The 72,089-nt window shown below is 43.9% G+C and overlaps 1 long non-coding RNA gene across 2 annotated transcripts; it reads right to left on the bottom strand.

Moving 5' to 3' along the window:
- Nucleotides 1–13,028: 13,028 nt before the first annotated feature.
- Nucleotides 13,029–66,640, bottom strand: LOC142489686 (uncharacterized). Of its 2 annotated transcripts, XR_012799912.1 has the most exons (7): nucleotides 65,560–66,640; nucleotides 63,850–63,954; nucleotides 51,823–51,957; nucleotides 22,548–22,811; nucleotides 19,935–19,989; nucleotides 16,055–16,329; nucleotides 13,029–14,934 (listed from the first exon to the last, which is right to left on the bottom strand). It is a non-coding gene; the product is annotated as an uncharacterized LOC142489686 (long non-coding RNA). The 2 variants fall into 2 exon arrangements; XR_012799911.1 differs by having other exon boundaries at nucleotides 13,029–16,329.
- Nucleotides 66,641–72,089: the final 5,449 nt, after the last annotated feature.

The following is a 72,089-nucleotide window of genomic DNA, read 5'->3' as shown; positions in this document are numbered from 1 at the left end:
TATTTCATCAGGGTGTGAAAATATTTGTCAGTCACTACTGTATGGTTTACAGTCACATGTTTTTAATACAATACAGTACATTCTTTAATATCTTTAAAATAAAAATATACAAATCCTGTATACAGTATACTGGAAGTACATACTGTATAATGTAAAATAACCCGTTCTGTGGGTCTGAACGGGTTGAAATTTACCTGGTCCCCATGCGGGAGGACCCTTGCCATAGTGGCAAAATATCAGCCTTCCAAGACCCCCGGAACCGGAGATACCAAAAGACAGTTTAAAAGCACATTAGCAAAGTGGCTTTTTTTCTGCCATGCAAGTCAATGGCAGAAACCTGAACTTTAACATCACCCTGACTCCGTTCTGTTGCAACGAGAGAGTCACAATTTGCCATGCAATCCTGCCGCAACTAGGACTACATGGTGACCGAATATGGGCCCTCTAGCTCGAACCGAACCGGAGTTGTGGGTTCCAGGTTTCTGCTCATTCTGACTTAACCGGCTCAAAGCTTTCTCCGCCATTGCGCTCAATGGTAGGACCCTCCTCGCCGGCGTGACCCTTTCTCGTCGCCATTACTGCTGGGACCCTGTTGGGGTCAAGTGAGGGGGATCCTAACATCTAGGGGCAAAATGAATTTTATTTCTAGGTGCCCTAAAACAAAAGTTCCCACGCCAATTGACCTAGTTCCCACGCCAATTGCCGTAGTTCCTACGCCAATTGCGCGACCAGGCAGTAAAACAACAGTGCAGCAAGCCTCTACAGTACATTTGTTACACTGGCAAAGGAGCAGATGGAAACAATGTGAGGCAATTCAACATGGTTTTTATTGGTGGAGTCAGTACAAAAACATTTATTTACAATATTGAAACATTTATAAAGTGCACAGCAATTCTAACCATCAACAAAACAAAACATTTTTGGTGCATGGGGCAAAGGGAGTTAAAGTGACATTTTAAGTAACATCTCCTTTATTAAAGAAACCCAGTACTGTATACAGTACAGTGGGATGGTGCGCAACACTGTCAGTCAGACCTGCACCAGTTCAGTCCTAGAGGGCAGCAAACAGGGTAGGTTTTCAGGGCAACATTGAAAACCGTGCCTGTTTGCGGCCCTCAGGGACTGGAGTTGTGCATGTCCTGTGAAAAAAAACAATCAACAACATCACCTTTGTTTAAGTACAGCAGGTACTGTAGGGCAAAACATGTACAGTACAATACAGTTCAGCACAACAGTATGGTCTCACTGACAGTCCTCCACATTGTCCATCCATGGCCGATTCCTTGCATGGCGCAAAACGCCATTAATGCAGTCTCTAATGCCTTTCATTACAGGATCTGTAACTGTATAAAAGCGCCGCAATTCTTCCACAATGTTTTAACTTAAATTGGCAGGAAGGGCCTTTTTTAAGCGATTCCCATCGTAGTTCACTTTGAACACCCACTCGCAGTACAACGTGTAGGGAACATGGTGCTTAAAAATGATCAAGGCATACTTGTAGGGTACACCAGCACTCATCACCCTATACTTCTCCCTAAGCGCTGCTGTCAGATCGCGCAGGGTGATGTCGGGCACTGTTTCGATGCGAGCGGGTGTAGGTCTTTTGGGAACGGGTGTGCTTGAGGCGACGGGCGATGGTAGGATGTCAGGGAGGAAGCTTTCCTCCAGTCGTGGTCACCGTGTTGTCTCCTGGTGTGGTCTTGACGGGGTTGTCATTTCCTCCTCAACGGCATACATGTACACTACATCTTGTGGTGGAGGGGGGGCGCTTGGTGATGGAAGGGGATCGAAGGGCCCATTCATCACATCCATGTCACCCTCCTGCTCCGGCGTCGGGGAAACAGGGGCATTAGCACCGAGCAAATAATGTATGCCCGCAATGTCAGCCGCTATCTTCTCCATCCGTTGATCCATCCGTTGCTCTATTTGTAGCATCCGTTGATCCATCCCTTGCTCCATTTGTAGCACCCGTTGCTCCACATTTAACATGGTCTCCAGAAGCAGATCTATCTTTGCCAGCACAATAGAATTCCCGGGGAGAACCAAACTTATCCCATTCAGCATCCGGTCCAACGAGCTGCTTCTTGTGCATGGCATCTGGACATCTGGGGGGATGGGTGCAAAGGAGGATGAGATGGGGGTTCCATGGAGAGAAGCGTATTCGATGGAGAGTGGAGGAGGTGACCTGTGGATACCCGGTAGAGGAGAAGCGAGAGCGTCGTCGAAGAGGGATGGAGAAGGTGAACTTTGGATTTCCGGGCGAGGAGCAGAGTCATCTAAGCGCAAAGGAGAAAGTGACCCGTGGATTTCAGAGGCGGCAGCGTCATCAGATGGAACCGGAGAAGATGGGGGTGGAGAAGACGGGATGAAGATTTCCGGGACAGCTAAAGCAGAGTCGTCGAAGCATATGGGAAGTGGTCTGCGGGTCCGATGGGTTGGCTGCCATTCGTTTTGCGTAGAGAGCGTATTACCGTATATCTTCTTCACATAATGAGGCTTACGTCTAAGAAAACCCTTAGCCTTTGGGGTCAGCAGAAGGTTTTCTTTATTAGCCTTAGCCTGTCGCTTTGCCCTTGGCATGGAAACGGCTCCTGCCTTTCGCTTTTTCAGCATGAAAGGCACGGCAGAGGTGAGTGGGTTCTTGGGTCCATAGAACCGAGATGCTCCATGGAAGCAGGTGGCACAATGCAGTACAGTATCTGGACAAGGGCAAGTTCAGATAAAGATCCTGGAGTGGTGGCCTATGCAAAGTGTGTGACCTTTTATGCATGGCGGCCAGGTACAGGTGTTGAAAGTGGGCGTGTGAGTCATTACCGTATAAATACACCATCCGTTTTGTGGATTGACTGCACATAGAATACACATCGATTAAACATCGAATATACATTCTTGTGTTTGTATTTCTTTCCACTCGCAGCAATGTCTGTTAAAATGATTTCAAAGGATCTCAGCATGCGAATTAAGGAGATGTACAGGAGCGGACACCGAATTGCTGCTATCCAACGCTGGTTAGCTACTTCTGACCTCGTTGTGCCATTAACCACCGTGAGCTATCATGCACAAGGAAAAAACAAAGACCGGAAAAAGGCACCAAGGGTAACTAACGCGTAAGTATATTTATAAAACTTAACAAAAAAAAATATAGAAAACTGTACTGTACATCTACAGTACAGTTCTGTATCTACTGTAATACTGTTGTTATTTCTGTTGATTTATATTACAACATACTGTACAGTAGTTTGTCTATTTATATTTATAGTACAGCAGTATACATTTTTTGTATATTTCAATTAATCTTACAACGGTATATACTGAATAGGATGTACTGTATATTTATATTTATATTAAAACAGTATATTTAATTGGTATATTTATATTTATAGTACACCAGTATATATATTTTGTCTATTTATATTTATAGTACAGCAGTATACATTTTTTGTATATTTCAATTAATCTTACAACGGTATATACTGAATAGGATGTACTGTATATTTATATTTATATTAAAACAGTATATTTATTTTGGTATATTTATATTTATAGTACAACAGTATATATATTTTGTCTATTTATATTTATAGTACAGCAGTATACATTTTTTGTATATTTTAATTAATCTTACAACGGTATATACTGAATAGGATGTACTGTATATTTATATTTATATTAAAACAGTATATTTATTTGGTATATTTATATTTATAGTACAACAGTATATATATTTTGTCTATTTATATTTATAGTACAGCAGTATACATTTTTTGTATATTTCAATTAATCTTACAACGGTATAAACTGAATAGGATGTACTGTATATTTATTTTTATATTACAACAGTATATTTATTTGGTATATTTATATTTATAGTACAACAGTATATATATTTTGTCTATTTATATTTATTGTACAGCAGTATACATTTTTTGTATATTTCAATTAATCTTACAACGGTATACTGAATAGGATGTACTGTATATTTATATTTATATTAAAACAGTATATTTATTTGGTATATTTATATTTATAGTTCAACAGTATACAGTACTGTATATATTTTGTCTATTTATATTTAATGTACTGTATATTACAACATTACATTTATATACATTTTATATTGCTGCATATTAATAAAACAATATAATTTCTTTACATTGTAGGGAGACAACTCTTCTGGTGGACAAAATAAGTGAGGAGAATGATGAGAGGAGTGCATTAAGGGTCAAATACACTCTGCAGGAAAAGCACAATATGACTGTATCAGAGAGCAGAGATGAGACTGTCAAGGATTGAACTTCGGCTGAAGTGGATCCCAGTGGCAGGAACAGCAGGGAGCGAAGTAGGGGTCACAAGCAGAGATCCAAGGCAGGCGGCGGGTAGCGAAGTCCGGTAACAAGCAGGGGTCCGAGGCAGGCGGCAGGTAGCGAAGTCAGGAAACAAGCAGAGGTCGGCAACGAGGAAACTGGAACAGGATGATAGCAAAAGCTAACACAGCAGTAAACACAAGAACCTTGCAGGTGCTAAGGAACCAGTATAAACAGGCAAGGAGGAACAGGAAAGGGAGGTTTATATAGGCAGGCTGAGAGGTGGAGCATAGGTGCAGAGGTGTCAGGTAACAGGTTCTGGAATGTTCCTAGTTTAGCAGCAGCAATCCCGGTGGACAAGTTTAGGTACTGCAGGCTATAACAAGACATTAGAGTGGCAGCAGTCCCGGTGGCGAAGCATAGGTACAGCAGGCTAGAGAATATGACATTACTCCCCCCTCCCAAGAGCGTTCTCCGGACGATCCTTGCTAGGCTTGTCTGGATATCGTCGGTGGAAAGCTTTGACTAGTCGCGGAGCATGTACAAAATCTTTGGGTTCCCAAGACCTCTCCTCTGGGCCATAGCCCCCCCAGTGAACCAGGTACTGTAGTTTCCCTCGGTGTAACCTGGAATCCAAAATTCTTTCCACAATGAATTCCTCTTCGTTATCCACGAGGATGGGTTCAGGGGGAGGAAGTCTCCGTCCAGGAAATGGGTTCTCACGGAAAGGTTTCAGCAGAGAAGAGTGAAACACAGGGTGTATTTTGATGGTCTCAGGAAGCTCTAATCTGAAGGACACTGGATTTATTAGTGCTGAGATGCGAAAAGGCCCGATGTATTTTTGGCCCAATTTAATGGTTGGAACCTTTAGACGTAGATTTTTTGTAGAAAGCCAGACTTTATCCCCGACTTGAAATTCTGGGGAGGGTCTGCGGTGTTGGTCTGCTGCTCTTTTGTACTTTACTTGAGTCTCACGAAGCGTCTCTTTGAGGGTCTCCTGGATGTCTCGCAGAGTCTCCATTTTCTCTGTAACTGCCGGAATGGGGCCCGAAGATGGAAAACGAGGAATAAAGGTTGGATGAAATCCATAATTTGAGAAAAAGGGGCTCTTCTGAGTCGATGAATGATGTGAGTTGTTGTATGAAAACTCAGCTAATGGTAGGAAATCAATCCAGTCATCCTGGAGATGACAAACAAAACATCGTAAGTATTGTTCCAAAGTCTGATTGGTCCTTTCTGTTTGGCCATTGGATTGTGGATGATAGCCAGACGATAAATTTAAACGAATTCCTAGAGAGGAACAGAAGGTCCTCCAAAATTTTGAAGTGAATTGTACCCCTCTATCGGATATGATCTCATCAGGAGCCCCGTGAAGCCGAAACACCTCTTTCACAATCAACTTGGCTGTCTGGTCTGCAGAAGGAAGATTCTGTGCTGCAATGAAGTGAGCCATCTTTGTAAGTCGATCCACCACTACCAGGATGGTATTATGTCCATTTGATCGTGGCAGGTCAACAATAAAATCCATTGATATGGACCCCCAAGGACGAGTTGGAACCGGAAGAGGCTGCAGTAAACCCACGGGTGATGCTCGAGGGGTCTTGGTCCTAGCACAAGTTTCACAGGAGAGGACATAGTCTTTAACATCTTGTGCTAATTTAGGCCACCAAAAAGAGCGAGACAATAGTTCCTGTGTCTTGAGGACACCTGGGTGACCCGCGGGTCGGGAGTCGTGCATTAATTGGAGCACCTCTAATCTTACCTCCTTAGGAACGAACAGACGATCATTACAGTTCCAGAGACCATCACATAGAAATAGTTCTGCTTCTGGAGGAGGGTTTTTAAGAAAAGTGTCATTTGAGTAGGCTCCCTTTATTCGTGTGAGGAGATCGGCAGAGAATGTGACGCCCAAAAAATTTCTTTTTGGAAGAATAGTTTCTTCTTGCTCTTTGTCTGAGCTAGGATTCGGAAAGGACCGTGACAAGGCGTCGGCTTTCCCATTCTTGGAGCCAGGGCGGTATGAAATGTGGAACTGAAATCTTGCAAAGAAGAGAGCCCATCTGGCTTGTCGCGCAGACAGTCTCTTTGCGGATCGAATGAATTCTAAGTTCCTATGATCCGTAAAGACCGTAATTGGATGATTTGCCCCCTCCAGTAGATGTCTCCACTCAGAGAATGCAGCTTTTATAGCCAAGAGTTCTTTGTTTCCGATGTCATAATTTCGTTCAGCTGTTGACATTTGGTATGAGTAAAAAGCACATGGATGAAGGAGCATCTTGGGTCCAATTCTTTGTGACAGAATGGCACCAACAGCGGAGTCGGATGCATCCACTTCCAAGATGAATGGTAATTCTGGATTTGGATGGATGAGGATAGGGGCAGATGTGAAGAGTGACTTCAATTGTTCGAATGCCGCATCCGCTTTAGGAGACCATTTGAAGGGGAATTCCTTCCGTGTGAGTTGGGTGATTGGGGCAATAATGCCAGAGAAATTTTTAATAAAACGTCTATAGAAATTGGCAAAACCCACAAATCTCTGAATGTCCTTTTCATTCCGAGGGATTGGCCATTCCACCACAGCTTGAATCTTGCCTGGGTCCATACTCAAACCCTCGGGAGAGATGATGTAACCAAGAAATTGCATGCTGGTTTTTTCGAATTCGCATTTTTCTAACTTGATGTATAAATTGTACTTACGGAGACGCTCAAGGACAATTCGGACATGTCTCTGGTGATCCATGATGTTATCTGAGAAGACTAGGATGTCATCCAGGTATGCCACTACGAATTGGTCCAATAACTCTCGGAGGACATCATTGATTAAATGCTGGAAGGTAGCAGGGGCATTACAGAGTCCGAAAGGCATCACCAGATATTCATAGTGCCCATAACGGGTTCGGAAGGCTGTTTTCCATTCGTCACCGGGTCGAATGCGGACCAAATTATACGCTCCTCTGAGATCTAATTTGGTAAAGATCTTGGCTGACCGAATTCTTTCCAATAGTTCAGGAATCAGAGGTAATGGGTACCTGTTCTTCACCGTTATCTTATTTAGTTCCCGATAGTCAATGCAGGGGCGTAGAGAACCGTCTTTTTTTCCCACGAAGAAGAGCGCAGCGCCTGCTGGAGAAGTAGAGGGTCTGATAAAACCCTTTGATAGGTTCTCCTGTAGGTAGTCATTGAGGACCTTCAATTCCGGTTCTGAGAGGGAATAGATTCTTCCAAACGGAATAGCAGCACCCGGTAATAATTCAATGGGACAGTCATAAGAGCGATGTGGGGGAAGCGTATCCGCGTTCTTCTTGTCACACACATCTAAAAACTCAGAGTAAAGAGCCGGCAGAAGATTTTCTTGAGACGAGGAAATCTTATGTATTCCTACACACTCTGGTATAGGAGTTTTAGGTAGACAGGCTAGCTGACAGTGCTCCGAGGGAAACGTGAGTGTCTTGGTCTTCCAGTCGATTAGTGGGTTATGGATCATGAGCCATGGAATTCCCAGAATCACTGGAAACAAAGGTGATGGAATGAGACCAAATGAAATCTTCTCCTGGTGATTGGGCTCCATGATTAGTGTTATGTTGCTGGTTTCATGGGTAACAGGTCCAGAGCTCAAGGGAGAACCGTCAACGACTTCCATCCTTTCTGGCGATTCCTTGGCTACAAATGATACCGAATTGTTCTTGGCGAATTCTATGTCCATAAAATTCCCTGCCGCCCCTGAGTCGACCATTACTGTGGTTGAAAAACGATGTGTTCCTTCCTCGATGATAATAGGAACCAGGAGGTGAGGGTGTAGCGAAGGAGGGTTATCTTTCCTTTGAGAAGCAGAGAGAACAGTTTTTGAAATAGCGTGCAGCTGATTTCTTCTAGGGCTCTGGAAAGAAGACCGCCTGGACTTGTTTGGGCAATCAGCGAGATAGTGCCCATCGTTTCCGCAATATAAACAGAGATCTTCTGTTCGGCGTCTATTCCTTTCCCCGGTTGAGATGGGTCCCCGCAGTGTATTTACTTGCATCGGCTCCTCTTCCGTCTCCCTGGAACGTCTTGGGGTACTGACATCTCTAAACCCGGGGGTGCTTGGCATGAACCCCTGTCTCTCCAATCGTCTTTCCGTAAGCCTACGATCAATTTGGATGCATAAACGGACAAAGTCCTGAAATCTCTCTGGGGTCTCCACCCGGGCTAGTTCGTCTTTAACTTGCTCCGAGAGACCCTGCCGAAAATGATATTTCTGCGCGGCCTCATTCCACTCAGTATCGTTAACCCATCTGCGGAATTCAGCGGCGTACTCAGCTGCCGAGCGTCTTCCTTGACGAAGATTGTTCAGAGTTGCCTCAGCGGTTGCACTACGATTTGGGTCATCAAAAATAAGACTCATGGCATCGATAAACTCCTCCAGGTCCCTTAGTAGTGGGCTATCCTGTTCTAACATAGGGGAGACCCAAGCAAGGGCCTCATCCTTGAGCAGGGTTATGATCAATCCAACCCGGGCTTCGTTGGTATTATAGATGGTAGGCTGAAGCTTGAACACATGTCTGCATTGATTAAGGAAATCCCGAAAAGATTGTCTTTTTCCTCCAAATTTTTCCGGAAGGGTTACACGGGGTGCGGTTTGCACAGTCACAGTGTTTTGACCAGACAAGGTGATTAAGGCTGCACGTAGTTCACGATTCTCAGCTTCCGCAGTGGCGGCTTTTTCTTCTAAGCGGCCAAGACGATTAAACACGTGTCTTTGTTGTTCCTGGTAACCAACCATGATATGTTGCAAGTCATGGAGTGTCTGAGCCTGAGTCGGGTCTGTTCCAGCGGAATCCATGGTAGGGCCTGTTTATTCTGTCAAGGATTGAACTTCGGCTGAAGTGGATCCCAGTGGCAGGAACAGCAGGGAGCGAAGTAGGGGTCACAAGCAGAGATCCAAGGCAGGCGGCGGGTAGCGAAGTCCGGTAACAAGCAGGGGTCCGAGGCAGGCGGCAGGTAGCGAAGTCAGGAAACAAGCAGAGGTCGGCAACGAGGAAACTGGAACAGGATGATAGCAAAAGCTAACACAGCAGTAAACACAAGAACCTTGCAGGTGCTAAGGAACCAGTATAAACAGGCAAGGAGGAACAGGAAAGGGAGGTTTATATAGGCAGGCTGAGAGGTGGAGCATAGGTGCAGAGGTGTCAGGTAACAGGTTCTGGAATGTTCCTAGTTTAGCAGCAGCAATCCCGGTGGACAAGTTTAGGTACTGCAGGCTATAACAAGACATTAGAGTGGCAGCAGTCCCGGTGGCGAAGCATAGGTACAGCAGGCTAGAGAATATGACAGAGACGCAGCATTGGATGGAAATATGGACGTGTGAGGTTAGTACTGGACAGTACAGGAGGTAAAAGTGTTGTTTCGCAAAATGTACTGCACTGTGCCGCAATTTTTTTTTAGTTCTTGTCATTACAAAGCGTACCCCATGAAACGAGACGCAAACAAAATCAAGAGAGTGCTCCAGGCCCAGGCATGGATCGACAGCGGGGAGACTTTCCAGGATTGCATCTTCACTGATGAGTCTACTGTGTCGCTGGAGAGATTTGCACGATTTGCGTTCCACAAAAAAGGCCGCTTATCTTTGAAGCCGCGGCCAAAACACCCTGTGAAGCTGCATGTGTGGGGTGCCATCTCTAGGCGTGGACCGGGATGCATTGTCATCTTTGAAGGTAAAATGTATCAAATATAATGTCGCCTAATGCACTGTACTTGACTAGTGTTGCCTTACCGTATGCACTGTACTGTACTATTGTGCAGTTTTTTGAGCACTTTTCTTTTCTTGCTATAGGAATCATGAATAAAGCTTACTTCCAAGACAACATTGTGCCCGAGAGCAATACATCACACGCGACTTCACCAATGGTCACCGCTTCTACCAGGACAACGATCCCAAGCACACTGCGTCAACGGCGCATATCCTTGAGCGCGGCATCAACTGGGTGAAGACGCCAGCGGAGTAAGTGCAGTAGACCGTGTCCCATTTTTGTTCCCCACTGTTTTTAGCTCTTAAACCAATTGTCCTTTCTTTCCAATGACAGGTCGCCAGACTTCAATCCGATCGAAATGGTCTGGCATCAGCTGAAGGACCATATCCGGAAAGTGGTGAAACCCTCCAAAATGGACGAGTTGTTGAAAGGCATACTGAGTTTTTGGAACGATGTACTCACCGTGGAACGCTGCAATAAATATATAGACCATATTACCACTGTGTTGCCCATTGTCATCGCGCATAATGGGCAAGCTTCAGGAAAGTAGTACTGTGCTGTAGTATTGTAAGTACAGTATGTTACAGGTAAGTATGGCAAAGATTTTTTCTTTCCAGATAGTAAGAGTACTAGTACTGTATACTGTACAGTAGTTAGTTTTTTCTTTACAGAGAGAGCAGCACCAGCCATCAGGTTACAGTACATAGAATTTAACAGTAGTCAGAGTATACAGTAGTTCCAGTACAGTATACAGTACACTAGTTTGACAGTACTACAGTAACTGCCTACTACAGTAACTGCCCCATTTTTTTTCTTTCCAGACAAAGCTGCACCAGCCACCTACAGTAGTTCTGCCATAATACAGTACAGTAACTGCACACATTTTTGGTTTTCTTGTCGTTCCAGGAAAAACGGTGGCCTAGGGGGATGGGAGTGTTGTGTCCAGTCAAATCTGCTTATACAGTCAAATGTACAGTATATAAACAGCAGCAATGATGTACACAAAACCTCTCCTCTCTCAATGAACTACTGTACTGCAGACAGAATGAGGAAAAGATAAAGACTAAAGAAAAATTAATTTTACTATACAGTATATACAGTACAGTATATTATACAGTACATTACAGTACTGTACTGTATATACTGTAGTATTAACCAATATTCTAATAAATGTGCATTTCTCATGTTTCCCCATGTTTCACAAAGGTTTTCCAAATGGTTATCCAATTTCAAGCTGCCAAAATAACTTAATAAAGACTGCATTACTGTATGTATTATTCCTGATTATTTTTAAAATAAAATAAATATTTATTCACTTTCCTGCAAATCATAATCATTTACAGCCACCCCTACAGTGCACCAATGAATTATTTTATTTATTTATTTATAAAATATTTTACCAGGATTTATACCAGGATTTATATATTTTTATTTTAAAGATATTAAAGAATGTACTGTATTGTATTAAAAACATGTGACTGTAAACCATACAGTAGTGACTGACAAATATTTTCACACCCTGATGAAATACTGTCTCAGTGTACTCTCAATTCTCACAGTGCTTTGCACATCAGATTTACATTTCAAATTTGAGAGGGGACTTTTCAAAGCATTACAGTACCGTTCAAACAACAGGCCTCTAAGGGTTGGGGGAGGGGGATGGTGTGATTAGACGCAGGCGTGCTGTGTTTGTAGCTAGGCTATGGGCGGATTAAGAACACAATGCCAATACAGTATGCAGCAGATCAACGATCCAGTGGAGAGAGGGGGATGGTACTGTAGACTAGCTAGGGTGACTCAGCCGATTGACGCTTGGCTAGGGAGGGATTAAAAACTCTGGAGGTGTGTGGCTGACATAGTTAACAGCAGTGTCATTTCAAAATGCAGTTAATCATAATAATTGGATGAATAAACCCCCAAAGACAACCCCCAAATATAGTACATAAAAAGCAAGTCACTTTAACTTCCTGTGCCCCATGCACCAAAAATGTTTTGTGGCAGAAGAATGTAATAAAGGCTGCAGAATGTATTATTGTGTGTTGATGTTTTGAATTGCTGTGCACTTTATAAATGTTTCAATATTGTAAATAAATGTTTTTGTACTGACTCCACCAATAAAAGACCATGTTGAATTGCCTCACATTGTTTCCATCTGCTCCTTTGCCAGTGTAACAAATGTACTGTAGAGGCTTGCTGCACTGTTGTTTTACTGCCTGGTCGCGCAATTGGCGTAGGAACTACGGCAATTGGCGTGGGAACTAGGTCAATTGGCGTGGGAACTTTTGTTTTAGGGCACCTAGAAATAAAATTTATTTGGCCCCTAGATGTTAGGAACCCCCTCACTTGACCCCAACAGGGTCCCAGCAGTAATGGCGGCGAGAAAGGGTCACGCCGGTGAGGAGGGTCCTACCATTGAGCGCAATGGCGGAGAAAGCTTTGAACCGGCTAAGTCAGAATGAACAGAAACCTGGAACCCACAACTCCGGTTCGGTTCGAGCTAGAGGGCCCATATTCGGTCACTATGTAGTCCTAGTTGCGGCAGGATTGCATGGCAAATTGCGACCCTCTCGTGGCAACAGAACGGAGTCAGGGTGATGTTAAAGTTCAGGTTTCTGCCATTGACTTTCATGGCAGAAAAAAAGCCACTTTGCTAATGTGCTTTTAAACTGTCTTTTGGTATCTCCGGTTCCGGGGGTCTTGGAAGGCTGATATTTTGCCACTATGGCAAGGGTCCTCCCGCATGGGGACCAGGTAAATGTCAACCCGCTCAGACCCACAGAACGGGTTATTTTACATTATATTCGCGCAATTGGCGTGGGAACTACTTAGGGCCGCGGTCAAGTTCACGGGCAATTGGCGTGGGAACTTCTGTTCTAGGGCACCTAGGAATAAAATTATTTTTGCCCATAGATGTTAGGCACTGTATACCACTGTCAGTATACTGTGGAAGACAAATAATGAAACGATACTGAATATGTAGAATAAATGCATAGTTTTATTTAATCAGGGTTTATTACACAGTATACTGTACGGCCGGAAAACATCAGCATACAGTACAATATTATCCATCGAAATCCCCCCATTAGCCGTTTTCTTTTCTGAGGAAAAAAAAAGAAAAGTTTTAATGTACAGTAATGGTCAGCCCCCTAAAGAAGTACCCAGCCAGCCCCACCAAAATAATACGGCAACAAGACAGTACTCACCATAGAATTAAAATTCATTTTCCCCCAGATGTTAGGAACCCCTCACTTCACCCCCACAGGGTCCGAGCATGTACAGTACTGTACTTTAAAATAAATTAAATATGCAATTTTACTACAGTATTACTGCGCGCGCACGCACAGCATGTGTACTGCAGGTTGAACCGCGAAGGTATTAGACTTCAGAGACAACAGCTCACAAACGCCCCCATGCGTTTTTACACGGCATTGCAGTATTGCAGCCAGCGGGAATAAAATGCTTAAATCACAGCCGCGAAAATAACGCTATATACCCCGGGAGAAAACGACACAAAACCGCACATCACCGGGGTCCTCTGAAATTCGCAGAGTTAGCCAAGTAAGAATAAAGTTGGTCGCCAGTGTATGTAAAGATCCTACAAAGTAGCAGATTGACTAAGCACAGATGTCAATGGTATTTAATGCCGGATCCAAGTGAGATACCATGCATTGGGGCTTTGTGAATCTGCCCCAAAGTTGTATAACTTTAGAGATATATTAACACAACAATGATATGGGCTTTGTTAAGCCTACTTTTAAGAACATATATGTATTAATAAAATTTGCCTTTTAAAAACAAATATTACTGCCATGCCGAATTTAGGAAAGATGCATTTCTTTTTTACATTTCATGTAATACTGCTGAAGCAATTCTTACAAAACAATACTGTTCAATGTATTGTATTGTATGTCTTTATTTATATAGTGCCAAAAGTGTACTCAGCGCTTCACAAAAAATACAGTACAGGGGAATTATAATAATACAAAAAGCGCAGCAAAGTCAGACAATAGGAAAGGAAATCCTTGCCTGAAGAATTTACAATCTAAGTGGTCTGATAGGAGACTTACAGAGACAGAAGGTGAGGGAATAAGTGCTGTAGAGTGCAGTGCTTGGCCACAATGGATGGTAGGCGTGACTGTGGTTGTGGGACATTAGCCAGGAGTGCAGGCTATTAGAATGCTTGATTTGTGGGGCGAGTTTTAAGGGTAGTCAGTATTACATAAGAAGGTCAACACCATTTTCAGGGAAAGAGATTGCAGGGAGGCGGGGATACACACCTGAGATCAGGTGTGTATGTCTAAGTTCAGGCTTAGGGGACATCCCCAGCAGAAGGAAGGAGTAGATAGAGGGTGTGAATAGATGATTTGTGTGGGTGCTTTTTATTGAGGGGTAAAGAAGTTGTTGGGAGAGAGGTGTATAAATAATGGTGCAGTGGGGAGTGGGGAAGTTGGAGAGAACAGAGATGTTAACAAAGGAGTGAGGAAACAGGGAATCAAAAAAAGCAATGGGGAGGGCATACTGTAGTGAGATGCGGGAGGGGAGATTTTCCAGTTATTTTAGGATAGAAAGAGTACAAATAATCACAGATTTTAGCAAGTCAAGTCTCACAGTTGCAAAGTTGTTGTTGTTGTGCAAAGTCCAGATCTTCCTCTAATCTTCACCTCCAATTACAACTCCAAAATGAACTCTTCAGACACTTTAAATGTGACACTTAAGATGGAACACAGCCATTTGGCTCAAAGCCAAGATAGACTGTCTTAAATACTCTGATCACATACATTTGACTAACAATTAAGGTAGGGGTTTGCCTAATCAATTCACAGAAACATACCACATAGTTGTTAATTAGATTTAAGTTCTCTTTCAATTGATAGAAGAAATCGGCTTCACAAACATACCTGTTTCTAGAAATGAATCAAAATATTAGTTGATATTCAGAATGCATCTACTGTATGATTAAAGATATAGAAAGAAAACATCCAGAGATGATAACACCAAAATTAACTCTTCAGTCACTTTAAATGTGACACTTAAGATGTTACACAGCCATATGGCTCACAGCCAAGATAGACTGCCTTAAATACTCTAAAACACAGTCACTAGAGTAACAATTAAGAGAGGGTTCTGCCTATTGAGCTCATGCCAGGTAGATGTTAATTAGATTTAAGTTCTCTTTCAATTGATAGAAGAAATCAGCTTGCACAAACGTACCTGTTTGAAGAAATTAATCTGAATATTAGTCCAGATATTCAGAATGCATCCATAATTAAAGATATAGAAAGAAAACAGCCAGAGATGATAACTCCAAAATTAACTCTTCAGACACTTTAAATGTGACACTTAAGATGTTACACAGTCATATGGCTCACAGCCAAGATAGACTGTGAAAGCTTTAAGAGCGGTGGACATAGTAAAATACAAATTGGGTAAGTCTGACTGTCACTGTAGAACAGGTCTTTCAATACATTTATATTTAAGGGATCATTCACATGGCAAAACAAGGCAGTGAAATAAAATTAGGTTTCGTTGGATAAGACCTTGGAAACACATAGAAATATAAAATACAGAAAATATACACACTTACTAGGGTCTGGGGGGTTGAGATCTAGCCCTTTCCTAGTTGCAGGGCACATGCTTCAGTAAAAGGTGGTTTGATACTGTAGCTTCTATGCCAGTTTGATAGCTCTTTCACCCACAAGCACCTTTGAGAAACCCGCCAACAGCTGCTTGTCTCTTCAAATCTCCAACAAAGAAGAGTTATCTGCTACACTGCTTACCATTATATAGGGCTTTCTGCCTATCTAATACATTGAGGGGGCTGGCAGCCAATTAGAGCACGGATTGGGGATGCGCATTCAAGGATAGGAGGGGAAATTTCAAAACTTGCAAATGGAAATCGTGCCTATGAATTTCAAATCCAGCAACTATTTTCCTGGCTAGCCCCCTGAAATAAATTGGAGTTTATTTGCATAAATTTGTTTACAAACAGTGGAACACAAAATACAGACATAAAGACACACTTACTGGGGGTGTGGGGATGAAAACTAGACTTTCCTAGGTGCAGGGAACTCTAAATAAGAGTTTAACCGGGACTTAGCCCAGAATATCCTGGTTCCCCAATCGGCGTGAAGTTCCACACGCCACCGCTCTCTTCTCTCCTAAGAGAGAATTGTTATTGAAACAATTCACACGGTGTATACCTCGGAATACCCATGTCATGGCGCGGGATTTCTTCCAACCATACCACCTTAAGAGGCGAGTGCAGCAAATTGCATTTTAGTGTTCTGGTTTTTAAACACCTGAAATTACACATTACAATTCATTCATTTCATTTCATTTAATTGCAGAGACAATCCATGAAATTCAAACAAAGCAACCGCAATAAACACATGTGTCTGGGTCGATTGGCGGTGTTAATGCCATGTGGAGTACAGCAGCGCACACGAAAATGGTGCCTTGATTTGTTCGAAAAACGGCCGCTGCATCTGTATCTCAATGCCACCTGCTGGGACAGGCTCCTCTAGGTCTGGCAGAGCAAGTGGCATCATACATGGGTACTCAGCCCTTCAACCAAATGCTTTTCTCACCTCTGGCATCCTCTGGTTTCTTTGAACTCCAATGTCCAGCAGACTTACTGGTGCCTATGGGTTAGCCTGGGCAGCTTGCTGGACATGGGTTCCGAATGTAAAAGCACATTACTGTAGCAGTGAAGGAGTTAACCAGGCCAAAAAAAGGTCTTATGCCCGACTGGTTACCACTAAACCTTGTTGGGGATGAAGGGGTTAATTGTTCGTCACCACAATGTCATATTTCCCCTATACATCATCTGTAAAGTCCCTGTTTTGCAGCTTAGAAACTAGCTGCAGTCCTATGCATGTATGTTGAATGTGCAAACTGTATTTGCAACACAAGGGGGAGCTTCCAGCGCTGTGCCAAGCGTTAATTGAATAAGTGCGTCTGTGGTAAGTGGCTCCATTGAAGCTCTGTATCACTTCCTAAACCGCAGAATCCTCCGGGGAAATCTTAACCACAAACTCAAGTGGATAAGTGGTTTGCGGTCTAGTTGAAGTTGCAGAATGCAACAATGTATCCTGCGGTCTCGTTAGCCAATTAAGGTCAAGTGGTGGAGTGCTTCTAAAATTACCGATTCTGGCAAGCAGTTATATATTGTATGCCATAGATCAAACCGCAAACCACATCACAGAGCTTCTTCAATTAAGTAGCTAACTTTTGTTAGGAAGGAGCTAGCACTCTAATTTTTGAAATACAGATAGTTGAGACTGTAACATTCACATACATGTTGTTTTTATATCACCCACATGTACAGAAAGTACATATAAAAATAAAATGTGTTTCAGGTATGTTTTAAAATGTAAAGGCAGGAACCCTTTCCTGCCAATCCAGCAATAAATCTATTAGCATGTCAATGTGTTAAGGGTGGATGAGCTGAGGAATTTTTCATCTCCATACTTCAATGCACACCCTGCTGAATTGGTGCCCCAATGTCTAAAGAAGTCCAGAGTTTAAAAGCCTCAGAGACCCTAGGTGTCATTGCGGCCAGATTATTGCAAAGTACCAGATATCGGTGCGAAGTATGGGCTATCAACATTGGGTAGCCAAACCCCAGATTTACTGTCGCCAGGTATGGGGTTGGGCCTGATATGCTAAGCAGCTTAGGTGTCAAGTTAGCACATGCTCTGAGCAAATCGGGAAGCAACTTCTGCCCTTTTTGTGAGCTACTGGCAAGTCTGGGATAGGTGGGAAAAGTTGTTTCCAAGGGAGGATTGGCTGGGTATGTGAGAGATAGGACCCTTAACCCTATAAAAATGCCTGCAGCACAGTCCTAGTTAGATCCATCTGAGTTCCATCTAAGACTCGTCCAAGTTACAGCGTCAGCAGTTCCGGAGTGTGAGGGGTTAACAACATCGTAACCAAGGATCGTGCCCCTCTTCCGGAATACGTTTGAGCTAAGGATTCCCGAACGAATCCTGTAAGGACCGAATGAAAAGATTCCTTTCGGCGGAGATACAGGGGTTGCAACTTGTGCCCCTAGCCAAGGATTGTCGCATGGCTCAAATCGGGCACCCACTTGCATGCATGCAGGGGTGCCCAGAGACTTTGTTTTCAAGTCATTCGTTCCGTGGACATTTTATTTAGTTTCACCCATCCCAGTAAGTGTTTATTAAGTGTTATTGTGAAGAATTGTGTGTTTGTCTTAAAAGGTAATACATTACAATTTATTTTGCCCTCCTTGTTGTGCTCAATCTAGAATCCCGGTATTAATGTGATGATAAGACTTGGTCTCCCGTGACAATTACATTACAGTACATTAATAAAGTATAATTTTATACATTTCCCTGAGTCTTTGGGTATAGGGGATTGAATAGAAAAAAGTTGAACTTTATTTTCTATCTCCTTTATTCTCTAGACACTTTTTCTTACACTCCGTGTGGACTCTTAAGAGTCCCCCCCATAACCTTATATACGGTTGGGGCAACCACAAACGCTATACTGGTTCTGGGTTACCTGGGCACCTAGGATTCCTTCAGCTATAGGAATAGATGTTTATCCCTGTGCCCATTCACCTTTCTGGGCCATGCTGAAGCAGGGTACCCTAGTGGTGAGTCATGCTTGCCTTTTCAAGGGGACGTATTGCCGGGACAATTTGCCTACATGTAACTGAGAATCAGGCATGATTCCCAGGTACATTTATGGGGGATCCAACAACTCTGGACCCCAACCTCCTAGGCACATTCTGACAATAGTTCCTCTGCAACCCCCCCCCCCCATTGGATCAATATCCAATGTGGTCTTTCTCCCTCCTAATAGAGGTAAATGAGAATTTTAATCCTAATAGAGGTATATTAGTATTTTATCTGGTAGTGTTAGGACTTGCGAACGGGTGTCTGCCTTGTCGTGGCTCGCAAGCTTACAACGCTTTGGCCAAAGGGTTAAACTAAATTACCCTTTTTCAAGAGAATATGTAAGTATTTTACTGTGTATTTCTGTCATGTTGGATGTAGCATTGGGCTTCTCTGTCGTCTGTAGAATAACATAGATGCAAAAATTGGGATTCCATCTCATTAAGAAGACATCACGAATTGGTTGTCAAAATCTGTGATGTTTTCTTAAAGAGAAGGAATCACAGGGCCCAGGACCTTATAATATGCCTGGGCTCACGTAGAAGACCGTAAATCATAAATGGGGCCTCATCCTGTGGCGAAGAATACAGATTTGGCCAATAGGGCTATTGGCCCTTAGTCTAGAGGGGGGATATGTTTGTTGGAAGGGAATTGTGAGGGGGGGGGATGGTGGTGGGGGGGTGGGGGCATGGGACCCATTGCCTCAATGATGGTGGTTAGGCCTCAGGGGGGAGATGGCAGGGGTTAACCACTTTTTTTTGCTTTAGCCATTAGTAAAGCATTGCATAGCCATTGAGGTAGCCGAGGGGGGTAGGTAGTGTAGTTTAATGTTAATATTAACCCCTTTGTGGCTCTTTGTTGTCAGCTAGTATTGGAAACCCACCACTTGTGATGCTAAGGGGTTAATATCTACTGTAATGTGTTTTATTTTCATCACCTATTCGAAGCTGGTTTAAAATATCTTGAAATTATTTGGCAATATATTGGTCATTATATACATGGGCAAGACAGGCCTAATGCCAGCCTAGAGTAGGTGATAAAAAAATGCGGAATTTATTGGTATTACTATGGGGATAAATATCGGACTTGATTTATGGCATCAACATTACCAAAACTGCGGTATTTTGTTATTTTGACGCTGGTCCCAATATTTTTATTTGTTGCGATATAAAAATGCATTATTTGTAGCGGTGTAACGTTTATTTATTGCACCATTAAATAATACAATTTTTTTAAATGGAAATAACGCATTTTTGGCTTACCTGAGGTTTTTAAGTCATAAAGAGATAGTACTGTTAACTTTCTAGTGTTCATAACCTAAAGGGAAATAGGAGATGAAGATTAAGTGAATAATACAGGTATGATAGTAACATACTTAAAATGTTAATCCTAAGTAATTATTGCCTTTGAAAATAATATTAATATGTAAGCACTTGCTCATAATTTATTATTCTAAGGGGCTATTCATTAAACTGAGATATTGCAAATGCAATATGGGCCTGAAATGTAATAATTTTTGACATTGTTATATAGTTACATAGTAAATACTTATCTTATATTTGTATCTACAGTATATTGATCCAGAGGAAGACAACAAAAAAAACCCAGTGAAACATCATCCAATGATGTTTAATAATGGGAAAAATAAATTAATTTCTGACTCCAAATATTGACAATCAGATTTCTCCCAGGATCAACATCCTCCCACGTTTACTTATTTTGTACAGTATATTCCTGTATACCTTTATGTTCTAAAAATATGGCTAATCTTTTTGGAAAATGTCTATTGTATCTGCCATCACAGTCTCCATGTGTATTTAATTCCACATTTTAACTTCCTGGTGAAATTTTCTTTCCTAAAATTTTGAGGGATGACCCCCATTATGGCAGTTTAGCAATGCATACACAATAAGCTACAGTGTCAAATAGTCTAACTCTTTGTTATAGAAGCCACTTTAAATGTCAGGTCATTCAAAAAGTGTATCACTTAAATGATATGCTTTTGTTCTAGACTCTGTAAATGTTTGACAACATTATGGGCAGACAAGAAAATTATAACTGTCCAGTAATCTTCAAAATTGGTATTAATTATTTTGATCATAAACACAGGAGGAAAAGTTTTGTTGGCAAACTTTGGTTTGCAGAAAATATAATTTTAAAATGTATCCAATTAACCTTTAAAAAAATTATTACAGCTTTAATTAACACAAAAATGATTTTGTTTAGTTATATATTGAAGGAAAGCCAATTTTTTGAGCGTTGCTATCACAGGATTCAGAAAGCCTCGAATACCTGCAATAGCAAAATGCCCAAAACTGGTGAGTAGCCAGTGACGTGATGTTAGCCTGTCTCTAAAGGGCTCACCCCCCGACCTGCAGCGATCTGGATGGCGCATATCTTGCCAGCGATCGCAAGATTTTAATATAAATTGTAATACTAGTGTAGATGAGCAGGGGGTCTCCGGAGCAGAACCGTGTTGATTTCAGGTCCAGGGACCCACTGCATCCTTAGATACAGACCCCATTGCGGGGTGCTGCTATCTCCTATGCATTTAAATGTCTTGCGTCACGTGACCGTGGGATTTAAAAGCATAGGAGATACCGGCACCCCATAATGGGGCCTGCATCTCGGGAAGCAGGGGGTCCCCGGACCTCAAATCAACGTGGTTCTTCTCCAGAGACACCCTGCTCATCTACACTAGTATTAAAATGTATATTAAAATAGCTTAATTACCTTTGCTGCTAGCTGCTATGGCAATGAAGAATTTAAAACTCAATAGCCTTTTTCTTGGGGCAGAGGACGTGGATGAAGGGGGTAGCAGTCCCAGGGTGGGTAGAAGGCCTAGGCCTGCCTGGAAGGTTGCAGGAGGAGTAAACCCCTTCACTACCATAGTGGTGCGAACCGCTATGTTAATGAAGGGGTTAACCAGTCACGCTATCCCCAGAAGACCTAAACATCTACCCTTAGGGCTACTACCCCCTTCACCCAATCCCTCTACCCCCAAGAAACAGAAATAAACACAATAACCCTAGAACCCAACTCCTCTGCCCTCAACAACCCCCGACAACACACAGTACATTAATGGGCAAAATAACTTTTATTCAGGTATGGATAATAGCTCATTTGTCCATTATAAAATCAAAAACTAGCCAGTCAGCATAAATAAAGTAAATAACACTTTCTACTTCCCCTGCCATCATGAAGGGCATCCTCGTCAGCAAACTCCAGGACCATGTCCTCCGTTGCCAATATAATATGTGCATGATAAGCCACTATAGCAGTCAATGGTCAACCTAATACAAATCATTAAGTCCCAAAATACATAAGAATAAAATAAATACACAAGCACCTAAACACCCCAACAATAAAAGAACTAAAAAGCCTAATAGTACTCATCCCTAAAATGTATGTTTCAGCAAAATAATTAAAATTATGTTATTCCAAAACATAACAATACCATTAAATAAAAATCTATCCAAGCAAACTATTAAAGAAATAAAACCACTAGCCAACCAATGAATTAAATAAATTAAAGCACACTGCCAATTTTTTTTTTAAATTTAAATCTCTTTCCAACCAAATAATTAATTAATTTAAAATGCTAACCAATCCTAAAATGTACTAAAAACAAGCCATCCAAATTCCAAACAATTTAATCCAAACAATAAACAGAAATAGAAAAATAGAAATAGAAAAAATAACAATCAATTGAAAACAAGTATTTGCCAAAAAATAATTTGCCTGTCACTGTATTAATCTGTAGGGCACAGAGTAATACATTATCAGTCAATGGGCAAGCAAAAACATAAAAATAAATAAATACAATTAAAAAATCCTGAAAAAAGACAATTACATGCATTACATTTTTATCTTACCTTTATAAGTCTTCACCCTCCGAATCCCAGCTCTTGACCCGCGACGTCATCACCCGCAATCCAACTTCCTCACCTTGAAGATCAGGATCAGGTAAAAAAAATCTTCTTTCTTTAATCTTCTTTCACCTTCTTCCTTCTTCTTCTGTAATTATTTTGTTCTTTCTCGTATCTTCTTCTCTCAATCCAACCCCATGATCAATCCAAACGGATGTTGCCTCGTCGAGATCTTCTGCTAAAATTAGACGTACAGGCCTTATATATGGCCTGTGACATCACATTTTAAGGTCAGATGGTATAGCTCCAATACGATTGGACACTGTATTATGTGACACACTTTTTTTTTTAAGGATGTAACATCATCTCCAAGAGAGGTACATCACATTCTTAAAACCACATGACTGATATCAAAGGTTATTACAGTCAATAGGATTGCAGCCAATCCCATTGGTTCCAATACCAAATGATGTCACATCCTTTTAAGAATGGAACATATGACATGGTTCAGGCTTACTGAATAGCAGTAGGCATTTTGGCCAAAAAGGCCTCGATTAGTGACATATCGAGGCTTATAGAATAGGCCCCATAATCTCTCCCAAAGCACTAGTAGTATTGTATATATGCCCCAGTGGACTGTGACACCAACACTGTGATGAAATAAGTTTAAACTCACACGGCCATGTGTGAGTTTGTTCTTATAGAGGTATCTTAAACACGGGATCTGACAGTCAGGTCCCTCTCTGAAGTTGGACCCTCGTGGTAAGACAGGTGGGCATATGAATGGAAGATATCCAAATGATGTGCTTAAAACAAGGGAGCAGAAAGGAGCAGAGAGGAGCACCAACGTTTCTTTTATGTGAGTTCATTGTAGCACTCATTTTGAAAGCAATAAATTCCATGTTTTAACCACATCATTTGGATATCTTCCATTCATATGGGCACCTGTCTTACCACGAGGGTCCAACTTCAGAGAGGGACGTGACTGTCAGATCCTGTGTTAAAGATACCTCTTTTAGAACAGACTCACACATTGCCGTGTGAGTTTATACTTATTTCATCACAGTATTGGTGTCACAGTCCACTGGGGCATGTCGTACTGTGTGTTTTGAATTCACCTCTGTACATCCCCACGCTAGTGCTTGCAGATTGCATGTTCAACCATAGCTATCTAGCTGTTTTGGGTTGTTACTAGTCTATACTAATAAGTGTTGTATTTTTGTTTCATATCATCCTTGTGCTCCTCTATTCTTTTCTATATACCATTTGAGGACCATGGGATGAGCCTCTCTGGGTTGAGCTGCCGCATTCATTTTTGGGCCAGTATTGTTTTTCATTTTCGGCCTTACTATGTGCGTTTGGGTAATTAAACACGCTATATATTATTGTGAGTCACATTGGAGCGCCCAAGTACTTTCCTATTATTGTATTGTATATATACTTGAGAAACATTATTCCTACTATATCTACTTCATTCTCACTTCTTTCTTGCATATCCTATTCCCAACCTGGCTTTATCTTCTTTTATCAACATTCCATACATTTTTTTATCTTCTGCATTCCTTTGGGACAATATGTATACAGTAAGTGGGATTCATCTTTCTTTTGTATCCAGTGTCTACAGCTACTACCTACATCATGTATTTGAAACCCAAGGAGGGACAGTTGAGAGATACATTTGGCCTCTCTGGAAATGTACTTACATTCTGTCTTTTTCCTTGTTGCCTTTTGTTGTCTGCTATGGTCTAGCATCATACATAACATTAACCCATTTTGTGAAAGAATGCAACATATACTGTAAGTAACACACCAAGTCATACTCAGCCTCTGGCAAAGGGTGAGAAATGAATCTCTTGATGGTGCTTCTAAATCCAGGATTGTGCAATGTTGGCCATAATGCTTAGGAGACCGGGGTATATTAATTGTATATTAAATGTGTGGATGTGTGACAGGGTATATGGCTCACCATATGAAGCCTAACAAGGACAGAGCAATAATAACCACTTTACAAGTGAAACCACATGGAAGCCCCTATATAAAGAGACTCACAGTGCAATCACTATGTGGGTAAAACATATCCTGTATCATAGGCTGGAGCCCTGCACATACCCTATAGTCACAATAACCATAAATATAGTAGGTCACTCACATATTAACCCCTTCTGCTCCATGACAGCGTGCATCCGTTCCGTTTTGTAGGTATAGTATATGTAGAAAGATGGTGGAGCACTGCAAAAAAATAGGACTGGAGGCAGATCCGTGAAAAATAAAAATGCTTTAATCCAAATGCATGGTAGCAACAGCTACATTAAAAGGGTCCATCTTTCTACATATACTATACTCAGCCTCTGCTATGGGTTTCCACAGTCCAAAGTCCGAGATATATTGAAAACAAGCTTTGTTTGTAGCCCTTGACAACTGAAATTGATCACCCCTTAGTGGCAATATCACAATTTAAATGGGTTAAACCAAGTTTGAACCTTGAATGACTGTTGGCAAGTCAGTCTATCATCCAATGCCTCCGGCACAGAATGCTCTACAAGGTACGGACATGGGCCAAACAGTCAATGTAAATTACATTATGTGTGAAAAAACAAATTAACATAACATGCACACATATTGCACTATGTTTGTGTGTTTCTTTTCTTTACATATACAGTATCTGGGCCCCCCATAAAAAACCTGGACATCTAAGAAAGGATTGATAAAGGGGTGTGGATATGTGACAGCATGCAACTGTCAGCAGGTCTCTCTGAGCGCAACGGTGGTCGTAGCCGGATGCGGTCTCCGGTCAGCAGACCCAGGCAGTGGGCGTGGTCTCTCACTGGGTGACACGCCGCACTATACGGAGGGTCACGTGATACCACTGCCAGGTGGATCGGACTTGATGAGCAACTCTGTGGGGATCCAGCAGCTGCTGCAGCTGGAGAAACGGGCGGCTGAGAGAGTAGGGGAGGTGTGGAAACGTGAGCAAGCGCACACATAATGTCTCTTAAAGCAATCCACTTTAAAGGTTTGAGCTGCAAATCATGTTTTTTTTATATCACACTTAAGATAGCAAGGCACAAATAATATATATTTTCTATGCAAGATGTATTTGCATTTTCACTGAATGTCACATTATAGTTACACTTTATTATTTAAGGAATTCACTTATTGATTTAAGCGCCACTTTAGATAACACTTTTTTCCACAGTATTATAAAACGATCTATTCAACATTTTCAGATCGTATTTTACCGTCTGTTGCCCCATATGCTAGGAACTGGGATTTGGGTCTTGAATAATTATAGCTTAGTGTAATGTTTTGGGACCAATTGGGAAACATTTAAGTCAATATTATATCTTTATCTAGCTAGTGGAAATAGTGTACCCACAGACAATCAATTCATTTATAGATTTTGTCTTTTTAAAAAGGTTTTATTTTCTTGCACTCGCTATGACAGACCAGAAGATGGGACTTTTTTTTAACATTGATTATCTTTCATTTCCTTCATGGTCTGCATTACTGGAATTTATATATTCATATGCCCACATTCATAACATGAGATCTGAGCATGCTGCCACATTGTCTTTGTTCAAGGTTACATTTTATAGTGGTTGTCAAAATCTAACCCCAAAAGACATCTTATGTGAAATACAAGATAACTGATTTAATTTACTTAAAGTAACTTTCTGTTTCTCAGTAACCTTCATCCAAGTGTGTTATTAAAATGCATGTTTCTATTTAACTGTTAGATACATCTTGGCCTGACATTTTGGTTATTTGAATTTAGTAGCATTAAAAAAAAAGAATGTGGTACATAGAGGCTTTCTTATTCAGTCCAGCTATGTTCCGTAACATAATTTTGGTCTTACAAGTAGCTATCAAACTAAAATATATAGGGCCATACTGTATTTACAAAGTGGCACTTGAAGACACCTTACAGCCTATTTAAGACATTGGGCCATATAGACCCATATTTACTAAGTAGAATTTTGCCATAAAACATATTATTTCGGACTGCAAGACACCTTACATCTCAATCACTTAAATTAGATGGCATGTGTGTTCCAGTGCAAGGTAGTGTCTTTTAGCACAGCACTGCTTAGTAACTGTGGTACAAAGTGTTTTCTGATGCTGGAAGGTGTCTTATGCAATAGCGCTGGCCAGTAAATATGACCCATACAGTAAGTCATTAAAGAATAGCTTTGTCTTCAGCAAAAATATTTTTTCTTCCCTTTTTTTTTTTACATTTTGTCAAATTGAATAAAAGATACATACAGTACAGTATACACAATCTTTGAGAGAAAGAATATCTGCAAATCAAATGCATGTTTGATAGGTGTTAAAATGTCATATCACAGATACTGATATCTAATAAATTACAATATTATGTCAAGTTCATGAGTTCACAATATTTAACTGCACAAATATCCTCAATTGAAAATACTATAGACCTATTAGCAAAATCCTTAGTCATTTGATGATAAGGCACAAGGGGGCAGAGTTGCATTTAGGAGACCCATAAGTCTATCTTCACAAGTCTTAATCATATGTGAGGTTCCCTTACATAACTTTTAATGTGTTTAATGGATGTTTAAACTGTAATCTTCCCATTGTTTTTTAAATATAAAATTAGAGTAGCCCACTTATTTGAAACATTAAAACTGTTAAACCACTTAACATGTACCCATGTGTTTACTTAAATACATTGTTAAATAGTTTGAATATAGAGTTAAATATGTGATTTTAAATGCTATTGTTTTTATAAAGATAATTTATACAGTTAAAAAAAATTAAATTAAAAATTAAGTGTAGCTGGTGCCAAAATTCTCATTTAACATTAATCATTTTTTTTACATTTTGTTAAAGTTTAGTCAAGGTAGTGTAAATAAGTATGTTTGTAATGTTTTTGGATGTTTTCTTATATTGGCTGAAAATTAAAAGCAAATCTGTTTAATACATGGCAAGAATCTATGCTATTTTTTTTTAAATATAATGCTTATTCTGTTATGGATATTTTAGTAATAGGAGTAATTGTTGGATTGAATTGTGTAGCTAAACTCCAAGAGGTACTGTAGCACTGAAACAAGGTTAGATCCGACAAACAAAAAGTTAGCTCAGATCCTTTTGAAAAGTAATTTTTACAGATGATTATAGAGTTTACCACTTTAATATAACAGGTTATATCTTAGCATATGATTCAGTATAATAAGCATTGTAGTGTATCAAGACTAAAACCTTTTACAATTATGTTGCGTGTACTGACTGATCTGTGTGGTTGATTTGATGTGCTGGTTGTTTAAAGTGTGTGCAGTTAGAACCAGAAGCAGTCTGAACAAGGAAGCGGTTAAACAGGGTATAGTATATTGAAGTACAGTTTACTGTTAGTACTTCTAAACTTCATCGTTGCTAGAATGAGCAGGATTGAAAATGCCACTCAATGCACATCTTGCCACATGTATGTGCACTTGGAGCAGCTGTTCCAAGGAGCATACCGCTGTGAGAGGTGTGAGTGGGTGGTCTCTTTAGAATCAGAGATTGCTGATCTGAAGAGGCAACTTGCAATATTGAGGGACATTGGCAATCTTGAAAGGGAATTAGAGCTCACTGAGCAGGCCCTTGCTTCGACTAGTGGTGCAGATGGTGGTGCTGTTAGTGAGGAGCAGGTAGGTAGCTTGGTTGCCTTTAGTGAGGAGCAGGTAGGTAGCTGGGTGACAGTTAGAAGGGGAAGCAGGGGCAATAGGGAGAGGCAGGTTGTTTCTGAGCTAACACATCCCAATAAATTTGCCATGCTGAGTGAAGATATTGGGAATGTCGGGGCAGAAATAGCAAGGCTGGGGGAGACTAATTCCTCTAACAGCCAGGGGAATAGTTCCTCCAGCACAGTGGGGACTCAGGATGCTCAGATACAAAGAAAGATTGTGGATGTAGGGGACTTCATTATTAGGAAGGTAGATAGTGCAATCTGTTGACATGACCACATGAACCGAACAGTTTCTTGTCTCCCGGGTGCTTGGGTTTGGCACATTGCGAATCAGGTAGACAGATTGTTGGTGGGGGGCTGGGATTGACCCGGCGGTCTTGGTACACGTTGGCACCAATGACAAAGTTAGAGAAAGATGGAGGGTCCTAAAAAATGATTACAGGGATCTAAGCCAAAAGCTTAAGGCAAGGACCTCCAAGTTAGTATTTTCTGAAATACTACCAGTGCCATGCGATACCGCAGGGAGACAGTCAGATATCAGGGAGGTTAATGCATGGCTAAGAAAGTGGTGCAGGAAGGAGGGGTTTGGGTTTTTAGAGCACTGGGACTCCTTTTCTGAGAGGTGCCATTTATATTCTAGGGACGGATTGCACCTCAATGAAGAGGGATCTTCTGTGCTAGGGGGGAGAATGCTAAAAAGGTTGGAGGAGATTTTAAACTAGGATGGAGGGGGGAGGGGAATGAAAAAGAATGAACTAAATGGAATAGAGGAGGATACAAGGTGGTATGAAGGTAGAATGGGGGCAAGTGCGAGTTTGACAAGCAGTGAGACACCCATAGTAAATACAGATAATACTAGAAAACTTCTAAAGACTAAACTAAGTGGGCGCAGAAAGGAAGGAGCAGATAAGATACAGGCTGAAAAAAAAGTACAGGCTGAAAAAAAACTTAAATGCAAGCTTGCTAATGCAAGAAGCCTAACAGATAAAATGGGGGAGCTTGAATTAATAGCTGCAAGGGAGCAGTATGATATCATAGGCATTACAGAACATGGTGGGATGAAACTCATGACTGGACAGTTAATTTAGAGGGTTTTTCCCCTTTCGGAAGGATCGAACAAATAGAAGGGGAGGTGGAGTATGTTTATATGTTAAAACGGATCTAAAACCTATTATAAGGGATGATGTTTATGAAGGGAATTATGAAAATGTAGAGACTTTGTGGATAGAAATTAGCAGTGGAGGTAAATGTATTAAGAAAATGTTTGTGGGAATATGCTACACTACCGACACACTTTATTAAAGTGTGGCCGGTACCGCAAGCCGGGAGATTTCCCGGCTTGCTAGTGGCCACCCCTCGGCGTGCCGCGCGTCATAGACGCGCGGTCACGCGTCTTCGGGAGCCTGCGCCCCCTGCACGCGCGTCCAGGGCTCCCCGAGGGAGCCCTGGTGTCCCGCGATCGCGGGACGGCGGCAGGGGGTTCCGGGGGACCCGGCGGACCCGGCAGCAGTAGGGAGAGCGCCCCGATCGGAGGGCGCTCTTCCGCTGCTTCGGCGCGCGCCCGTCACCCTCGGGCGCGCGCCAGGCTACTGCTGCGGCCAAGAACGGGCAAATGCTCGAATAAACTTGGCCGCAGCAGTATAAACCACCAAATATCTGTGAGATTGAGGAAGCTAAAATACTTTTGCAAATAGAAAAGGCATCAAAACTCGGTCATGTTTGCATAATGGGGGATTTTAATTATCCAGACATAGACTGGGGCAATGAGATTAGCGTTACAACAAAAGGAAACAGGTTTTTGGGGGTGCTTAAAGACAATTATATGACCCAAATTATTGAGGAACTAACCAGGAGAGGGACAATACTGGATTTGGTCATATCAAAAAATGTAGACGTAATAACAAATATTCAAGTCCTGGAACATTTGGGTAACAGTGATCATAATATGGTCTAATTTTAAATAAATTATCAAAAAATAGATTTCAACAAAGACCTTAAACTTTATAAAGGCAGATTTTAATAAACTGTTGTAATATAGTAGTAATACAATGGGATGATGTTTTTGCAGGGAAAAATGTAGAAGATAAATGGGCAGTCTATAAAACATTGTTAGAAAAGCACACTTATCAGTGTATACCCTTGGGTAATAAGTATAAAAGAAATAAGTCAAAACCAAGGTGGCTAAATAAACAGGTAGGGGAGGAAATGAACAAGAAGAGGAAGGCGTTTAGATACTTTAAGTCAGAAGGGACAGAGACATTGTATCAGAATTATAAGGAATGTAACAAAAATTGCAAAAGGGCAATCAAATTAGCAAAAATGGATAATGAAAAAAGGATTGCAATAGAAAGTAAGGTCAACCCTAAAAAGTTCTTTAAGTACCTTAATAACACAAAAAATGAGAAAAGAAAATATAGGACCCTTTCAGTGTGAGATGGGTAGGCAGATTATTGGAGATAAGGAAAAAGCTGAGGTATTAAACAAATTCTTTGCCTCTGTGTTTACCAGGGAAGAATCAAGTTCAATAGTAGTGCTGCAGGAGGAAGCCACAACCTCCATATTAATGAACAATTAGTTAACTGAGGAAGAAGTTCATAAGCGACTTGAAAAAATTAAAGTAAATAAGGAACCTGGCCCCGGTGGCATACATCCAAGAGTTCTCAAGGAGTTAAGCTCAGTAATAGCCAAACCAGTATATTTAATATTCAAGGACTCCATTTCCACAGGCTTAGTACCACAAGATTGGCGTAAAGCAGATGTGGTGCCTATATTTAAAAAGGGAGCTAGATCACAACCGGGAAATTACAGACCTGTAAGCCTGACTTCAATAGTAGGGAAACTACTTGAAGGTTTAATACGGGATAATATTCAGGAATACCTAATGGGAAATAAAATTATTAGTAGAAAAAGCAGTCCCGTGGGGTCCAGTGGCAGAGCACAGCCGTATAAAAAGTGGGGGCTACATACCAGTATGAGTAATAAAAGTGATTTATTGAGGCGCATGCGCGACGGGTTCGGAGATGGAGGCTTGATTTGAGTGCTTCGCTACCCGCCGGCGAAATTTAGCACAATAACACCATAAAAACTTACATAACCCAAAATAAAATATTGCCCCCGGCCTAGCTAGTCTCACTGGTCATACAGGGATGGCGGCGACCCGCAAGAAGTCCAAGCAGAAGGTGGATGTCCGCACCTACTTTACCGGAGCAACAAAGCCCAGGGAGACTGAAAGCATGGCGGCAACAGACTCAGACTCCGCACCGGAGCTGGAGATGGCCACGGAGGAGCTGACAGGGTCATTCAAGCGAGAGATTGCGCATCTTCTCTCCGATCTAAAGACTTTCTTCCGGGGGGAGGTAGAACATCTGCGGAAAGATATTCTTAGCATCGGCAACCGCACGAATGCACTGGAGGAGAAAATGGAGGAGACCCCCAAATGCCAGAGGGAGACGGGATCCCAGATCGCTAGGCTGGAGAGGAGGGTGGCAGAGCTGGAGGAGCGCCACGAAGATAGCGAGAACCGGGACAGAAGAAATAACTTACGGGTCAGGGGAATACCAGAGGAAATACTGGACCCGGATCGGCTAATCAACAGATGGATGACATCTATCATGCCAGGGAAAACTGAGGCCGAGTTAGTCATGGATCGGTGTCACCGAGCATTGCGGGCCCGTCCACTGCCCAACAATCCCCCAAGGGACATAATACTCCGCCTACACCATTTTACGACAAAGGAGGAGATCTGCAGGCTGACCAGGGCTACACCGCTGGTGCCGTTTGAGGGGGTCGAAATGGCCATATTTCAGGACATTTTGCCAATCACCCTGGCACGAAGGAAGGCCCTCCAGCCCGTTACAAGACTACTGCGGGAAAAGGAGATAAGATACAGATGGGCTTTTCCATTCGCGCTGGTCGTGGTACAGAATGGCCGGACACAGGCACTTAAACACCTATCAGACGGTCCGGAGTTCCTGAGGAGGCTGGGGTTCCCCGACATGCTGCAGCTACCGGAGGCTCCGGAGGCATGCCCCCACGGCCAGCAGAGTGGGAGAAAGTGGGCGCAGCGACCGGTCAGCAGAGGGGAAAGGCAGGAACCCCGAGACCCGTCTGAAGCTCGTGGCCGCAGCCGCTCTACACGCCCTGAGTTACCTACCTCTGAGCCTGATTCACCCCCTGACTAGCTGCTAGAGTTGAGGTGGGAAGGCCACGGAGATTGGCTTCCCCCCCCTCCCCTGTGCCTGATATCATCCCCTTCCTCTGGACTGTGATCACCGACCCGGGTGGGTCAGCGGGGGCTGAAAAGAACAAAGACAAAGAAAAAATTCTCCCACTTACCAAGATGGCGGTCCGGTGGAACACGAGGGTCAATCGGGTGAAGGCGCGCGGAAAGGCAATGGCGGATGATGTTTTGGCGCGAAGTTGTGGAGCTCCGCTCGGCTCCGCCCTCGGGACATGCCTTCCCCCTCTGCTGCTCGCAGGCGGATAGTAGAGCACAGCCATGATGATGACAGTTTAATTGATGGTTATATAACGTTACCTGCCTATATTTAAAAAGGGAGCTAGATCACAACCGGGAAATTACAGACCTGTAAGCCTGACTTCAATAGTAGGGAAACTACTTGAAGGTTTAATAAGAGATAATATTCAGGAATACCTAATGGAAAATTTTTTTATTTGTAATAGTCAGCATGGATTTATAAAGGATAGATCTTGCCAAAACTTGCCAAAACTAACCTTATTTGTTTCTTTGAGGAGGTAAGTAGGAATTTAGACCAGGGTAATGCAGTTGATGTGGTCTACTTAGATTTTGCAAAGGCTTTTGATATGGTTTCACACAAGTGGTTAGTGTACAAAATAAATAAAATTGTACTCAGTAATTATATATGCACCTGGATTGAAAACTGGTTAAAGGACAGACAACAGAGGGTTGTCATAAATGGAACTTTTTCAGGTTGGGCTAAAGTCGTGAGTAGAGTACCTCAGGGATCGGTACTGGAAACCCTGCTTTTTAACTTGTTTATTAATGACCTTGAGGTTGGGATCGAGAGCAAAGTCTCCATCTTTGATGATGATACTAAATTGTGTAAGGTAGTAGAATCAGAGCAGGATGTAATTTCTCTTCAGAAGGAATTGGAGAGACTGGAAACGTGGGCAGGTAAATGGCCAATGAGGTTTAATACAGATAAATGTAAGGTTATGCATTTGGGATGCAAGAATAAAAAGGCGACTTACAAATTAAATGGAGATATATTGGGGGAATCCTTGATGTAGAAGGATTTAGGAGTGCTTGTAGACTGCAGGCTTTGTAATAGTGCCCAATGTCATGCAGTAGCTGCAAAGGCAAACAAGATCGTATCTTGCATCAAACGGGCAATGGATGGAAGGGAAGTAAACATAATTATGCCCCTTTACAAAACACTAGTAAGACCACACCTTGAATATGGAGTACAATTTTGGGCACCAATCCTAAGAATAGACATTATGGAACTAGAGAGAGGGCAGAGAAGAGCCACCAAATTAATAAAGGGCATGGACAATCTAACTTATGAGGAGAGGCTAGGTAAATTAGATTTATTTACATTAGAAAAGAGGCGTCTAAGAGGAGATATGATAACTCTATACAAATATATTCAGGGACAATACAAGGAGCTTTCAAAAGAACTATTCATCCCACGGGCAGTACTAAGGACTAAGGACTCGAGGACATCCCTTAAGGTTGGAGGAAAGGAAATTTCACCAGAAACAAAGGAAAGGGTTCTTTACAGAAAGGGCAGTTAAAATGTGGAATTCATTACCCATGGAGACTGTGATGGCAGATACAATAGATTTGTTCAAAAAAAAGGTTGGACATCTTTTTAGATGGGAAAAGTACAGGCATACCCCGCATTAACGTACGCAATGGGACCGGAGCATGTATGTAAAGCGAAAATGTACTTAAAGTGAATCACTCCCTTTTCCCCACTTATCGATGCATGTACAGTACTGCAATCGTCATATACGTGTATAACTGATGTAAATAACGCATGTGTAACAGGCTCTATAGTCTCCCCGCTTGTGCACAGCTTCGGTGCATCTAGGGAGCCGGTATTGCTGTTCAGGACGTGCTGACAGGCGCATGCGTGAGCTGCCGTTTGCCTATTGGGCGAATGTACTTACTCGCGAGTGTACTTAAAGTGAGTGTCCTTAAAGCGGGGTATGCCTGTATACAGGGATATACCAAATAAGTATACATGGGAAGGATGTTGATCCAGGGATTAATCCGATTGCCAATTCTTGGAGTCAGGAAGGAATTAATGTTTCCCCTTAATGGGGTTTTTTGTTTGCCTTCCTCTGGATCAATAAGTAAGTATAGATATAGGATAAAGTATCTGTTGTCTAAATTTAGCATAGTTTGAACATGATGGACGTATGTCTTTTTTCAACCTCATCTACTATGTAACTATCTAACTATGTAACTATACAGTGTTTGTAGGTCCATTAATAGGTGTCTAAGTATATGGAGGATTCAAGGCACTGAGGATTTTTTTTCAAGAGATTTATTGTGTCAAAACAGCACCCAGCACAACGTTTTGACCTACTCAGAGGTCTTTTTCAAGTGACTGGCATATTACAATAAAACAATGTCCAATATATATAGTCCCACGCATAAGTGTAATCAAGGCTAAATGTTCACCCCCCCCACCCCTGTTACCAACGTGGATCCAATCAAAACTCCAGTCTTCTTGCGCATTATACCATAGACTTCAATACTGGCATTGTACTCTCTGCATCCTGATTGGCCCCAAGATCTCGCAAACATTTTGTCCTCCTTGACGTATTCCGTAGAAGGATGATACACGCGTCTACTCATATCGGTGTCTGGTCCCGGTGACGTCATCCTGTCTTTACGTCTGGTCCCGAGTTCCCGCAGGCGTACATCCTTGCCGACGTCATCAGTGGTTGTGACGAAAGGGTCGGTCTTCCTCACTCTGTCATGAGCTGTCCATCTTCGCGCATGCAACAGAATCTTGCTCATGGTACCATACTGGGGATTGTAGGGAGGGGGAAAGTTGCGCCATGGTATGCTTGTATGATGGTTATATGAGGAAGAGGATCATGTAATGGAGAGATAAAATAATCAGTGAAAAGTCCCAAATAATACTACTAATCCCCAGGTGAGAAGATCGTGATGGTTAAGGTTAAAAATGGAAGGGCAGTTCTAAAGTGAACCAACCTAATAATCAAAAAAGAGAACAAGGAGAAAATAGGTGCTAGGTGGAGATCAGCAACAGCAGCTTGCAGGTAGCCTTAAGGTAAAACATGAACAGTCTACAAACACAAATTCATCTGCTGTTCAAAAAGAAAACGCATTTCGGGTTTCGAAACGCGTTGGATAGTGTGCTAGTACTTTGCCTTAAATATACTGCCCCACTACCACGAGCTGATCAAGCAACCGGCGCGAGTACCGGTGAAAACCCTCCGGTGACGTCACCAATCCGGAAGCGCCCGAACGGAGGGTAGAGAGAGGAACCCAGCTGGTGTGGAGTTCCGTTTGAAGCAGCAATTCCTGTGTGAGCTGCAGATGTGCTGGACTCTCCGTGTGAGCAGGGACTTTGAAAGACTCCATACCTACCCAATAGGAACCGGTGGTCACGAAGCAGTTTCCAATACCTGTGATGACATCTAATCCGGCTTCCACGTGGTGTTTGGGTAACATAAATCCCTAAAATGCTTGTTTAACATCACCTTGATGTACGCACAATACTTACCTTATCAATTGTTTATGTCAATATAATTTTTAATGCACTATGAGCGTTGTGCGCTGTGTTTTTTGTGTTTTTATCTGTAAGTTCTAGGTTTTTTTTTGATCCATCCCTGTAACCATAGCTGCAGACGCTCCAATTTGTCCAGTAAAGGTCACGTATTTATTTTGTATTAGTCACCTCACGTTTTTTCAATTTTATTAGTTGCGCACTGATTCCTCACCTTTTTCAATCTAAGGTGATAGCCTGCAACCGAATGGGGGCGGAGCCAGAGTGTGGGGGAGGTAAGTAGAGCGAGTGCGCGCGCCCCCTGTAACCCTGCTATGCGTGCGCACCGCACATGCACCAGAGCGTGGGGGAAGACCAGTGGAGGAGGTGTACGGGAGAGAAGACAGAGGGGAAGGAGGAACGGAGGGACCAGGTAAGGAACGGACAGGGGTGACAGAGGCACGCCGAGGAGCGCGTGAGTCACGACAGGGAACCCGCGATCGTAAACACGTGCGCCCAGTGAGGAGACAGCGCGCATGCGCAGAGCGCAAGCCTGGGTGTGAGGAACGAGCCGTGGAGGAACGGCTGAGGGAAGAAGGTAGAGTTTGGGGACATAGGGGAGTGGAGGAACTAGGCGCTGTAGAAGCTGGGGTGACGGGGACACGCTGGGAACTGCGAGTCCCCAGATCCGTTACAGTATCCCCCCCTTGAGGATTGGATTCCGGACGATCCTCCCAAGGTCTATGAGGGAACTTCGGTCTGAACTGTCTGAGGAGTGCAGGGGCATGGATATGATGGGATGGTATCCAGGAACGTTCCTCCAGGCCATATCCTTTCCAGTGTACAAGAAACTGAAGTCTGCCCCTGAACCAACGAGAATCGAATATGGACTGGACTTCGAATTCTTGTTGTCCTTGTATGATGACTGAGTTAGGTCTCTGAGGGCAATCTGGAAAATGGGCATTTTGGATCAGGGGTTTAAGGAGCGACACGTGGAAAATCGAAGGGATTTTCATAGTAGGGGGAAGTGCCAGTCGGTATGCAACCGGGTTGATCCTTTCAAGGACCTTGAAAGGACCCAAGAATCTCGGGGCCTGTTTCTGGGAAGGATTGATATTCTTGGATGATAGCCAAACTGTCTCCAGGTTTGAATACTGGACCCACTTGACGTCGCCGATCAGCTTGCATTTCTGTCTTTGAACGGAGCCTTCAAAGCCTTTAAGATCTTCTTCCAAGAATTTTGAAGACTGGAAATGTGAGAATCCACTGCGGGAACTCCAGAGGGGAGGGAGGAGAGGGGAAGACTGCTGGGATGAAATCCATAGTTAATGAAAAAAGGCGACTCTTGCGTGGATTCGTTTTTTAATGAGTTAATGGCAAACTCAGCCCAGGGTAACAAGTCCACCCAATTTTCCTGCGATTCAGACACGAAGCATCAGAGATACTGTTCCAGCGTCTGATTCATTCTCTCCGCCTGCCCGTTGGTTTGTGGGTGATAACCCGAGGAAAATAGAAGGGAAATTCCAAGTCTTTGAGAAAAAGCTCGCCAAAACTTATAAATGAATTGAGAACCTCTGTCCGAAACAATCGAAATAGGAACACGTGTAGTCTGAAAATTTCCTTAGAAAAAACGTCGGCCAAGGTGGCTGAATTGGGGAGACCCTTGAGGGGTATAAAGTGTTGATAAGATCTACCGTCCTCTTGAAGCCTGGATGACCAGCAGATCTAGACGAATGTCCCCAGAGAAGTATTTTGTGGCGAAAACGCGGAGCAGCTTACAACCGTCCTTGTAGCACCTTAAATCTCCTAGGAATATGAGTAGATTTGGATACACATGTATATCCTGTCAGGTGCGTCAGAAGAGGTTAAATAACCGTTGCATAGTGTAAGTAAAAGTCTTCATAAACCTTAAATATCAGATAGCAACTGGCCCAGCTCTGGGCACCAATGTTGCTGTATAACTCACGGTTTGAGGAGGGTGAAATAGCCTGGTGTGAAGTCCTCAGTGGTAATGATGAATGTTGCACCGCCAACCCTTTCGTGACTGCAGCGTCACGTGGGGCGGTCAAGTGACCGGCGGTGATCTCCTCCGGTGTTAGCGAGGTGGGGAAATGCCCGATACTGCCTCAGCTCAGCTGTTGTGTAAATGTGGCACCGCTACTCCCGGCGTGTTGGCGGCCTCGCGCACGGCTGTCACCTGACCAGCGGTGGTCTCCTCCGTGTGCAACGGTTATCCGGCGTGCGTAGCAGCAGTAGAAGGCAGGAAAAATCATCCAGCAAAGCAGGGAGGATAGCGCTACACAGCCGTAGAAAAACAGGGTGTAGACATGGGTGGTGACTACAAAAAGGTTTTATTAAACAGACATGTGTAGCTGGTGGATCCTCTGACGCATTTCAGCCCTCAGGCCTTCGTCAAAGAGTGATCCATCAGCTGTGGAGTACAAAGATATAGGCAGACATTAACACAAAACACCTGTACCTGAAACAAATCAGGTGAGGTGGGTAATACTCCTAACGTCGATGTAACAAGGTTATTAAAAACACTTAAAAAATGTGCCATCAATTGATAGTTGTAAGAGGGTTATAACACATGTATGACACGTATAAAGATATATGTAAACATTGTGAAAACCGGCACATTCATGAATAGCAGCATAAAAAGTACATTGGTCTGTTGTGAATGTTAATGTTCAATAGTATATAAAACGGACATCTCCACTATAAGTACTATATACATGAGGTTATCAAGAGCACTAACTGAGTGTAGGGTTGCATGCTGGTGAATGGTGGACGGGAAAGTAAGGGAAGGGGTAGGGGGGGGGAGAAAGGGGGTGAAAGAGGGGGGGGGAGGGGAAAGGAGGTGGGGAAGAGAGGGGGCGGATGTATGGTGATGATTGTAATTAATCATGCAAGAAATGTTGCAGTTCCCAATCTACATTGAGACCGCGGGGTTGCAGGGTATCTAATTGGAAGATCCATTGCATCTCCATTTTGTTTAACCTGTTAAGTCGGTCGCCTCCTCTGATATGTGTGGGAATGTGTGCAACGCCAAAGAAACTGAAGTTCTCTAGGCCACCATCTATACACGTTGTAAAGTGTTTAGATACAGGGTGTAAAAGGTCTTTTCTCCTGATTAATCTTACAGGTTCAGAGATTCTAATATGCAAAGGACGAATTGTCCTACCAACATATTTGGCATTACAGCCGCATGATATCACATACACCACAAAACTGGTATGACAGTTAATAAACGAGGGAATTTGGAATTTTTTCACCGTAGACACAGTAGTAACTCTTTTAGTGGGTGCTGCATATTGGCAGCACTTGCAAAACCCACATTTAAAAAAACCTTTGGGTATGTTGCTGATTTTGGGTGGAGGGGGTGTTTGGAAAAAGCTTTTGGAAAGGGAAGTCGCCAAGGTATTTGCTCTTCTGAAAGCAAATCTAGGTTTCAATACAAATGGTTCTAGATCTGGGTCAAGTTTCAACACATTCCAGTGTTTCGATATGATGTGTTGTATCTGTGGGGCCTGTCTGATGAATTTTGTTATAAATAAAGGATTATTTGCAAAGCTATTACTTGTCAGTGTTTGTTTCTTTTTCCTTTTTAACAACATAGTTCTGTCTGAGGAATCTGCATATGTAAATGCTTGTTCTATGTCCATGTTGGAGTATCCCCTATCAGCAAATTTGTAGCTCAGATCTCTTGAATGTTGGAGAAAACTGTCTTGGTCTGAACAGAGTCTCTTGTAACGCAAGAATTGCCCTTTTGGAATCCCGCAGATCATGGATCTGGGATGACAGCTTTTGGCGTACAAATATGAATTTTGTGAGTGGGGCTTAGTGAAAATGTCTGTAGAGATAACAGATTCTGGGCCACCATGGAGTGTCACATCTAAATAGTTGATATCATGTGGATCCGTGTTAAAGGTGAATTTTAAATTAATGTCATTAATGTTCAGAGTGTCAATGAAGGTGTGTAAGGTGTGCAGATCCCCATCCAAAATAAAAATCAAATCGTCTATGTAGCGCTTATAGAAAACAATATTGGAGCGATAGATATTGTTTTCACCGAAAATGTGAGTGGATTCCCAAAGGCCCATGAAAAGATTGGCATATGAGGGCGCAAATGACGTCCCCATAGCCGTGCCTTGTGTCTGAAGATAAAAAAGTGAATCAAAAAGAAAATAATTATGTGTCAGTAGAAACAAAATAGCATCATTGATGAAAGTGATCTGTGCAGTGGAAAGAGAAGAAGATAGTGATAAATGGCTTTGAGTCCATGTTCATGTGCAATTATTGTGTATAGTAATGTGACATCCATGGTGACCCATCTGTAACTCTCCTTCCAAGCAATGTTCTCCAACTCAATAAGTAGCGCAGTGGTATCCTGTAAAAAAGATGGTAGTTGTCGTACAATGGGTTGTAAAAAGTGGTCAACAAAATGGAGATGCAATGGATCTTCCAATTAGATACCCTGCAACCCCGCGGTCTCAATGTAGATTGGGAACTGCAACATTTCTTGCATGATTAATTACAATCATCACCATACATCCGCCCCCTCTCTTCCCCACCTCCTTTCCCCTCCCCCTCGCCCCCTCCCCTCTCCCCCTCCCCTCCCCTCCCCTCCCTCTTTCCCCCCTCCCCTCCCCCCCTCTTTCCCCCCTTTCCCCCCCCTACCCCTTCCCTTACTTTCCCGTCCACCATTCACCAGCATGCAACCCTACACTCAGTTAGTGCTCTTGATAACCTCATGTATATAGTACTTATAGTGGAGATGTCCGTTTTATATACTATTGAACATTAACATTCACAACAGACCAATGTACTTTTTATGCTGCTATTCATGAATATGCCGGTTTTCACAATGTTTACATATATCTTTATACTTGTCATACATGTGTTATAACCCTCTTACAACTATCAATTGATGGCACATTTTTTAAGTGTTTTTAATAACCTTGTTACATCGATGTTAGGAGTATTACCCACCTCACCTGATTTGTTTCAGGTACAGCTGTTGTGTGTTAATGTCTGCCTATATCTTTGTACTCCACAGCTGATGGATCACTCTTTAACGAAGGCCTGAGGGCTGAAACGCGTCAGAGATCCACCAGCTACACATGTCTGTTTAATAAAACCTTTTTGTAGTCACCACCCATGTCTACACCCTGTTTTTCTACGGCTGTTCAGCGCTATCCTCCCTGCTTTGCTGGATGATTTTTCCCTCCTAGGAATATGAGCCTGGGCTTTATTGATTTCATCCAAGACATCAAAGTTGTTGGCAGAAATAATACACTTGGCGGGAAGAATCGTCTCCGAAGACTCATTAGATTCGTTCTCTGTGGAGAACTGATGAGACAGGGCATCGACTTTGATATTCTTGGTGCCAGGAATATAAGAAATTGTGTAATTGAAGCGTGAAAAGAACAAAGTTCAATGAGCTTGACGAGATCCCAACCGACAAGCTCCCTCAATGTACAATAAGTTTTTGTGGTCGGTAAGGATGGCTACTGGCTCCTTGGTACCCTCGAGGAGATGTCTCCATTCTTGGAGAGCCAACTTGATGGCCAGAAGCTCACGATTCCCGACATCATAATTTCTCTCGGGCGAAGAGAACTTCCTAGATAAGAATCCACATGGATAGAGTTTTTCCTGTTCGGAAGATCTCTGAGAAAGCACTGCGCCGGCTCCCACATCTGAGGAGTCTACTTCTAGAGTAAAAGGAAGGGAAGTATCCAGATGCCGAAGGATGGGGGCAGACACGAAGGCTCTCTTGAGGAAGTCGAAGGCTTCAATGGCCTCGGGGGACCAAACAGTCGGATCAGCACCTTTCTTGGTCAAGGCAGTCAAGGTCTTGATAGGTAGAGCAATCGTGGAGAAATTACAGATGAATTTCTGGTAGTAATTACAGAAGCCAAGGAAGCGCTGCACGGCTTTGAGAGAGTTGGGCAATGGCCAGTCGAGTACAGACTTCAATTTCTCAGGGTCCATGGTGAAGCCTTTGTCAGATATTATATAGCCTAAGAAGGCTGTGGAAGATTTATGGAACAGACATTTCTCCATTTTCGCGTAGAGGCGATTAGCACGAAGCCGAGAGAGTACCAGTTTAGTGTGGAGAATGGGCTCCTCCAAGCTTTTAGAGAAAATGAGGATGTCGTCCAAATATACGATGACGAATGTTCCCAAAATGTCCCGGAAGATATCGTTCATGAACTCTTGGAAAACAGCAGGGGCATTGCATAGGCCGAACGGCATCACTAAATACTCATAATGTCCCGAACGCGTATTAAACGCGGTTTTCCATTCGTCCCTGTCCCTTATACAAATAAGATTGTAGGCTCCTCTTAAGTCGAGTTTGGAGAAAATAGAGGCGCCTTATAGACGGTCGAAGAGTTCTGAAATCAAAGGAAGGGGGTAACGTTTTTTTACCGTAATCTTGTTAAGCCCACGGAAGTCATTACAGGGTCTTAAGGAGCCATTCCTCTTTTTCACGAAGAAGAAGCCTTCCCCGGCGGGGGAGGTAGAATTTCAGATGAACCCTTTCTTAAGATTTTCCTGGATGTCTGACATCATCGCTTCCGTCTCGGGTACAGACAAGGGATAAGACTTGGACTTGGGGAGTGTGGTTCCAGGAATCAAATCAATGGGACAGTCGTAAGAGCGATGAGGGGGTAACACCTCAGCCTGGGTTTTATTGAAGACATCTAAGTATTCGTGGTATACCTTCGGCAAAGCAGAGTGGGAAGATGAGGTGGTGTCGAGGCCAGCGAGCATGGCAACAGAAGGTGACACTGTCTTCTCTGTGGTATCAGTCCATTGGATCGGCAGAACATTGGTCCAATCAATACGCGGATTATGCAGCTGAAGCCATGGCAATCCCAGAATAATCTTGACAGTAGGGGAGTGGAAAACATCGAAGACTATTACCTCAGTTTGACCCTCCGCGGTGGTCAGGGTAAGTGGAATAGACTCACAAATGATGAAGGCTGGTTGAGCGGTCGACCGTCAATAGCGTCCAGGACGATGGGTGACTTTTTCTTGACTAACGGTATTTGTTTCCTGCAAGCGAAGGCATGATCAAGAAAGTTGCCACCAGACCCGGAATCAATGAATGCTTCAACCTCTACCTGAAGATCCGGAACCACGAGAGTTATGGGGAGAAATATCTTCTTCAGTAGTTCCTTAGGGAGAGAGAGGGAAGGAGAAATAGTACCCAGTAGAAGCCCCTCTACCTTTACTGGGTGTTCCCGTTTCCTGGCTTCAAGCGGCAGTGACGAAGTTGGTGATCTGGAGAACCGCAGTAGAAGCAGAGACCCTCCTCACAGCGTCGCGCTTTCTCAGCGGCCCAAAGCTGTTGACTACCGATTTGCATCGGTTCCGGGGCGTCCAACGCAGGGAGGGCCAATGGAGAAGACCTGGGAGAAACAGGCAAGGACGAGAGAGAATGAGAACGGTGGCGTTCATGGCATCATTCCTGAGTACGCTGATTCATCCGGATACTGAGGGCGATTAGTTCCTCGAGGGATGAAGGCCGGGCGTGAGCTGCAAGGTCATCTTTGAGAGATTTGGACAAACCATGCCAGTATGCCGCAGCGAGAGCGTCATCATTCCACTGGGTTTCTGCGGTGATGGTGCGGAACTCCACCGCGTATCTTGCAGCTGACCTATGAGCCTGAGAGAGATGAAATATGGAAAAAGCTTCAGTCTCCCTACGCACAGGTGTGTCAAAAACCAGTTGGAACGCATGGCGGAATTTGGAGTAATCCTGGGTTATACTGTCGCGGCCGAGTTTATTCTAACATTTACCCGGTCTCGGCCGCGATAGATACCGGGCGCGCGCCGCATTCTCCCGCGCCAGAGCCTCGGACGATTGGTCCTCTGATCGGGGCTTCCCCCTCCCCTCTCCGGGTCCGCCGGGTCCCCCGGAGCCCCCCACCGCCATCCCACATATTAGGAGCAGCCCAGGGCTCTGGGAGCCCTTGGCACGCACGCCTTGCGCGCACGATCCCGATGAAGCGTGACCGCGCATCGATGACGCGTGGCATGCTGAGGGAAAACAATGAAGAAACCGGAACTCCATGCGGCTTGCGGCTCATGCCGAGTTCAAATAAAGTGTGCCGCCTCTGTATCTGGTCTGTGTTCCCAGAGGGGAGAAACCCAAGCAAGAGCGTCGCCAGTGAGTAGGGCATAGACGTAGGCCACCTTAGTACGACCAGTAGGAAAGTGGGACGGGGACATTTCGAATTGCACATCACACTGATTCAGGAACCCCCGGAAAGCAAGGGGATCCCCGTCGTACCGTTTGGGGGATGGAATACGTGGCCCCAGATTACTTATAGACACTGGGTCCGGGGTAGATGGTACCACATGAGCTTCCCAGAGAGACAAATTAGAAAGTCTCTGTGTGACATTAGTGAGTTGGTCGCTTAGGAATTGCCAATGTTCCATGGAGACACCTTGGCCCATCTCAGGGGGGTCTGCATTTATTGGGCTCTACATAATGTAACCCCTGTATGCCCGCAGACCTAGCCAGTCCCCAATACTGAGGTGGGTAAGGGTATAACACGCACCCACAGCAGTGAGGGCGTGCCCAGAGTGTGGTATTAGCTTAGCCGGGCCTGGTGAGTAAGGGTTAACGTAATACTTGCTGAGTCCGGGGTGCGAGATGTCAGAGGGTAATGTCCAAGTGCCAGAGTTCAGGGGTTGGAGAGAGCAGCGTAGTGATGTCCAAGTCCAAAGCAGAGTTCAAGTACAAGGCAGGGAATCCAAACAGGGGCAGGGACAGGAACCAGAGCAAGGACTGAGATGAAGGAGTGGGGTTTTATTGGGAAAAGGACCAATGGGGGTGAAGGGAGGAGCAGAGGTTTGAGTGGGTAATTGCAGAGATAGGTCTGTGAGAGCAGGGGAGGAGACAGGGAGGTAATCTAAGGTGATAGCCTGCAACCGACGGGGGGCGGAGCCAGAGCGTGGGGGAGGTAAGTAAGTAGAGCGAGTGCGCGCACCCTCTGTAACCCTGCTATGCGCGCTCACCACACGTGCACCAGAGCGTGGGGGAAGACCAGCGGAGGAGGTGTATGGGAGAGAAGACAGAGGGGACGGAGGAACCAGGTAAGGAACGGACAGGGGTGACAGAGGCACGCCGAGGAGCGCGTGAGCCATGACAGGGAACCGCGATCATGCACAGAGCGCAAGCCTGGGTGTGAGGAATGAGCCGTGGAGGAACAGCTGAGGGAAGAAGGTAGAGTTCGGGGACGTAGGGGAGCGGAGGAACTAGGCACTGTGGAAGCTGGGGTGACAGGGACACGCTGGGAACTGCGAGTCCCCGATCCGTTACAGATTATTAGTAGTATTTTTTAGGCTTTTTCCCTGATTATTTTATCTCTCCCTTATATGATCCTTGTCACATGAGACCAGTACTTTTAAACCGAAACCACCGGGATCACTAGCACCAGACAGTACAAAGTTGTAGAATAAAATGTTTTTTTTTCTGACACGCTAGCAGTCACAACAAAGATGTACAAAGCAAGATACAATACCAACTGGGGGCCTGGGGAGTAGACACTAGCCTCGCTAGGTGCAGGGGCCTGCTTCAAGAAGGCTTGCCCTGTCCACTTCTCGTCCAGGATCTCAGAGTTCTGATCACACACTGCAGCCCCTCTGAGATATCTCTCCAGCTCGTCACTGTAAAGATCAAACTCCTTCACAGAATGTCTCTCCGTCACTCTGTCTTTCAGATAGTCCTCTGAGGGAATCTCCCCACTCCTGCCCAGAGTGTCTCTCTGAAAGTAGTTTTCCACACTCCTTCCCAGATTGTCTCTGTCTGTTAGCCTCTTTTGCTCTCAGAGGCTCTCTGAAGGTAGAACTCCTTCTCTGATCAACAGCACCCCTTATATAGCCCCCTGTGGCTATCCTTTGCATGGGAGGGGCTACTGGACAATCAGAGCACAGATTAAGCACAGATTAAGTTAGTGCCACAACAGCCAGAGGGCATGCTACTGCTGCGGCCAGCTTTATTCTAACGTTTGCCCAGAATTGTTTTTGGCTGGGCGCCAAACTTGGCCGCGCGCCAGCCGCACGCCAGCTGCCTTCCCCTCCCCCCGTGCGCATCTTCGCAGCGCCTCGCGACCCCCAGCTGCTCACCTCGTGATCCCCAGCTGCTCCCCCTTGCTCCCCCTGGCTGCTCCGCATCTTCCCCTTACCCCATCAACATTCGGGGCCTTCGGGGATGCCGGGGAACCCTGGCACGGTGTGACCGGCGCCACTGTGACGCGTGGCATGCGCCAAGAAACAGCCGCGAGACAGCCGCGTCTGCCAGCACTTTGCGGTGGTGGCCGGTTTAGAATAAAGGCCGCCGCCACTGTAAAACCCATCCCTGATTAAATCAGAGTCTGTGCAATACAATGCTCTTACTCCCAGATCTGATCAGCAGCCTTTCACCTCCCCCCAGGAGTCCCGACACCCAGCTGTCCCTAATCCTATCAATTCTATAGAAAGCTTCAACTAAGTGGATTGCATTCTCCATAGAAATGACAGTAACAATGGAATATCTCATTTGCTTCCTTGCAGGGCTGACACCCAAAGCACATTTACAGAATAATGTTGATTCACTAAACTGTGGGATAACAAATAGAAACTTTGAAATACATTATTTCAGACATAAAAATACATTTACACATTCCCTGTTCTTCCCCAGATATAAAATACATTTGGCCAAAATAAGCCTTACAAAGGTGACCAAATTACATAGATTTAGGGGTAGCTATCTGGGCTTCATCCCAGGTTTGTGATGCCAGCTAGCCCTACCGTCACAATCCTCTTCCTCCTATAACATCATACCAGCAAACCATGGTGTAACTTTCCCCCTCCCTACGATCCCCAGTATGATACCATGAGCAACATCTCTTATGCGCATAGTTCTGGCGCATGCGAGCAGATGGACCGCTCATGACAGAGTGAAGAAGATGGACCCTATCGCCACACCCACTGATAATGTCGGCAAGGATGTGCGCCTGCGGGAACTTGAGACCAGACGGAACGATGGAATGATATCGGTGGGACCAGACGCCCACATGAGTAGACGCGAGTATCATCATAACACTGATGACATCAAGGAGGACTAAATGCTCGCGAGATCTTGGGGCCAATCGGGATCCAGAGAGAACAACGCTGGAATTGAAGCCTATGGTAGCATACAGTGGAATGCGGAAGAAGACTAGAGTTTTGATTGGATCCACGTTGGTAACAGGGGGGGTGTGTGAACATTTAGCTTTGATTATCCTTATGTGTGGGACTATAAATATATTGGACATTTTATTATTGTAATATGCCAGCCACTTGAAAAAGACCTCTGAGTAGGTCGAAATGTCATCCTGTGTGCTGTTTTGTCACAATAAATCTCTTGGAAAAAATCTGCAGTGCCTTGGATCCTCCATTTACTTCTACGCTCAGGATCTCTGTTAGTAGGTTTGCCTTGAACCAAGATCACCGGTGTGCAGCACCTTACTGGTTTTGGAACCAATACAGTCTGAAGCACCTGTTTATGAAAAACAATTTAGAATTTTGCGAGAGATAGATAGAGAGAGAGAGAGAGAGAGAGAGATAATATATATATATATATATATATATATATATATATATATATATATATATATATAGAAAAAAAGGGGAAAAAAAGCGCCGATTCCTAGTGCATTACTGTGCAAAAAAATATTTAATTTCCTAAAAAGGCTCATAAAATGAACTCACAAACATAGATTAATAAAAAGCATGTTATGAGATAATACTCATGCTCCAAAGGATCAGCAACCTATACTATTGGTAGCTAAGGGTTGATTCTCTCTGTATACCACAATTGAATGATGGATTCCGTATATTAACATAGTTTTCTCCTTAAGTCCTTTTCCTAGCAACATGGACACATTCATTTCTTCCATTTTTAGTATTTTATTTGTTTTTACAAATATTATTTATTTGTCTACATGTATTGGTATTTCTTCCTTTCATTTATTGAGTAGGATACATGTTTGATTTACTCTCCTCAAGCCAGATATTAACATCTAATTGTTTGCCATTGAGTAATATCTAGTATCATTTAGTGGTACCAGTGTATTCAGTTGATTTGGGGAATTTAACATCTATACACATTCTGTGTTCCCTATTTTAGAGAATATATAGCATATGACAGTTTTAATATTGTGCATAATGTTTTTATATGTATATTTATCTTTATATTTTGTATTGTCAATAGGAGCATATAGATCTCTGCTGCAATACAGTGGGTTTTTGTATAGTCAGAGTATATAGTCATGTTATATGTATACACAGGTTTTGCTAATTACTTTCAATCTAGCCAATTGGACTCGTGGGTGTATATATATGTGTATCAATGGACCCAGAGCCCTTCCCCTGAAGAAGTCAGTTTATCTAATGAAACGCGTAGGGACAGGTGTGCAATTGATCCTCCAACGCTGCTTGCACATCTGCTGGAAAATCCTAACCCGTTTGTCATTCACATCTACCGGGTGACGTCACTTGCAGTCCCGCCACATCTATCGTCCCCGGAGGGAACCAAAGTTCATCTGTTGGTGTGTGACCGGGTAGAGGATTTGCGGTGAGCCCGACTTCGTGAGTTCCTGCTGGCGGTGAACAACGAGGGCAAGATCTGACACGGTGGAGCCACGGAGCAGTATAGCAGTGAAGCGGCAGTTGCTGATCCTTTGGAGCATGAGTATTATCTCATAACATGCTTTTTATTAATCTATGTTTGTGAGTTCATTTTATGAGCCTTTTTGGGAAAATTAAATATTTTTTGCACAGTAATGCACTACGAATCGGCGCTTTTCTTCTTCTTTTTTTCTATGCAGGTGGAGAGGGAGGTCGTTGCACCCTTGTTGAGAAGCTGCCTGTTTCCTAATAGTGCTTTGTTTTATTCCCCTTCATTGGACATTGCTTTTGGACTCAAAAGGACAGCTTGTATTGTGCATTCATAGGAGGTTCCACAGCACCGTATATGTATTTATTAATGTATTATGGTTTAGATATCTATTGGTCATGCTATATTAATTAGTGTATGTATTGGATAATATATTTACGGTATTCACATCAATACATACATTATTTATATTTATTATTTTTAGCAATTTTTGATTCAACCTCGTTCTCTGACATCTCCATCTCCATCGAGAGAGAGAGAGAGAGAGAGAGAGAGAGAGAGAGAGAGAGAGAGAGAGAGAGAGAGAGAGAGAGAGAGAGAGAGAGAGAGAGAGAGAGAGAGAGAGAGAGAGAGATACACACTGATTTCTTTTTCCAGCGATGGTACATTGAATAAAGCAGCAAGGTTAAACTTAAAAACAGTGCATATACTGTAGGAATGTTATCTGTGACTGAAACCTAACACCCCCCTGTGTAGTATACGATTTATGATTTGAGGTGTTAAATAGTCCATGAGTCCATGAATGTTAGTGATGTATGAATGAGTGTGTGTGTGTATGTAAGCAAATATAAATTGGTAAAGAGGCCACAGTGTATATAGCGCTTTACAAAAGGTGTATGTGGAGTGGGACTGTATATCAATTGTGTGGGTAGATGAAGAACTGTAAGAGGCTGTAGCATTACTAAAAATGTGTGTACAGTAGATACTCAAAGTACAGTACCTCAAATAGCTGGCTCTGTCTGTAGGTTTGCGGTATACAGAAGTCTGTAGTTTGTTGTTCTTTATAGAAATGGTGGTGTCTAGGAATTATATTTCGTCTGGGGAATGGACGAGTTTGAGGTTGATGGTTGGGTGGAAAGTATTGAAGTTCTCATGATACTGTAGGAGGTCCTGTTCACCAGAGGTCCAAATCAGGAGGATATCATCGATGTAGTGAAGGTATATAAGGGGTTTCAAATGACAGGTGGAAAGAAAATCACTTTCCAGTTTTGCGCAGAACAGATTGGCATATTGTGGCGTCATCCGAGTGCCCATAGCGGTCCCGGTTGTCTGGAGGTATGTTTCATTTTCAAATGTGAAGTAGTTATGGGTCAGAAAAAATTCGATGTATTTAGTCACTTTCTCTGTGAGTGGCTCCTGCGGTCCCAGAAATTATCTGCAGGCTGAAATCCCATCTTTGTGGGGGATGTTAGTGTAAAGTGACTCTACATCCATGGTTGCTAGTAGTGTTCTTGTTGGGAGGGGGCCAATGGCATTAAGTTTGTTTAGCAGGCCGGTGGTGTCCTGGATATAGCTGGGTTTGTTCCTGAAAATAGGTTTTAGAATGCCTTCCATCCAGCCAGAAATATTCTCAGTCAGTGTGAGAAATCCAGAGATAATAGGGCACCCAGGGTTACCTTTGTGAATTTTAGGGAGCATGTAGAATGTGCCAGGTTTTGGGTTAGCTGGTATCAGGTCCCGAATTTGTTCTCTTGCGTGGATCAGGAATGTTTTAATGATCCTGTTGAGTTCTCTCATGTATTTTTTTGTTGGATCCTCCTGCAGTTTGTTGTAATACTTAGCATCAGAGAGTTGTCTGTGTGCTTCCCGCAGGTAATATATATATATATGTAACGCGTTTCCCCCTCCCCCCAATCTCACATAGGGTGTCCTAGGGTGTCTTAAGCTCAGGCTACATGTCTGTGTGTGGTGCGTACCTACTGGCAACAGGGGGCCCTGAGTCTCCGCGATGACATGGGGGAAAACAGGACAGGTTTCTGGGGTTGTGCCTTCGTTCTCTTCACTGGTGCAGCGCCTTCATCTCCTGCAGCCCCCAGCAATATGGAGTTGAGAACCTACAGACAAATTTGTCTCCCCCTCCTCCTGATAAACTCCACTTTCAGGCAGGTGCTTGTTTAAAACTACAGTCTCTTTATTAAAGTTCTTCGGCAACCTCCTGCTTAGAATAAGTGCCTACATCCCACCAATGATCTATCACATCATCCTTAATCAGTATAAACCTTTTACGGTTCATCCCTTTATCATACCCCTATGAATAAGGGTGCCCACCATTTGTCTCATATGAGGATGACACACTCATACCTTCCTCTGAATCAGCTCTTGAGGACACACCAGATGTTTCTCTATCTGTGGAGTGTGAACCTTTACATTTCCCTCTAATTATATGTGTGTATACCATGGGGTTCATTCTGGGTGCCTTATGACTTACAGGACGCTCCTTATCAGAAGATTGGGACCATCTGTTCCTACCTCTAGGTGCAGGGTTAAAAACAGTGGGGTTAGGTACAGGTATGCGACTTGACCATGGTATTTCCCCATAGGAACCCTCATCACTTGAAACTCAATCCCGCCAGTCCATAGAAAATGTGGGCGTCTTACTTTGCTTACCCCCACTAGGACCCGGTGGTATAGAATGTGACAGGGCAGGGGCCGGGGCAATGGCACTAGGGGCGGTGACCAATGGATCGCCATAGTCCATCACAGTGTCTCTTAGTCGGGATATGCCGCGACCTGTAGATGCTTTCTTACTGTCTCTGGCGGCAGCGCGCCTGTCTCCTCTCTTGGCCACGTTGCAGTATATGGCACCGCAGTCGCCATTTTAAACTCCTCCATACCCCGCAGAGCACATGTACCTACAACCGCCATCTTTGGTGAACTCACTAAGCTCACGATAGTGCTACTCTCAGTGCCTGAAGTGCAATTCGTTCCTAGGTGCTTACTGTCACGGTAGGCCAGGCCAAATACACCTTTATATTTAAGGGATCAGTCACAAGGCAAAACAGGGAGTAAAATAAATTGCAGTTTATTCGGATAAGACCTCGGAAACACACAGAAATACAAGAAAGAGAATATACACACTTACTGGGGTCTGGGGAAGGAGATCTACCCTTTCCTAGTTGCAAGGCACCTGCTTCAGCAAAGGCTTACCTTGATAGGACCCTGGATCTATGTTCCTGGACCGAAATCCAGCCTGCTGGCTAGGACTCCCCATGCTTCCTTGTGTAATAGCTCTTTCACAGAACCACCTTTGAGAGTCCCGCTAGCAGCTGCATGTCTTCAGATCTTCAACAGGGAAAAAAAGAAGGAGAGAGAGAGCTGCTTTTACTGCACGCTCTTATATAGGCTGGATTCCTATCTAAATCACAGAGGAGTCAAATAGCCAATTACAGCAGGGATTGAAATTACGCATTCACTGATAGGAGGGATAAATTCAAAACTTGCCAATGGAAAACATGCTTCTGAGTTTTGACAAACAGGGCCCTTTTTTAACTAGTCCCAGACCCCCTGCTGTCAAGGCTCCAAAATGTCTGGAGGAAACAAAGGCAGATATCCTGTAAACCTCCCCTTGGCCATGTGCACAAAGGGAATCCAATTACTTGGGCCTTTTGCTTTGAAATGCTAATTACCTGTGGCTGACTTTTGTCCTGTATGCAGTCCCACTCATAGCACAAACACAAAATGCATGGTAGTTTTAAAACACAAAAAAACAACATTTAGACACAAGAGCTGGCACTCCACCATTTGCACCTATAATGTGGGGGTTCTAAAACCTTCTCTAATGCACCAGCTCTAATACATTGCTGGCAGGCAATACAGGTTAAACTATCCCCCCTTTTCCCTCATGTTCCATAAATCTCTGCCCTGCAGCTATTTTTCATAAGAGGCCACCCATACAAGGCAATCCACTTATAAGCCTGCACAGGCAGCTGTAGGCCCATGAGGCAAAGGGAATACACAGAGAATGCATTAACTAGCCCACTGGGCTTACACAGTTAACCCCACATACACAGTTCCTAGCTTATACCCCTATGGGGGACAGTATAAACGGGGAACAAAATTACAGGTAACACAGTAAGGTACAACATTAGACCCAAGAGCTGACACTCTCAGCCTTTGCCATACGGTTTCAGGGGCAGCCACCCGGGCTCCACCTTTATTAATGAAGGCCGGCTATGCCTACCACCACACCTCCCCCCTCAATTATGAAGGTGCCAGGACAGTCACCATCATCAGGTGGCTTGCTGAGCCTGAAAAAATTGAGGTTGCAGGAAAGAAACTGAGTCCCTCTGGCTGGTTAAGTCCTGCAGCATGGTTGGACCCCTTGCCTCCTCCATAGTCCAAGTTCAACAGGGCAAGAATCCGTTGCAGACCTTGAAATGCTGGTCCACATTCTGGGAACCAGGCTGCCAACACCAATGCCCTCTGATAAGTCACCTTGGTCTGGGGTTCAGTTAGAACACTGTAGTGAGTCACTCAATCCCTATAGTACCCTTGCATGTCCCTGACCTCCCTCTCTAACCATTCCCTCTCATCAAAACACTACTCAGTCTGATGGTGGGGCTGCTGACCCCCGGGGTCTACCGGGCGATCAGTACATTGGGGCCTGCTTGACTCACCCATAGCAGGGACCCTCGGTCTCCCTAACGCCTCTCGCTTTCACTCCCAGAGGGGAGCTGAAGCTGGGGAGCTGTCTCCCCCTGCTCCACGGAGCCTGCCTTAAACCTCCAAGGAACCACTAACTGGCCCCTTGCTGTTTCTGAACTAGCAGGAGACCATAGGGCTGGTACCCAGGCAAAATGCCTACTATGGTCCGCAGGCAAATCAGCATCTGCCTGCACTATCTCCTCGTACCATGCACTGAGCTCCAGTAGTTCCCTGTCTGCCACACAGTCAGAAAAAAGGTCACAGTGGGGAACATTATACACATGGGGACACTGGTCGGGCATGGTTTGACTTACCTGCCTGGTCCCTTCGAGGTCCTCCATGCGCGTTGGCTCCAAAAGTTGGGGAGCGATCATCTGTGGGTTGGGCTCCAAAAGCTGGGAGCATACACAAACTTGGTGGGCATCGGTGCCGACTGCACCTCTGTCTGGGCAACTGCCCAACTGTGGCTCTCTGTGACTGTGATCACAAGAGCATCCTCTTTATGTACCCTCACCGGTCTTCCTGTCCCTGGGAACTGGTACCTGGGCCAGTCCCTATCAGGCTGCCCAGGAAGTACCTTGTTGCAGGAGACCCCCAGGCCGATCGCCTGCTGATTGCCTGGGACCCCTGGATGCAAAAACAAATCTTTGTGGACTGGTTGGTCCTCCTTCCTGATGGCTGTAGACTGCTGCTCATCTGGAAGCACCATAGCTGTGTCGCTGGCAGGGGCTTCAAGGATTGCTGACTGTGTCTTTTCCTGTAGCTGCTGCTCCACGGCTGCTGGCTGCTGGATTTCCAGGGACAGCATCTCACCAGTCGTCCTCTCTGTAGCTGTGGAACATTGCCCCAGACTGGGGTTACTGGATCGGGGGGCACCAGGAATTACAGCGGGGGTCACTACCTGCTTCTTTGCCTGTGGCCATGCTGGCACACAGCTGGTCGCCATTTTGGCGGCCATGAGGCACGGCACCCACATGGCACCATCCTCCGCCATCATGTTGGCTTGCAGGGAGGCATGATCCCCAGCATAAGCTTGGCTGATCTCTCCCTCAGCCACATTGGCATTCAGCTGACACTCTGGGACTAGAGTATCAGCTCCTGGGACTACCCGGCTCACGGGCATGCCCGTGGGGTTTAAAACCCGCTTCTTGGACTGTGCCCATGCTGGCACACAGTCCTCCACCACTGGGGTGGACACAAGGCATGGCACGAGAGTGGTACCCTCAGCCTGCACAGAGGCTTCCCTGCGGGCAGCATCACAGGATTCAGTGCAGCTGCCCTCTCCAGCAACTCCCTTGATGCTAAGCTGCTCCCTGCCCTGCTCTGAGACTAGAAGGGGTGCAACTACCGATGGCATTAGATCCATCGGCACACCTGCGGGGTTCTGGACCTGCTGCTTGGGCTGTGTCTTGTGGGGCACACAGCCCTCCAACCTCTAGGTGGATGCAGCACCGGTCGCCCTTCCGGGGACCACGAGGCATGGTGCCGGGGTGGCACCATCCTCAGCCGGCACGGTGGCTTTTAAGGGAGGCAAGATCCCAAGCATCAGTGTGGCTGATCACTTCCTCTGCCACCTTGCCCTTCAGCTGCCTCTCCCGGAGGAGAGTGTCAGCTCTGGGGAGTGCCTGATTCACGGGCACTCCTGCAGGGGTTACGACCTGCTTCTGGGACTGTGACCCCGTGGACACACCATCTGCCGCCTGGGCGCTAAGTACCATGGCCCAGGTTGCCCCAGCCCTCTCCCTAGGGGGAAGGAAGGTACTGCTACGGCCCCTTTTATTCTCCAACATCACCGCATTTTTCCGGGATTTTTTTTCGAATGCTATGCACTTCACCGCGTTCATGCCGCATTCATGTTGCATTCACAGCCGCGGTTGATGCGCGCGGTTGATGTATTTATTGAGAATGGTTTGGATTTAATTGGTTGCAATTCTTTGCGTGTCCGCCAGATGGCAGATATTCATGAATTGTAATGCGCATGCGCTTCAGTAATGTGTCGACTTGCAGGTGTTTCATTTAATACCACAGTGGTCTATTGTAAATTGGCCTTGGGACTGAAGGAAGAGGTTACCATAATGTATCAATTTAGGCTTTTCATATAAAAGAAAGACAAACACCAGTTTCTGGTCTGGTTATTGTCCAGAGATTCCTGCCATGAGTGTACAAGTGCAGCCCGTGTTCCAAAAACCCGACAGAACGTACGCTTATTTAATATTGGCCGCGATTAATGCAACAGATGATAAGATGGCAACAGTTGTTCAAATTTATCAGTATTTTATCGAAAGCTATGACTTTTACAAATTTTCCCCAGCTCCTCATGTGTGGAAGCGTGCAATAAGGAAAAAGTTATGTAGCGATCCATGTTTTTTTCGTATTGATCCCGATTTTATTGGAGGGTATTGGTGTGTATCACCGGGTTTTTCCTGTATCTATGATCATGCAGACAGCAAAAGGCGAAAGGTCGTGTTAAAACCAACTAAGAAACGACAGTCGCTGGCAAGCAATGCACCAGCACCAGCACCGGCTTCCAATAACGGTCCGACCGGCAGTGACAACCCTTGCTGTCTGTCCACGCACGGATACCTGCAGCCTGAGCCGGATTTCGCGTATAGTTTCGAGCAAGCTTGCATGTACCTAAGCGATTTCCAGCCTCATCAGCTGACTACAGGTGTAGTAGTCCCACTGTCGCCTGTCAATGACGTGTATGATCAAGAATACGGGGCTGGCAGTGGTCCGGCGCCAGCTGATTGGGAAATTCTATGGTGAGTAATGTTGCCGTATTTTATTCTGTTTTTTTTAATTTTGAAAATATCTATATCAGTGCGATTCAAAAGTCAAGCGATTCTCCTGTAAGCAATATCATTGGCTGAGCGGCTTCTACAGTAGATACTGCACAATTGGTGAAAAGCTAGGCGCATGCGCATTGGAACCTTCTTGAAACACATATGCGTGTCATCACATCGACGGTAGGCGCATGCACATGTGAACAGGAGACGCCCCCCGAGAAAATTATTGGTGGGACTGACTGGGAACTTCTTTAGGGGACTGACCATTACAGTAAAACTTTTATTTATTTTTTCCTCAGAAAAGAAAACTTTGTCATCTCATGTGGAAAACGGCAAATGGAGTGATTTCGATGGATACAGTAATATCGCTTTGTGTAACAATGCCTGCACATTGCAGAATCGGATTTAAAAAAACACGTACCGGAGTCTACATTTTAGTGGCCGTTGTTATTGATTAGGATAGAATACCTGAAACAGTATGCTGATGTTTTCAGACCGTATACAATACTTTTTTATATACAGTAGCGACATTGCTTATTGAAGCAAAAGCCGCCGGCTCCATGCGGCTGGGAAGCGGGTAGCCGCGGCGCGTGGCGGCGCACTGTGACGTCACAGTAACATGCGCGCCCGGCTTCCCCGTCTTCCCCGTCTTCCCCTGGCTTCCCCGACACCCCTGGAGATCAAATGAAGGTAAGCGGGGGTGCGGGGAAGCAGAGGGGCATAGCAGGAGCCTTGTACGGGGTCGGGAAGGGATTTAAATTGCGCGCGAAGTGGAGGGGGGGTGCGTGGGGGAAACGCGGCGGCGCGCGGTTGTTACTGGCGGCAGCTGGGGTAGATCTCGGTGTGCCGTCGTGATTTAGTGCAATAAACAATGTCGGTGCTGTATACTGTATAATAAACCCGAAAAAATTAAAATTATGCATTTATTCTACATGTAGTCCAGTACATATGTGTATTCTATACCCGTACAGCATTTTAATACTCTTGTGATGTACAGTACTGAGCATGCCTACAGTATACAGTACAGTATGCCTGGACAGTACTGTACATTCTAGAAACACTGTATTTTGTTACAGTATAAAAGGAGACAATGGAACAATTTACAACAAATCAACATTTTCTTTTATTGGTGGAGTAAGTACAAAAACATTTATTTACAAATACTGTACAATGTTAAAACATTTTAAGTGCACAGCAATTCAAAACATCAACAGGTGTATGGTTTACTGCTGCAAACAGGCCCGGTTTTCAGGATAACCTTGATAACCGGGCCTGTTTGCGGCCCTCGGGGACTGGAACAAAACATTTACTAAAAATAAACAACAGTTGAACACTCACGGAAATGCGTACCCCACCAGATTGTCCTTCCAGGGCCGATGCCTTGTATGGCGCAAAATGCCATTAATGCAGTCTCGAACGCCTTTCATTAAAGGATCTGTAATTGAAAAAAAGCACCGCAATTCCTCCAGAATAGTCTTTCTTAAATTGTCAGGAAGCGCCTTTTTTTCGCGATTTCCTTCGTAGTTCACTTTGAACGCCCACTCGCAGTAAACCAAGTAGGACACGTGGTGCTTAAAAATGAACAAGGCATACTTGTGGGGTACACCAGCACTCATCACCCTATACTTCTCCCTGAGTGCCGGTGGCAGATCGCACAGGATGATGTCGGGCACCGTATCAATGCAAGCGAATGTAGGTTGGGTTCTGGATGCGGGTGTTATTCTGTGAGCGGGTGTGCTTGTGGCGGCAGGCGAGGGTAGGTTGTCTGGGAGGAAGCTTTCCTCCTGTCTTGGTCGCCGTGTTTGCTCCTGGTGTGGTCTTGACGGGGTTTTCATGTTATCCTCCTCCTCAACGGCATAGATGTACACAAAATCTTCTGGTGCGCTTGCTGATGGAAGGTGGTCGAAGGTCCCATTCATCACATCACATCCTGCTCCGGCGTCGGGGATACAGGGACATGAACACCGAGCAAATTATGTATCCCCGCTATGTCAGTCTCTATCTTCTCCATCCGTCGATCCATCTTCTCCATCCGTTGATCCATCTTCTGCATCCGTTGATCCATATTTGGCATGGTCTCCAGAAGCAGATCTATCTTTGCCAGCACAATAGAGTCCCCGGGGATATCCACACTTATCCCATTCAGCATCCGGCCTAACAAGCTGGTTCTTGTGCATGGCGTGCTGTGGACATCTGGGTGGATGGGTGCTACGGAGGATGATATGCGGGTTCCATGGAGAGAAGCAGCAGCGTCGCAGAAGAAGGGTGGAGGAGGTGACCTGTGGATTTCCGGGAGAGGAGAAGCAGCAGCGTCGTCGAAGAGGGATGGAGAAAGTGACCTCTGGATTTCTGGGCGAGAAGCGGCAGAGTCGTCTAAGCGCAAAGGAGAAAGTGACCCGTGGATTTCAGAGGCACCAGCGGCAGCGACGTCGAAGAGTACTGGCGAAGATGGCCTGTGGGTTTCCGGGAGGGCGGCGGCAGCATCGAGGACGAGTAGTGGAGAAGACGGGCTGAAGATTTCCAGGAAAGTGGCGGCAGAATCGTCGAAGCATAAACGAAGAAGTGGCCTGCGCGTTCGATGGGTTGGCTGCCATTTGTTTTGCGTTGAGTGTACATCCCTGTATTTCTTCTTGACATAATAAGGCTTACGTCTATTAAAACCCTTAGCCTTTGGGGTCAGCAGAATGTTTTCTTTATTAGCCTTAGCCTGTCGTTTTGGCCTTGGCTTGGAAACGGCTCCTTCCTTTTGCCTTTTCTGCATGACAGGCACGGCAGAGGCGAGTGGGTTCCTGCATCCATAGAATCGGGGTTGATCCATGGAAGCAGATGGCACAATGCAGTATCTGGACAAGGACAAGTTCAGATAAAGATCATCGAGTGGTGGGCTACTGTATGCAAAGTGTGTAACCTTTTATGCATGGCGACAAGGTACAGGTGTTTCAAGTGGGCGTACTCTAATGTGAGTCATTAACGTATAAATACACCATCCATTTTGTGGATTCACTGCACATTGAATACACATCGACTAAACATCGAATATACATTCTTGTGTTTGTATTTCTTTCTACTCGCAGCTATGCCTGTTAAAAAGATTTCAAAGGATCTCAGCATGAAAATTAAGGAGATGTACACGAGCGGACACCGAATTGCAGATATCCAATGCTGGTTAGCTGCTTCTGGCCTCGTTGTGCCAGCAACCACCGTGTGCTATCATGCACACGGAAAAACCAGACAACGCACGAGGATACCAACGGTAACTAACGCGTAAGTATATTTATATAACTATATAATACAGTATATCTATTATTGTTAATATTGCTGCATATTAATAGAACAATATATTGTGTAGATCTATCTAATTTTATAGTTATTTCTGTATATTTTTATAACAGTATATATATTGTTTATATTGCTGCATATTAATAGAATAATATATTGTTTAGATCTATCTAATTTTATAGTTATTTCTTTATATTTTTATAACAACAGTATATATATTGTTTATATTGCTGCATATTAATAGAACAATATATTGTGTAGATCTATCTCATTTTATAGTTATTTCTATATATTTTTATAACAAGAGTAATATATATTGTTTATATTGCTCCATATTAATAGAACAATATATTGTGTAGATCTATCTACTTATATACTATTTTTACTGCAAATGATGTGCTGTGCTTGTGGCCTGCTGCATGGTAACTTACCGGATTGTTGTTTTTCTGTACATTGTAGGGAGACAACTCTTCTTGTCGACAAAATAAGTGAGGAGAATGATGAGAAGAGTGCATTAAGGGTCAAATACACTCTGCAGGAAAATCACAATCTCACTGTATCCGAGACCAGCATAAAGAAGATGAGATGCAGAATTGGATGCAAATATGGACGTGTGAGGTTAGTACTGGACAGTACAGGAGGTAAAAGTGTTGTTTAAGAAACTGTACTGTACCTCTAAAATTATTTATTCCTTGTCATTACAGAGCGTTCCCCATGATAAGGGATGTTAACAAAATCAAGAGTGTGGTCCAGGCCCAGTCATGGATCAACAGTGGAGAAACTTTCCAGGATTTCATCTTCACTGACGAGTCTACTGTTTCGCTGGAGAGATTTGCCACCTTTGCATTCCACAAAAAAGATCGCATATCTATGAAGCCGCATCCAAAACACCCAGTAAAGATGCATGTGTGGGCTGCCATCTCTAGGCGTGGACCAGGATGCATCGTCATCTTTGAAGGTACAGTAAAATGTATGTCACACGCTTTTGCCTTACGCACTGTACTAGTGTGCAGTTTTTGAGCACTTTTCTTTTCTTGTTATAGGAATCATGAATAAAGCTTTCTTCCAAGACAAAATTGTGCCTGAGATTGTGGAATACATCACACGTGAGTTCCCGGATGGTCACCGTTTCTACCAGGACAACGATCCAAAGCACACTGCGTCAACAGCGCATATCCTTGAGCGTGGTATCAACTGGGTGAAGACGCCAGCGGAGTAAGTGCGGTAACCGTGTCTCATTTTTTTACTGTGTACTGTATCTCTTAAACTAATTGTCCTTTTTTTCCCCGTCCAATGACAGATCGCCAGACTTCAATCTGATCGAAATGGTCTGGCATCAGCTGAAGGACCATATCCGAAAAGTCGTGAAACCCTCCAAAAAGGATGCGTTTTCGCAAGGCATACTGAGTTTTTGGAACGATATACTCACCGTGGAACGATGCAATAAATATATTGACCATATTGCAACTGTGTTGCCCATTGTGATCGCGCTTAATGGGCAAGCATCAGGAAGGTAGTATGGTATAGTACGGTACTGTAGTATTGAAAGTACAGTATGATACAGGTAAGTATGGGACAGATTTTTTCTTTCCTAGTAGTTAGAGTATACTGTAGTTCCAGTATTGACTAGTTTGACAGTACTAACTGCATACTGTAGTCCAATATGGAGTATCTATACAGTACACAATGCCATAATACAGTATGCACCTACAGTAACTGCTCAATTTATTCCTTTCCATAGAGAGCAGCACCAGCCATCTGGTTACAAAGTATTTACAGTATCAGTAGTCAGAGTATACTGTTGTTCCACTATAGACTAGTTTGACAGTACTGGAAAAGAAAAGAATACACATAATGCGCACCAGGGATTAATAATAATGAATACATTTATTAATAAAAAGTAACCGAGGGGATCCAACCCCACCTCAGTACATATGAGTCAGAGAACTAAGTGCAAATAAGGAAGGCCCAACCCTAAGGTTATTTGTTGCTAACCAATTAAACTAAGTCCATCAAACGCATAACACACAGTAAAACAATGAAATAAAATAAAATAATAAAACGACAGTGTTCAATGTTCAAGATAAGTGAATCTTGAAAACCTATAATATAGTTAAACAGACCTCCTGACGAAGCACGTTGTGCGAAATGCGAAGAGGTCACGACAGGTCACTCTGCGCGTGTTCTTGACAGGCTGAGACGGCGTTTGCTAGGAGCTCCGGCGGTGTTTAGACATCTGCGGTGGCGTGATCCGGGTCTCTATACGTTCACCGCGGCACCCGTTCTGGGCTTCTGTGTAAGTCTCCATCTCCCCATGCCATTTGTAGACAGCTGTTTAACTATACTATATTATAGGTTTTCAAGATTCACTTATCTTGAACATTGAACACTGTCGTTTTATTAGTTTATTTTATTTCATTGTTTTATTGTGTGTTATGCGTTTGATGGACTTAGTTTAATTGGATAGCAACAAATAACCTTAGGGTTGGGCCTTCCTTATTTGCACTTAGTTCTCTGACTCATATGTACTGAGGTTACTTTTTATTAATAAATGTATTCATTATTATTAATCCCTGGTGCGCATTGTGTGCATTCTTTTCTTTCAAGGTGCCCCCCTCTGGGGGTCACCCCAATTTAGGAGCTTACTGGAGAGACGCTCCACACACATGCTGCAAGGGGATTCACATTTCTAATCTACTACACATCCGCAGCACGAGCTCTGAATTTTCTACAAAATATCTGCTAGTTTGACAGTACTAACTGCATTCTGTAGTTTAATATGGAGTAGCTATACAGTACACAATGCCATAATACAGTATGCACCTACAGTAACTGCTCAATTTTTTCCTTTCCAGAGAGAGCAGCACCAGCCATCTGGTTACAAAGTATTTAACAGTAGTCACAGTATACAGTAGTTCAAGTATAGAGTAGTTTGACAGTACTACACAGCACACAATGCCATAATACAGTATGCACATAACTACACTAATTTTTTGTTTTCTTGTCTTTTCAGAAAAAAAGGATGGCCTGGGAGAGAGGGGGGGGTATCATCTAAAGTCTGTGAACTGTTTGTACAGTTAAGTGTACAGTATCTAAAATGCAGTCATGATGTACACAAAACCTCTCCTCTCTCAATAAACTACTGTTCTGTACACAGAATGAGGAAGAAGATAAAGACGGAAAAAATTATATTACTATACAGTATATACATATTATTATATATTATATATTATTAATTAATATTATTATCAATGTGCATTATTCATGATTATCCACTGGTCCTCAATTTCCATCTGACAGAAGAACTTAATAAAGACTGCATTATGTATTATTAATGATTATTTTTATATTTGTTTTTTTTGTTCCTGATAAAATAAAATAAATATTTATTTACATTCTTGATAATCATAATCATTGACAACAACCCCCCCCCCACACATACAGTACACCAAAGACAAAGAATGAATGACAAAACAACATGAATCAGTTAATGTTTTTTTAACTCTCAATTCTCACAGTGCTGTGCAAATCAGATTCACATATCAAATTTGAGAAGGGATTTTCCAAAGCGTTACCATAAACAAAGCCTCAAAGGGTTGGGGAGGGGGGCTTGGGTGAGTCATGCGCAATAATCAGCTAGCTCCCATCTCAAACAGGATTACACGCAGGCGCAGTGAGGTGACGCTCAGCTAGGGACGGATTAAAAACACAATGAAAAGCTTGTGAAAATGAATGACTCTGTAGAGGTGTCTGCCGATAAGAGTTTCAAATCATTCAGCGAGCCTTGTGTGTGTGCGTGGGGGGAGGGGAGAACAGGTTATAGCTGAAGGAAGGATTAGTTGTACTGCAGTTCAAAGAAATAACATAATTTCAAAAGGCAGGTCATCATTATAATTTGATCCCTACACCCCAAATACAGTACATAAAAAGCACACAAATCAACCATGTGCAGTCAAACGCACAGGGCCGCAGTCAAAAGCTACAGTACACCACAGATTGAATATCGTAATATCAAGATGGTTTTTGCAGGCTTGTGGAGAAAATAAAAATAAAAAATTAGATTTTTATTTTTTTTGGTCACTCACTCAAGCAATCAGTGGTGAAGTTACAGTACAGGCGCATGCGCAGTAATCATCTGCTAGCTCCCATCCCAAAGAGGATTACACGCAGGCGCATAGAGAAGTGATGCTCGGCTAGGGACGGATTACAGTAAAAACACAATGGCAAGCGTTTTATATTTGGGTTTTTTGTTCCTGATAAAATAAAATAAATATTTATTTACATTCTTGATAATCATAATCATTGACAACAACCCCCCCCCCCACACCTACAGTACACCAAAGACAAAGAATGAATGACAAAACAACATGAATCAGTTAATGTTTTTTTTAACTCTCAATTCTCACAGTGCTGTGCAAATCAGATTTACATATCAAATTCAAGAAGGGATTTTCCAAAGCGTTACCGTAAACAAAGGCTCAAAGTGTTGGGGGGGAGGGGTGGTTGGGTGAGTCATACGCAGTAATCAGCTGGCTCCCATTGAGGTGACGCTCGGCCTGGTTTTTGCAGGCTTGTGGAGAAAATAAAAATAAAAAATGAGGAGAAAAAAAAAAATATATTTTTTGGTCACTCACACAAGCAAGTAGTTGTTGGTGATGTTACAGGCGCATGCGCAGTAATCATATGCTGTCAAGCAGGAATGTGATTGAAACCAGAAAGACACACATTCAAAGCATAGGTGTGGGAGAGATGTACTGCACTGTAGAGAAGATAAGAAGTTGAAATACCCTGCAGTGCAGTAAATTATCCTGTGTGTGCTGGGGCGAGCGAGGAGAGAGCGCTGTATATGCCGAAATGTGACACTGTTACAGTACTTCACACGCCTATGCGTTTCAACAATTTCAAATGAGACGTACAGTACAGCACTGCAAATGCATGTATACAGTAAATTTGCAAATTTACAATTATTGCGCGCGCACACGCAGACTGTGTACTGACGTAGGTTGAAATGCTAAAGAATTAGACTTCCAAGACAACAGCTATCGAACGCCCTCCATAGTTTTTAGACGGTATTGCAGTATTGCAGACAGCGATAATAAAATGCTAATATCACGAGCGCTAAAATAACGCAATTCACTCCGGACCAAAAAAAAAAAACGAATCTGCACGCGATTATCTGAGCGCCGCGGATCTGGCCGCATTAGGATAAAGGTGGCTGCCACTGTAATGCGTGCCGCAATGCGCTCTACTACTGGGCAGAACTGCCTCCTCTCTGCTCTACCATCGCGTTTGGATGCAACCGGGAATAGAGTGTTAGCAGTTCGCATACCGTGGTAAGAATGGCTTCAGGGGTAGCCACAGGAGGGTTGAGGTCCCCCTCCAAGACACTCATAAGGGCTTGCTCTCCGGGCTCACGGTCCCGCCAGTTGTGGCTAGAACCACTACCGCAGGAGTCCATTCAGCCACGAGGGCTTCATGCCACTCCAGTTCCCATTCTAGGGACGCCCTGGACTGCCCATTCACTGGCAGCATATAGCTTTTACATCGGGCTGTCACGGCTGCCCGACTCCAGGACCTGTACCGTCCAGACCGAAGTGCCTGGGTAGTGGCTGCAGCTACTACCTCAGGAGTGCAATCAACCCTGCGGGCTTCATGCTACTCAAAATTCTGGCATAGGACTACCATGGGTCTGCCATAGGTAGGCAACCCATACTGCTCACACCGGCTATCCACACATGCACGATCCCAGGACACATACCTTCCTGTTGGGGACCACATCTTTTCCTTTCAGGCACTAATAGCCTAAGTGACACTGAACAGTGTGATTCCCTGCTTTGTATAGCGTGTTTTCCGAAACTACTTATTTTGAGAGCTTGCAATCCACAAGCTCACTTTGTCCTATAATTCCTTGCAGGAAGTTATAGTGCAAAGCCCTATGCTCCCACCGCTGCCACCAGTAAATAAACCTGTCACGGTAGGCCAGGCCAAATTCACCTTTATATTTAAGGGATCAGTCACAAGGCAACATAGGCAGTAAAATAAATTGCAGTTTATTCGGATAAGACTTCAGAAACACACAGAAATACAAGAAAGAGAATATACACACTTACTGGGGTCTGGGGAAGGAGATCTACCCTTTCCTAGTTGCAAGGCACCTGCTTCAGCAAAGGCTTACCTTGATAGGACCCTGGTTCTGGGCTCCTGGACCGAAATCGAGCCTGCTGGCTAGGACTCTCCATGCTTCCCTGTGTGAATAGCTCTTTCACAGAACCACCTTTGAGAGGCCCGCTAGCAGCTGCATGTCTTCAGATCTCCAACAGGAAAAAAAAGAACGAGAGAGAGCTGCTTTTACTGCACGCTCATATATAGGCTGGATTCCTATCTAAATCACAGAGGAGTCTAATAGCCAATTACAGCAGGGATTGAAATTACGCATTCAATGATAGGAGGGATAAATTCAAAACTTGCCAATGGAAAACATGCTTCTGAGTTTTGACATACAGGGCCGTTTTTAACTAGTCCCAGACCCCCTGCTGTCAAGGCTTCAAAATGTCTGGAGGAAACAAAGGCAGATATCCTGTAAACCTCCCCTTGGCCATGTGCACAAAGGGAATCCAATTACTTGGGCCTTTTGCTTTGAAATGCTAATTACCTGTGACTGACTTTTGTCCTGTATGCAGTCCCACTCATAGCACAAACACAAAATGCATGGTAGTTTTAAAACACAAAAAAACAACATTTAGACACAAGAGCTGGCACTCCACCATTTGCACCTATAATGTAGGGGTTATAAAACCTTCTCTAAGACACCAGCTCTAATACATTGCTGGCAGGCAATACAGGTTAAACTATCTCCCCTTTTCCCTCATGTGCCAGAAGTCTGTGCCCTGCAGCTATTTTTCATAAGTGGCCGCCCATACAAGGCAATCCACTTATATACTTGCACAGGTAGCTGCAGGCCTATGAGGCAAAGGGAATACACACAGAATGCATTAACTAGCCCACTGGGCTTACACAGTTAACCCCACATACATAGTTCCTAGGTTATACCCCTATAGGGACAGTATAAACGGGGAACAAAATTACAGGTAGCACAGTAAGGTACAACATTAGACCCAAGAGCTGACACTCTCAGCCTTTGCCATACGGTTTCAGGGGCAGCCAGCCGGGCTCCACCTTTATTAATGAAGGCCGGCTACGCCTACCGCCACAATTACTACACTCAATGTTAGTTCTAACCAGTGATAAAACTCATGGCATACCCCAGGCTAGGCAGAACTCTCTCTTTGTACACCACACACTGACGGTCCATTACAAGTACTCTGTGGTTATATTCTGGATACTGGCTAGTGTACTTGGACTTTCCTACAGTACTTTGGCATCAACCTACTTTTGGCCACTCATAGTGCAAATCCTATACAGAAGATCCTGTCCCAAGTTAACCAGGCTACCCCCTAGGCTGTCACAGTGGATTGACCTGATCAACAATTTTATATTTTGGGGTACGAGATTGAGCACACAAGTTGAGCAAAATTATCTGATATTTATTTCCTTACTAGACAGACACACGACAATCTTAGAATATACTTGACAAAACACTTACTGAGGGAGAGAACGGGATAGAATGTTCAGAAGTAAAACAAAGCACCGGAATATTGTCTTTTAAAATGCAGTCCTGTTGCAAGGGGCGCTCCTTGCCAACCCAATAAGTCCGTGAATATTGCAAAGTTTGTTCTGGTCGTTTGGGGTTTGTTAGATAACCCCCAGCACTAACAAAATCCTGAAACAGAGTTGTGTCCTAGGTTCCGTTGTAATTAACTCGTTGCGTTCAGGAATCGTTGCTGCTGCTCTAATCCGCTTGTAGAAGCAAAGTGGAAATGCGTTCCCATTGTAGAACAAAGACGGGATAGCTCGGGGGGCATGTATATAGTGTTTGAGAACATATGTCCAACATACCCACCCAATCCCTCTCATGGGAATTTTCACATTTACCAATACCCAATTTGCCCACAGTTTGCAGAGTGGGCACTATAGGGATTTCTGGCTAATACAGCATCTGTGCGACATTGCTACCTGGTCTGCTTAACATATGTGTACTCCCCTTTCTACCTGGCATCTCCAAGGCTGGGAGGGGGACTCAGGGTGTGAGCTAGCCCAGATGGCTAACAGGATCTCCTATTCAGCGGCAATCCTGGCTAATTCACACATCCTGACATATGACCATAGGAAAGTGGCCCAGCTCATAGGAGTTAAAACATTTTGTCCCTGGGTGCATTACAATGACAGTAGAAAAAACCTCATCCTGCCTGTACATTTAAAACTGCAGCAAAAAAATACACTTTATTAAAAATGCATGTTTCACTTGTCATAATATTATATTTTTAATATGTGTGGGCTTGGGGTGTTACTCTGGGGCTTCACACCAAATTTCAGGTTGCTAGCCCTTTCCGTTCCCTAATTATGGCTTCTCCTTGAGCTGGCAATGTTGGGCTATGGGCTTCTCACGTCAATTGACTTGAAGTTACAGAGTTCCCATGTCAATTGACCGAGTTCCCACGCCAATTGCCAGTTGCCTTTCAAGTTACGCCATTAACCGGGCCAGAGATACATTGTATCCGAGAACAACTTGAGACTGAAAAACGCAGCCCTTTGATTCAATTGACTCTGCTGTTACGATTTCCAGCCGCAGTAATGGATACCTATACCTCTCACTGGAACAAAGAGACCGCGCCACGCTTATCCAATTAACTCGTAGCTTGGCGCTCACAGCAGCATCTTGTGTCCAAAACCAGTTATGCCGGTATACCAGGAAATACATGACTGCAGACATACACAATCCTGCAAAATGGGAACAACAAGGGACAGAGGGAAAAATAGTACATGTCTGGTGCATATAAAATTAACCCCTTCATCCCCAATAAGAAATAGGGGTAACCAGCCGTGGCTGCCGCCTTTATTAATGTGTTGATTACCCTCAATTTTGTTACATACTGTAGGCATCCTACACTATCTGCCTCAAGGTGACTAGGACAGCTATAGCTGTGTGTACCCAGATCTACATCACCCTCTTAGGGCACCTAGGGTGTGCTTTGCGAGAGAACATTCTCTCCTGACTACCCCTAGTTTCTAATGCCCTTTCCTCTGCAGCACTTGTTCTGAAAGTGTACATACTTCTTTCAGTTCTGCTTCACTGAAAACCTGTCCCGTCTCTCTCAGCAGCGCCTCCAACTGTAACCCGTTTCCTCCCCCCTCCCCCCAATCTCACATAGGGTGTCCTAGGGTGTCTTAAGCTCAGGCTACATGTCTGTGTGTGGTGCGTACCTGCTGGCAACAGGGGACCCTGAGTCTCACGTGATGACATGGGGGAATACAGGACAGGTTTCTGGGGTTGTGCCTCTGTTCTCTTCACTGGTGCAGTGCCTCCATCTCCTGCAGCCCCCAGCAATATGGGGTGGAGTACCTACAGACGAATTTGTATCCCCCTAATCCTGATAAACTCCACTCTCAGGCAGGAGCTTGTATAAAACTACAGTCTCTTTATTCCTCTCTTCTCAATCAGTTACAGCAGGCCTGCACAACATGTGGCCCACGGTCACTGTGTGGCCCGCGGTGGCTTTCCCCCTCCCTCCCGAGTCCACTCTCCCCTCCGCCTACGGAGTCTGCTCTCCCGCTCTGCCTCCCCCGCCAGAGTCCACTCTCCCCCCCGAGTCCTGTCTTCCTTACACCTCCGGAGTCCACTCTCCTGCTCTGCCTCCCCCCGCCGAGTCCACTCTTAGGACTGCAGGGTAGGAGCGTGCTCTAGCAGGCACTTCTGTGCCTGCTGCTTTCTAGAGTGAGAGCGTTCCTGCAGTTCTGCCTGCTCAACCACTGCGAGATGATGTGAGGTACGGGGGTGGGGTGTTAGTTGAGGTACGGGGGGGTTATTTGAGTTGGGGGGGGTTATTTGAGGTAGGGGGGTTATTTGAGGAACGGGGGGTTATTTGAAGTGGGGGGGGGTTATTTGAGGTAGGGGGTGTTATTTGAGGTACAGGCAGGTGTTATTTGAGGTATGGGGGGTTATTTGAGGTATGGGGGTTATTTGAGGTGGGGGGTGTTATTTGAGGTAGGGGGGTTATTTGAGGTAGGGGGGTTATTTGAGGTGGGGGGAGTTATTTGAGGTACAGGGGGGCTTGATGTGAGGTGCAGGGGTGTTGATGTGAGGTGCAGGGGGGTTGATGTTAGGTGCAGCGGGGGTTGATGTGAGGTGCAGGGGGGGGTTGATGTGAGGTGCGGGGGGGTTGATTTGAGGTGCGGGGGGTTGATGTGAGGTGCAGGGGGAGAGAGATGTGTGTGGTGTGCAGGGGGGTATTGTGTGTTTGTGGAGGGGGAGTATTGTGTGGGTGAGGGGGAGAGATGGGGTATGAGGGGAGAGATGGGGGTATGAGAGATAGATGGGGAGTCTCGCAAAGGTTGATAATGAGTGGTGCTAGGGAGATATATGAAAATGATGATGATGGGTGCTGGGGGAGATATATGAAGATGATGATGATGAGGGGTGCTGGGGGAGATATATGAAGATGATGAGGGGTGCTGGGGGAGATATATGATGATAGGAGCTGGGAGAGATTGATGATGAGGGGTGCTGGGGGAGATAAATGAAGATGATGAGGGGTGCTGGAGGAGAGATGATGATGATGATGATGATGATGATGATGATGATGATGATGATGATGATGATGATGATGATGATGATGATGATGATGATGATGATGATTTTACCCATGCGGCCCAAATCTGTTTTCCTTGGAGCAGTTCGGCCCTTCTCACTTAATGAGTTGTGCAGGACTGAGTTACAGCATACCGTGCACACAGCACGCTGTCTCCCAGCAGGATGTCCCTGACTCCACTCTGGGCCTAGGGACACCCAGAGTGGGTCTAGATTTTTCCCTACCCCTTAGGCAGGGTAGGAGGTATATGGTCCACCTATTGAACTCTATCTATAACTCTAGCAGCTCATTCTCCTTTCACTCTAACTCTGACACCAACCGAACACCAACTAAATAGGAAGAACAATACCCTAAGTAGTTTCAACAGGCACCGCCTCCGTGTCTCTTGATTGACACAGAGTCAGGTGACCTGCCTTCACTGCCTCAGGGCACTTGATTGAGGTGGGGAAAACCCATGATAACTCCTGGAAAACCTGCCCTTATGCAGGGATTACTGCCAGGAGGAGGGCAGAACTATAGCCCAAACCTCGCAGGGCTACATATACATATAAGTATACATGTGTACATACAGTTTATAAGGTTGGTCCCAAAGAGAGGCCAGAAATATCCCTTCAACTGCACTTGCTGTGGAGAGATATACAAACAGGACAGATAGCCCAAGAGACTACAATATCTTGGACTATCTGTCCTGGTTATATATCTCTCTACAGCGAGTTCACTAAAAGGGATATTTCTGGCCTCTCTTTGGAACCAACCTTGTAAACTATATAATTACCCATCACTTTTACACCCTGTTTGATTGTTTTGAATTATGAATATTAGGTTGAGTGGTCAGGTCATTATTAGTGCTCTTTGCAGAAATATATACACATGCAAGATAAATAAATAATTGTAATATTGGCATTGTGATATTTTACCCTTATATAATTCCTGTATACAGTATATGGCTTTGATTACAAAACAATGCTGACACTTTGTTAAATAAAATTTTATTTTCTCACTCTTTTAATGTTGTATGTAACATCATGGTTTGCTGAAAGCTGCTATCAATTCTAGCACCTTTATTCAACCCCGTGACTTCATATTAACAGACATAGCTACAGTACTACTGTAGATGAAGTGTAATGTCTCTCCTCTCCTTGCAAAAGCTTTTATTCAATTGTCATTACAAGGATACTCAGTATTATTTTTTTTACTCTTAAACCCACTAAAAAGTCTTAAGAAAATTATAGACAATAAAAGAGGGAGGGCAAGGTGTTATACCTGTTTGAACCATTAAGCCTGTATACAACCAACCTACATTCCTTTTCAACTTCACTCTAAGTGGGAATCCCTTGAGGTATATTAGGTGTGTTTCTTTTTGTATACATACAGTATACTGTATAAAAAGGGTCTCTATATCTATTTCTCTCACCTAAAATTTATACTTCAGGATCTGCATGGGAGAGACACCACCATTAGGTAAGGAGGGTGTTATACAAGCCATGTTATTTGAAGCTAATGCAAGGCAATGCTTATTTAGCCGAAATTACTGTAAGTGTATGCTAATGAGTTAAACAATAGCCATTTTTTTTGTACATAATTACCTATGTGGATATGCGTTAAACTAAGAGAAAATAATGTACATAATTTAACATTATTTGCCTTGATATAACAGTTTCTTGCACTTATAGAGGACATAATCTAATTAAGAATAGGTACTATCTCTCTCTCTCTCTCTCTCTCTCTCTCTCTCTCTCTCTCTCTCTCTCTCTCTCTCTCTCTCTCTCTCTCTCTCTCTCTCTCTCTCTCTCTCTCTCTCTCTCTCTCTCTCTCTCTCTCTCTCTCTCTCTCTCTCTCTCTCTCTCTCTCTCTCTCTCTCTCTCTCTCTCTCTCTCTCTCTCTCTCTCAAACTGTACATTGTTTTTTTAAATTACTTTTTAAATCTTATTTTGCAAAAATAAAAAACAGTATTCGTATAAAGGGCGTACTTTATAGTGATACAGATTAACGTAGTATG

The sequence above is a fragment of the Ascaphus truei genome, chromosome 3 (genome assembly GCF_040206685.1).
Source record: "Ascaphus truei isolate aAscTru1 chromosome 3, aAscTru1.hap1, whole genome shotgun sequence".
Taxonomy (NCBI): Eukaryota; Metazoa; Chordata; class Amphibia; order Anura; family Ascaphidae; genus Ascaphus; species Ascaphus truei.
The sequence above is the reverse complement of the archived record's forward strand: the minus strand, read 5'-3'. Positions and strand labels throughout refer to the sequence as shown.